We start from the raw sequence: 72,089 nt of genomic DNA on the forward strand, positions 1-72,089 counted from the left end.
AGGCAGCGCTTGCGCTGTCCCTGCGAGACATGCTGTATTTAGGTATGGACGTGTAGCTCCGCCTATCTTTTCAATTGCTCCTGTTACTGTCCTTTCTAAATGGTTGATTTTGATTCATGAATAGGCTTTGTTAGTCCCTCCTTTTCTCCTTTTGTAACCTCTCATGAGGACTGGCCCTTTTACGTGTGTTGTTTCTCTTTGTGTTTTAATCAAAGTCTGTGAGCACTATTTTCTTGAATTACTTTCTCCTATTGCACACACAACATGCTTTCCTGCAGTGGAGCTCTTTTTAACTCTCTGCTGACTGTCTGCTCCTCATCGCCCGGGTGCCACGCTCAATGTTTGAGCATGGCGCCTGCTTTATTATTAACAACAAATATTAACCACAACACAGGCGCCCTACTTAATATTTTAGCAGGCACCCGCTTTTATAAAGCGCTGGGGCACGCTGCTCCTAATTAGCAACAATGGCGCACACAACTTTTTCAGGGCACAACTTAATTCGCCCTTACATTCACAGGGTCGTGTGAGCCCCTCCATGGCCCTAGGACGTGTCTGCTATTGAGAGTTCCTCTGGTGCCTCTCTCTATATGGGAAAGAAGTCTGTGACCTCCTGTTTACGTGGGTGTGATTGATGGCTCTTGGGTGTGGATTGCTCCTTGAAGCTCTTTTTGCTTCCCCCCTCCTGCTTCGCATTAAGACCCCTTCCCACAATCAGCACAAACACAACCTTTCTCTTAATAATGCAGCAACCCCTCTTCAATACTCACTCCTCCAGCACATTTTCTGCTCTGCTCGATCACCTCCTTCTGCACCCGATGGCCTCACTGCTCCACCATGGCACAAATGTACCGCCTGAACTTTGTTAGTGCTGGAACCTGCAGTCGCATGCACAGCTGTTGAATACACACCAACTCAACAGGTCCGGCCAGCGCCTAGTTGCCTCTGTTGATAACAGGGTGCAGTCTTTTAATTAGGTTATAGTTACAAGGAAACCTACAGTGCCTTTGTACAAATGGTACGGATACAATTGGCACCTTTGCCTCTATAAAGACAGACGGTGCTGCAGCACTTTTTGTCATGTCGGGAAAAATACTCCAACACATCTGACAGACACGTGTAATTTTCTGACAGACACACTTAATAATCTGACTCATAAACGTAACTCTCACAGGCATCCTGTATGTTTCCCAGCGCAATTATATGCTGTAGTACAGAGGCTTAGTACACAGCACAGTGGTGTGCAGTCACTTACTGGCATAGTGCTCAGTGCACACAGGCATCCTGTACAGTGCACAGCGCAATGGTGCGCAGTCGTACAGAGGCATACTGCACAGAACAATGGTGTGCAGTCAAGTACAGTCATGCCCAGAGCGGGGGCAGCAACCTAGCGTATAGTAAACCAGCCCTGTGGCACCAGTACACATTTCCAACTCGTCTCTGGTAACCTGCCCTGGCTTCATGGCATGACTAAAATTATGTGATTCTTTGAAATAATGCTTTATCTTAATATCCTTTGGGTTCCTTCTTCTAAGCACTTAGAAGCAGACTTAACTCAAGTAATTTGTTCCATGTAAAAGAAACAAGCATTTGCAATGGAACAGGTCTTGCATTACAAAACTTTGTGCTATTGGACCCACTAGCTGAAACTTTCAGTAATGTGAATCCTATTGCATTGCAAATGCTTGTTTAGAGGATGTGGAGAGACTGTAAATTAAGACAGCTTCCGCCAGATGTCTGGCTCTGCCTCAGACTGAAATCCTTTTAATCCCTCAAAAGCTGAAGCTGAGCTTTCATGTGACTCCTGCTTGCCGCCCAGGTACAGAGAATGAATGCAAAAACGCAGTGACCTTTCACGTGAAAAAGGAGCAAGGAAGAGCTATCCGTCTAGTGGGTGAGTTGCAGTGTGTGAAACCAGAAAACCTGGAATCCCCCGTTTGCCTTGGTTTAAAAACTGCAGCGTCAAGGTCTGCACGTGCTGCGTGTTGTATAACCTGCCTGCGTGGTACTATAAGGCACTCGAGCAGCGCACGAGCAATGTTTGAAGAAAAAGCCCCCCGGCGGGGGCGGCCCCACTTCAATGAACACTCTTCCTTTGTCGGGGTGCAGAGCACGGGGAGGGCCCGAGATGTGCCTGGCCATGGTGAGAAGTGACATCCGAGTCTGTGTAGAATGCCTGTCAGGGCGGGGCGGGATGGGTGACTTTAGGACGCGTCGCACCTGTATAAAGCTGCAGAGACTCCCCGGCCTGGCATCAGCGGCTGCTCTCCCTCCTCTCCTTGGCGGTGCTTCAGGTTTCCAACGAGGACGAACTTTGAAGAACAAGTGAAATGTCGGCCAAGAAGGTGATCACCGTGTTTGGGGCGACAGGTAAGACGAACCGGCACGAGGGAAAAGTGGACGCGAGCTGGTGACAGCTTTAGAGCTGCATTGAAACGAGGGTGGGGAGGAGAAACACTGGCGTCGCTGCTCCGCTCCCTAGAGGGGAGGAGGCCTGATGGAGCCAGAGCCCAGCTCTGTTTACCCACCCGCTGCTGGCAGAAACACTAGACTGTGTCCAGCAGGACACAACAGGTCTCACCAGCTCAGCTGTTGAATGTGGAAGGACGGTGACCAACACAGAAACAAGCATTGGCAAAGCCAATAGGTCTCGCCTTCAAATGGGAAGTGCCGACTTATTGGCTATGCCATTTTGTTTTTGCATCGGAGCTCCTTTCATATATATTTAATAAACGGTTCTAAAATGGCATTTGGCCATGCCAAAACAAGCATTGGCAAAGCCAACAGGTCTCGCTTTCAAATGGGAAGTGCGGACTTATTGGCATGCCATTGTGTTTTTGCATCGGAGCTCCTTGCATATATATATATATATTTTAATTAACGGTTCTAAAATGGCATTTGGCCATGCCAAAACAGTACATTAAATAAAAATTAAAAAACGCAAAACTGCTGCCAGTTTGTTACATTAGCAATGACGGTAATTTGTACATTTAAATTATTTTCTGCACTTTGAGTAATAATCTTTACTGGGCACTGTCCTTGTATTACACGTACGGCATAAACAAAGTTAATTTCGCATTTTGAACGTCTGAATTCCCACGGCATGTACAGGGGTCGCTCTAGAAATCGTGCTCGTTAAAGTGTTTACAAATTTACGGCTTACGGTTGTGGACCCGTCCTACAATACAACACGGGAAAAGGCTTTGCGACCGAAAACTGTCTAATTTGGGTCAGTGTATTTTAGTGAAACCGAAACCGTAACAAGCAAAGAGCCACTCTACTAACACTAACGTGGTGAAAAGGCAACATTTGGACACCATCGGTTTAATTTCAGCATCTGATCTCGATCTATTCAGGCAGAGCACATGTCCTAAATAAAGAAGTGGGGGGGACTAACCTAGATAATCAGAATGCAAGTGGAATCGCGGCGCGTGACATCACAACGCGTGACATCACAGGAACTGGCACCACAGGAAGTGGCATCACAAGAAGTGACATCGGATCTGAATCCGTGTAAAGAAACAATGTTATCCTGAGCACTCCATGAATAACTTTATCTAAAAAGAGAAAAGGTTCAGGTGGGTGCCCTCGCCGTCGCACGTAGCCCAACGTGCCTTAGAAACAATCAAATGATGAGGATAGAGGCCTAACCTCGAGACTGGGCACTCAATTCACAAAGAAAAGCGATGCTTTCTCTTAGAAGTTCATACGTCTTTATTCAATTCTTCTGAATTTCAATTGTACATCTTTTCCAACGTCATATTGTATGCTTCATCAACATAATAATCGTCTTATGTCGAACTCTGTTCAATACATAAATCCACTTGATAACAACACCCAATGCATTTCGGGTCATACAAGAACCTGACCCTTCGTCAGGGGTCTGCAATAAATGGAAATCAAACAGGACCAAAGTTAGTCACTCACAGGGATAATCAACTAAGAGACTACGTGCCATAAATGAAGGCGAAAGGTTGAAAAAAGTGGTGCTGGATAGTGAAATTGCCAACGTACCAAAGGAAAGTCATAGCTGAGTTTAAAAACGAGAAACGATCAATCTATGAGCGAAAAACCGCTCCACCTCAGTGTTGAAAAAAGAACCAGAAGTTATACCGGTAATATACAATAACGCATATCAAGCGATAAGCCATAAACACTTACGAGAAAATAAACGCGTCCGCGCTTCCGTGAATTCAAAGGTTTGTGCACAAACTAGCTACAATGAATCTAATAGGATGCAGAGTCAATCACGTGACCGCGACCACAGCCAATGGGGTAGTGGTTCCCCGGTCACGTGAGGCGAGTGTGAAGACTTCAAAACAAATAGCGCGAGGTTACAAAAACGGAGTGAAAACGAATGCATGATAAAATGAACAGTAAAATAAAACATTGCGACATGCACTCAATGAAAAACTGCAAATACGTGGTTAGGTGGGTTCAACAGCAAATACAGGCATAAATACACAAAATATGCATAGCAACGAGTAAATGGGAATCAGGAAATAGCAAAAAGCAATGCAATTGTTAAATGTCTTATAGGACCCACGAGTGTTCGATACGATCATTTAAACCCACAGGGTGGCAGGAATTAAGTTTTTTAATCCAATAAAACTCAGCTTTAAGTCTTTGTTTCACGGGATCCATGTCAGGACGCTGATGGATTACCTCAACCACCGTGAATTTAAGTTGGGAGACTTGATGGTTCATTTCTTTCCAGTGAGCAGCCACTGATGACTTGAGGTTATTAAGCCTAATATTACTTTTGTGTTCTGTAATACGGACTTTCAATTTCCGTTCCGTTTGACCAATGTATACCTTACCACAAGGGCATTTTATGAGATATATACAATTTGCAGTATCACACGTACTTGAGTGGTGTAGTTCAATTGGAAAACCCTTGGTGGGATGCATCAATGTTTTGCCGCTAATCACGTTGTTACAGTGTGTGCAATTAAAACATTTGGACATTCCTTTCCATATTTTCTTCTCCATGACAGGAGTATTGAGCATTTCCTTAAGATTTTTAGATCTTTGATATGCAAACGTGATGCGCTCATTATATAGATCCTTTAGGTCAGGTTCTGATTGTACCAAATGCCAATGCTTATTAATGGCTCTTTTGATCTTTACCGAGTCAGATGAATATTTAAGTACACATACGGTTTTCTCTGTAGTTTGTTTGGTTTTGGAAAACAATAAATCAATCCTTTTCATTTTGTCAACTTTCATCATGGCTTGTATGAGAATATCATTGGGATATCCCCTCTGTTTGTACCTCACTGTTTGTTGCGCAATAGACTCTCTGGCTTGATCTTCATTGGATGTGATTCTCTTAAGTCTTATGTATTGAGATACAGGCAAATGTTTTTTCAATGACTCCGGGTGGAAACTTTGGAAGAGGAGACATGAGTTTCTGTCAGTAGGCTTATGGAACACTTTTGTGTTGATTTCCTGGTTACATATAGTGATTTGCACATCTAAGTAGGATATACTGTCTTTGGAGATAGTGTGAGTGAACTTGATCCGTTCGTTTAAGCAGTTAAGATTCTTGATGTTGTCTTCCAGTTTTTCTTTCGTTCCACACCAAATTAGAAAAATATCATCAATGAAACGCTTAAACATAATGAGACCTTCCGTCCAAGTTTCATTCATCAGGATATTGTCCCTTTCAAACTTTTGCATGAAAATATTAGCGTATGAGGTGGCCCCCCCAAAGCCCATAGATGTGCCATTGGTTTGATTAAAAAATCGTCCGTTCCATTCAAAATAACTATGATACAGCGCAAACTGCATCAATTTTAGTATCAAGATTCTTTGGTATTCCTCCAAATCGCTGTGTAATAGGCTCCATTCGAGCGCTTCAATACCTTCACTGTGCGGGATGGAAGTATATAGTGCCACCACGTCTATAGTGCATAACCAGTATGTCTTGCCTTGTGACAGGTTCACTTTGCCCAGCATATTACACAGCGATTTGGAGGAATACCAAAGAATCTTGATACTAAAATTGATACTAATATTTTCATGCAAAAGTTTGAAAGGAACAATATCCTGATGAATGAAACTTGGACGGAAGGTCTCATTATGTTTAAGCGTTTCATTGATGATATTTTTCTAATTTGGTGTGGAACGAAAGAAAAACTGGAAGACAACATCAAGAATCTTAACTGCTTAAACGAACGGATCAAGTTCACTCACACTATCTCCAAAGACAGTATATCCTACTTAGATGTGCAAATCACTATATGTAACCAGGAAATCAACACAAAAGTGTTCCATAAGCCTACTGACAGAAACTCATGTCTCCTCTTCCAAAGTTTCCACCCGGAGTCATTGAAAAAACATTTGCCTGTATCTCAATACATAAGACTTAAGAGAATCACATCCAATGAAGATCAAGCCAGAGAGTCTATTGCGCAACAAACAGTGAGGTACAAACAGAGGGGATATCCCAATGATATTCTCATACAAGCCATGATGAAAGTTGACAAAATGAAAAGGATTGATTTATTGTTTTCCAAAACCAAACAAACTACAGAGAAAACCGTATGTGTACTTAAATATTCATCTGACTCGGTAAAGATCAAAAGAGCCATTAATAAGCATTGGCATTTGGTACAATCAGAACCTGACCTAAAGGATCTATATAATGAGCGCATCACGTTTGCATATCAAAGATCTAAAAATCTTAAGGAAATGCTCAATACTCCTGTCATGGAGAAGAAAATATGGAAAGGAATGTCCAAATGTTTTAATTGCACACACTGTAACAACGTGATTAGCGGCAAAACATTGATGCATCCCACCAAGGGTTTTCCAATTGAACTACACCACTCAAGTACGTGTGATACTGCGAATTGTATATATCTCATAAAATGCCCTTGTGGTAAGGTATACATTGGTCAAACGGAACGGAAATTGAAAGTCCGTATTACAGAACACAAAAGTAATATTAGGCTTAATAACCTCAAGTCATCAGTGGCTGCTCACTGGAAAGAAATGAACCATCAAGTCTCCCAACTTAAATTCACGGTGGTTGAGGTAATCCATCAGCGTCCTGACATGGATCCCGTGAAACAAAGACTTAAAGCTGAGTTTTATTGGATTAAAAAACTTAATTCCTGCCACCCTGTGGGTTTAAATGATCGTATCGAACACTCGTGGGTCCTATAAGACATTTAACAATTGCATTGCTTTTTGCTATTTCCTGATTCCCATTTACTCGTTGCTATGCATATTTTGTGTATTTATGCCTGTATTTGCTGTTGAACCCACCTAACCACGTATTTGCAGTTTTTCATTGAGTGCATGTCGCAATGTTTTATTTTACTGTTCATTTTATCATGCATTCGTTTTCACTCCGTTTTTGTAACCTCGCGCTATTTGTTTTGAAGTCTTCACACTCGCCTCACGTGACCGGGGAACCACTACCCCATTGGCTGTGGTCGCGGTCACGTGATTGAGTCTGCATCCTATTAGATTCATTGTAGCTAGTTTGTGCACAAACCTTTGAATTCACGGAAGCGCGGACGCGTTTATTTTCTCGTAAGTGTTTATGGCTTATCGCTTGATATGCGTTATTGTATATTACCGGTATAACTTCTGGTTCTTTTTTCAACACTGAGGTGGAGCGGTTTTTCGCTCATAGATTGATCGTTTCTCGTTTTTAAACTCAGCTATGACTTTCCTTTGGTACGTTGGCAATTTCACTATCCAGCACCACTTTTTTCAACCTTTCGCCTTCATTTATGGCACGTAGTCTCTTAGTTGATTATCCCTGTGAGTGACTAACTTTGGTCCTGTTTGATTTCCATTTATTGCAGACCCCTGACGAAGGGTCAGGTTCTTGTATGACCCGAAATGTATTGGGTGTTGTTATCAAGTGGATTTATGTATTGAACAGAGTTCGACATAAGACGATTATTATGTTGATGAAGCATACAATATGACGTTGGAAAAGATGTACAATTGAAATTCAGAAGAATTGAATAAAGACGTATGAACTTCTAAGAGAAAGCATCGCTTTTCTTTGTGAATTGAGTGCCCAGTCTCGAGGTTAGGCCTCTATCCTCATCATTTGATCGGATCTGAATCCCTCACATACACATTTAACATGTCTATCATGAGTACTTCATTGGAGCGCATTTCGAATGTACAGGGAAACCCTCCTGATTCAAGCAGAAGATTCACACTTTTGTAAGCTACACACAAAACAATGTTGCCTTTTGTCAGCTTAAACTTCCTCTGCACATAGTGCTTTACCAGAAAAAACAGTGGCACTTAAATTATTTCAACACCTCTTCTGGGGTAGTAAGTGCTATTTAAATTGCGGTAGTAAGTGCTATTTAAATTACATTTATTTTGTTTAAATACTGGGAAAGACCAACACATCCGACATTCTTACAGTGCATGCATATCCAGTAAACAGAGACTGAACAAAGTAACAAGCATTTACAATGCAATGGTCTCGGCAATATTATAGGTAGAGCTATTGGCATTGCTTATTTTTGTATTTGTATTTTTTATCCCTAAGTAAATGTTATTGTCATTTCTATTTTCAATAGCTTAAGTGTTTGCATATGTGTTACATATTGCATTAGACATATTGCATTAGCAGAGAGAGAGTGAGGTAGCAAGATAGAGAGGTATTGAAATAGAGAGTGAGTGATGTAGTGAGAGAGTGAGGTAGATAGAGAGTGAGGTAGTGATGGAGAGTGATGTTGTGAGGTAGTGAGATAGAGAAAGATTGGTGTATTGAAAGAGAATGTGAAGTAGTGAGTGTTAGTGATGTGAGGTATTAAGATAGAAACAGAGTGATGTAGTGAGATAGTGAGGTAGTGAAAGAGAGAGTGTAAGTGACTTAGTGTATTTGAGAGTGAGGTAGTGAATTAGTAATTTAGAAAGAGAGAGTGAAGTTGTGAGGTAGTGAGAGAGTGATGTAGTTAGTTTTTGAGAGTGTGTGGTGATATAGTGAGGTAGTGAGAGTGAGATCGAAGTAGATAGAGTGATGTAGTGGTAGAGAGGTAGTGAGATAGAGAGAGAGTGAATTTTGAGTAGTGTGTTAGAGTGAGAGATAGTTACTGCTGTAGTGATATTGTGTTGCTGTGAGAAAGAGTTGAGCTGTGAGTTAGTGAGAGAGTGTAGTATAGTGAGAGATAGTGAGGTAGTTAGAGATAGTGAGGTAGTGAGAGATAGAGATGTAGTGAGAGTTTTAGTGAGAGAGTTAGGGAGAGAGAGAGTGACATAGTGAGAGGTGTGGGGGAAGAGAGTGGTGTGGGGGAAGAGAGTGGTGTGGGGGAAGAGAGTGGTGTGGGGGAAAGAGAAGGTGTGGAAAGGTATGTTGGCTCTGGGGTTGAGTGCAGCAGGGTCGAATTTGCGAGCCTAGGTGGGTCGGTCTGGCCCAGGTGGTGGCTGCACGTCAAATGGGTCCAGAGTGGTGGGCAGGCACTTGGTAAGGAATCTAACGTGAGTGTCTCCAGTGGTCCCTTACGAAAGGTGTGGGAGGTACAGACGAGCGTGGGCGGTTTCCAGTGGATTTGGGGGCGTGTGGGGGTCCCTTATCTCATCTGGAAGGAGGAGGGAGAGTAAGGGTGGCGGAACTACACGTCCCAAAATGCACCGCACTGCTTGCTAAAAAAGCTAGCATAGAGTAACGGTTCATAGACGGAAAGGATATTCTTTATCTCTATGCAGTTTTAACATGAGGGCTCATGTTGTACGCAGAGTTGGCAAGTCGCCAAAGGAGGGGCTGTCACGGGGACCATGACTGTCATGGGCAAAGAGACAGTGGGGCAAACGACTCCTTATTCCTCCTCGTAAGAAAGCGGGACGCCCAAAGGCTTCCTCTGCTGCTGCCTCTCCTATAAACTCCTATTTAGGATCCTCGTGTTCCTTGCATGCCCTTGTAACATGTATGTCCTGTACACACGTGATCTCAGGACCAGTGCTCTCTGCATGGGAACTCTTCACACTTGTGTGGCCTGCACCCCCACGGACCCTGCCACTCACCTTCCCACATTCTACCCAAGGGGCGCACCTGCTTCTCCTGGACACACTCTTGGCACCCCTGTGCTCTCCACAGGCACTCTTAATGTGCACGTGCCTCGAAATAGCACCCTTCTAGTCAAGTGTTTAAGACACGCAGTTAGAAACCCCGGATAATGCACATTAACCTCTAGGCCTGGCAGTAATGTATCACACACAGATCACCGTCCTTCCTTTGTGTCTCTACCCTAACTCATGAGGGACTGACTTCTTCATAGAATCAAAGTCTGACTGTTAGCATGTATTCGCACCTGGCACCTACTGGCCAGCTGATGGCGTGGTACTTTTCACACATACAGCAAATGGAGCCAATGGCATCCAAGAGACAATAAATATGTGCAAGTTGTGGTAATTGGGGTGTGACAACACGAGCGTGCCACAGTATTTATTTAGTGGTAAATGCGACATGGTCATTGCTTGGTGAATTGTAAATGCTAGGGTTAGGCAGAGTTTTACACAATATGAAACGTGTTAATCAGCAACCGATTCAAATACTGTGGTGTGATGTCATTGGTGACGTCATTAAATGTGTCATTGGTGATGGCAAAAGTGATAAGCTTGTGACATCGCCAGTTTTGTCACTGCAAAGACGGAAGTCACCCCCATCCTTCCCCATCCCCCCCACCGTACCCTCCTCCCCCCTTCACTGTTTGAGCTTTGAAATGCAGCAATAATCAGGGTTCCATGGGCATCCCAGGGTTCTGGGCCCTGTGCCACTGCACCTGCTGCACCAGTCGGAGCGACGCCCCTGTTCACAGGCTGATGCACCCCTCTTGAAGAGCGATATTGCAAACAAATGTGCTTTAAGAGCGCCTTGTCTGTGTGTGTTGTGCATGTATGTATATATATATACTTAAACTGCGCGTATGCAGCTCATCTTACAATACAACTTTTATTGTACATTAGCATCAGTAGATTGCATTCACTTAGTACGTGGTATATATACATTTATTCTGCCATTCGTATAACCTCATAGCGCTGCACAGACAGGAAATACATGTACTTGAACCATGGACTGAGAGGAACGTGTTGTCGCTTTTAACCTACGTTGTCGGCACTCAACAGGAGTCTCTGCACAACTGAAGCTAATTCTCATTTCTTCTTGGGTTTCACATGAAGGGCTAGGGTCGTATTCTCAATTCTCTTCTGTGGGGATATTTGCTTCAGCACCCCCCCCCCTCCTCCCCCCCAGTACCCAGCAGACCCCTCTTCAGGACAGGGATGCTGCAGGGCGTTGGAGAGTGGGGGAGGGCTGGCATTATTCTGCTGTGAGGTTTACCAAATGCTGCATTTCTCTGGCAATGTCACACTGTGGCCTGTCATTAAAATGCCACAACAAATGTTAGGGCAGTGGGAACATCACGAGAGTAACTTTAATAGGAATTGGGGACAGAGATCACTGACGAAATACACTTCGACTCTATGGGGGGGGGGGCATTGAAAATCGCTAAATAACTACGGTCAATATTAGGTGTCGGGGGTCTGGGGCTCGTGTGGGAAACAAGCATGTTAAAAACATATTCCCTGACTACCAACCCCCAGGCTTCCCTCCCGTACCCCAGAGAAATATCACCAGGTTATTGCTTTGCAGTTTCGGTAATTGGGCAAACAGTGCATGCATACTGAGCCCCCGCCCTCACAGCCCGGTTCCGTGCGCCCACTCCGCGCGCTCAACCGCGAGCTGGGAGGCCACAGACGTCCATGTTCAGCACTGCCGAAGTAACAGAGCAGAAACACGCATGTTTAGGTGAAAATGTCCGTCCTTTTTGCTTGAAGCAAAAACAGTCTTTCTGTAGCATAACCCCCACCTTTCCCCAACCCCCAGGCAATTCAAGATGTGAGAAATATCGATAAAGCAAGGTATCTGTTGCATTCCCTGTCTGTCCACACCCTCCCCAATGACCCCCACACCCCTTCACCCACTTCCTCCTACAAGCATCCCTCTCTCAAAGGTGCCACTTCAGAGCCACGCCGGCGCTTGAAACCACTGTCCATGTGAACAACATGCATTCAACAATTAATGCGGTGGGGCCAATGTCCCCGCTGCCATCCTCCCAGAAGAGTCTGTGGAAATGGCGTTTATTTTAAGAGGGAATCTTTGCAGAAAAGGAGAAAGACTTCAGCGTCCTGTGATTAGGTCACTGGAAGGAACCACTGTGAGAAAAGTACCATAGAGAGAGAGAGGAGGGGGCAGGGAGGAAGGCAGAGATGGAGCGCGGGCAGAGTGGGCGGAGTCTCTCCCCGCCAGAGGGACAATGTTGGTCGTCACCGGGGTCAGAGACAGAGTCACGGACAGTCAGAGGGGCCGGGCTGGACGCGACAGAAGCATGTGGCCTAACGGCAAGAGCTACCGACTTTGGACCCGGGGAATCAGGCTCGCGTCTCAGCATCACTGTATCTCCCGTGCCTACCAAAACAAAATAAACAAGAATAAAACGGCAAGAATAAAACGGCAAAAATAAAACGGCGGCCGCAACGATTTTCGGATTCGGGGCGGGAGCAGTGAACAGCGGGAGGGGTCGGGAACGAGGACAGCGGGAGCATGCGACCTACCTCATCTTCAACAAACAGCAAAATGGCAGCCGGCGCTTCTGAAAATTTTCGGATTGGGGGCGTGGTTTTGCTGTCCTGAGTGACGGACTACGTCACTGTCTGAAGAACAGCAAAACTTACGCCCCCAAATCCGAAAAAGACGGAGCTTCTTTGGAGGGACGGCTCTCTCCTCCAATGGCTGGCCCCCTTTTAGGAAGCCAGCCAATGGAGGGAGAGCCAAAAAGAGGGAGGGATAAAGCAGCCCTCTTACTAGCATTAATTCTCGGACATCCGGTCTGCCTTCGGCAGACCGGATATTACCGAGACCTAAAAAGCTGCCTCTCTTAAGTATGTGGGAGGTGCTAACAAGGTGTGAACATTCGTTTGCTTCTAGGTGTGAGGCCCCTTACTGCTCCCAGCCAAGAGACTTGAACAGAAGGAGGTCTGATGAAAAAATAATAGTCTCCCAAACCGAACATAGGGCTAGATGTAGGTAATTCCCATTTACAGACTCTTAAATACCGAATTTTACCGAATCGGTATTTAAGAGTCTGTAAATGGGAAGGGGGCAGATTTAGGTAATTCCAAATTTAGGAATACAGAATCTGTAACATTCGGTATTTACCGATTCGGTAAATACCGAATCGGTATTGCCCATTGATTCCTATGGGCCTTGAAGCCCATAGGAATCAATGGGAAATACAGATTCGGTATTTACCGAATCTGTAAATACTGAATCCTGCAAGGGTGCAGGGGGTGTCACTTTGACACCCTCTAGCACCCCAAGTACAGGCTTGTGTGACATGTGGCACACATACATGCCCTAAGGGCATGTCTGTGTGTCAAATGACACAGGTGTGCATGCATAGATGTGCATGCACACCTGAATTCGGTATTTTACCACACAATAGGCCAGATGTAGGAGCCCTAATAACGGTCGGAAACGGAAGCCGGTATTAGGCTTTTCAGATGTAGGGGGCCTACCGAATCGGTAATTTTACCGATTCGGTAAAATACCGAATCGGTATATTTACTGAATCGGTAAATCCATATGTAGCTGACACTCCTAAGAGTGCCACCGGCCCATAAGAGTCGGTATTTTACCACACAATCCTATTGTGTGGTAAAATACCGAATTCAGGTGTGCATGAACATCTGTGCATGCACACCTGTGCCATGTGAATCAATGGGCAATACCGATTTGGTATTTACCGAATCGGTAAATACCGAATCTTACAGATTCGGTATTCCTAAATTCGGAATAACCTAAATCTGCCTCCTTCCCATTTACAGACTCTTAAATACTGATTCGGTAAAAATCGGTATTTAAGAGTCTGTAAATGGGAATTACCTACATCTAGCCCAATAGGATTGTGTGGTAAAATACCGACTCTTAAGGGCCTGTGGCACTCTTAGGAGTGTCAGCTACATATGGATTTACCGATTCGGTAAATATACCAATTCGGTATTTTACCGAATCGGTATATTTACCGAATCAGTAAAATTACCGAATCGGTTAAATTACCGATTCGGTAGGCCCCCTACATCTGAAAAGTCTAATACCGGTCAGAAACGGCCGAAATCGGCAGTTTCCGACCGGTATTAGGGCTCCTACATCTGGCCCATAGAAGCGTAAACGTACTAGTAATTTAGTGGTGCTCGTGGGACGAAACAAAACGCAACAAGCATTGGCAAATTCAATATTTGGCAATGTGTTTTTGTGATGTTGTACTCTAGGGTTGGGTGGATTGGGTTGAGTGGATTGAATTGTGGTGGATTCAAGTAAGGTGAATTGGAGTGGAATGGCGTGGATTGTAGTGGAATGGGCTGAATGTATTGGGGTGGTGGCGTGTGACCTGGAGTGGGCTGGTTCGGATTCGAGTAGAGTGGGGTGGGGTGGATTGGAGTGGGGTTGACTGTATTGAATTGGCGTTGGGTAGATTAGATAGGGTTGGGGTGTTCTGGAGTGGGTTGTATTGGAGTGGGATGGGGTGGGTTGGATTGGGGCGAGGTGGGGTGGATTGGAGTGGTGTTGACTGGATTGGAATGGGGTGGATTGGAGAGAGGTGGACTGAAGTGGGGTGAGATGGGGTGGATTGCATTAAGGTGGGGTGGACTGGAGTGGATTGGGTTGGGTTGGGTTGGAATGGGTGGCTTTTGAGTGGAGCCAATTTCTTTGGAGTGAGTTGCAGTGGGTGGATGGACTGGATTTGAGTGGGGTGGAATTTGGCGGATTAGAGTGGAGTGAGCTGGATTGAAGTGTTGCAGATTGGATTGGAGTGGGGTAAATTTGATTGAGTGATATGGATAAGATGAAGTGGAGTGAGGTGGAGTGTACTGAATTTGAGTAGACTAGACTGAATGGGATAGGGCAGATTGGAGTGGGGCAGATTGTTTTGTATTGAAGTGGGGCAGATTGTTTTGGATTGAGTAGGGCAGATTGGAATGGGGCTGATTGTTTTGGAGTGGGGCAGATTGATTTTGACTGCTGGAATGGAGTCGGGCAGATTGATTGGAGTGGGGCAGATTTATTTTGACTGCTGGATTGGAGTGGGGCAGATTGACTTGAGTGGGGCAGATTGTTTTTGACTGGAGTGGAGCAGGTTGATTGGAGTGGGACAAGTTGATTTGGACAGGAGAGGGGCAGATTGTTTGGAGTGGGGCAGATTGATTTTGACTGCTGGAATGGAGTGGAGCAGATTGATTGGAGAGGGGCAGATTGATTTTGACTGCTGGATTGGAGTGGGGCTAATTGTTTGGGCTGGGGCTGATTGATTGGAGTGGGGCTGATTGATTGGAGTGTGGCAGATTGATTGCTGTCGGGCAGATTGATTGGAGTGGGGCAGATTGATTGAAGTGGAGCAGATTGCTTTGGACAGGAGTGGGGAAGATTGACTGGAGTGGGGCAGATTGACTGGAGTGGGGCAGATTGTTTTTGACTGGAGTGGAGCAGATTGTTTTTGACTGGAATGGTGCAGGTTGATTGGAGTGGAGCAGGTTGATTTGGACAGGAGTGGGGCAGGTTGATTTGGACAGGAGTGGGGCAGATTGTTTGGAGTTGGGCAGATTGTTTGGAGTGGGGCAGATTGTTTGGAGTGAGCCAGATTGATTGGAGTGGGGAAGATCGATTGGAGTGGGGCAGAGTGATTGGATTGGGGTAGAGTGATTGGAGTGGGGTAGATTGATTACAGTGAGGCAGATTGTTTTTCATTCGAATTGGGGCAGACTTTTTTGGATGGGAGTGGGGCAAATTGTTTTGGATGGGAGCAGATTGAGTGGTGTGGGTTTGAAGGATTGGAGTGAATTGGGGTGCGTGGCATGGACCGGTCTGGGTCGTATTTGATTGGGTGGGGTGGTTTGGATGGGGTGGATGGTTTGGGGTGAGGTGGGGTGCATTGGACTGTGGAAGATTGCAGTGAGGTGGATTGGGGTGTACTGCACTGCATAATTAAAAAAATTACACATACGAAAGAAACCATGTCGCTTTGCAATGTATAAAACAAGATACTTGTCGTCTTTTGAGAACAGCGCCCATAAGCAAAAACAAAACAAAACCAAACATGAGTGCAAAGTGAGAAAAGAAGAATTGGCAAATTAAAAGAAATTTAAGTAGAGATAATACAACGTTGCAATTTTGTTTGTCCTGATAGGCACATTTTTGCCAGTCAAATGCCTTCTGTTTGCAGGGCATTTGAAGTTAAAAAGAACAAAATAGTACCTCAATCACGTCTGGTGCAGCGGACAGACACTGATTAAGTTGAATCAATCATTGCTGGGTCCCTGCTCGACAGAGAGGAATGGAAATGTTAGGCCGGCAGTGACCAGTTTCGAGGCTGTAAAGAAGAGGGCCATGCAAGCTAACAAATTCTAAGCAACAGGGTGGACTCCATGCCCTTTTTAGGTCGAGCCTATAGTGGCAGCTGTGCATGCGCTGCTCCCTTTGTGAGGCATGCAGTATTCAGTTTTGAGTGGAAGCTCCGCCCACTCTCCTCCCATCTTTTTCATTGGCTTGTGTCTTTGTCGTCCTAAATGCTGCCTTACAATTGGTTTAGGCTTGTTAGACCCTCCTTATGACGGCCATGTTGTCATTTTGCATCCTTCCATGGTTACTGGCCCCTTTACTTCCAGTGTTGCACAGTATGTTTTATTTACGCTGTGTGCACTATTTTCTTCCTGTGCTTTCCACCCCCTCCTGCAGTCCAGCCTTCTCGCCCGCCACTCCCGATGTTCGTGCCTTTTCGCACGCCCACACTCCCGTTACATTGGAAGTGCTTGTTTTTTGTAGGAGCACGAACCAGAGCGAGCCCGCCTGAGTGACGTTGGTAACACTTCTCCGAATGTTTACGCTGCACAGGCTGCTCAGCTGCTTGTTTTAAACCTGGCGGCTTCAGGTGAAGGAATTGTCACTGGGTTCCAGAATCCGAGAAGCTGTGACCGGCCATGGCTTATTTTGGATGAGCACTTTCCTTCCTGCCTGACTCCCTGCAAAGGGGCACATACTCTTAGAAGCGGAGTCTTACCCATGATCTCTCAGGGGTCCGATGAGATCCTCCCCCCATGGGTAGATGCATGCTGCAAACACTGGTCAGGTTCCAGTTGTGCGGAGTTGAAGATGGGGGAACTACCGGCAGACATTGGAGCATTGTTCTGTCCCTTTGATAACTGGACAGAGAGGAAGATCTCCCATTAGGCAGAGTTTGGAATTCTCACTTTTGCTCTTGGAGAAAAGTCTTCTAATTGTTTGACTAAAACATGATGTAATGCAAGCATTTGTGAGATAGTTACTTGTTTGAAGAGGAGTGGGGGGAGAACTTCTGCATCTCCTAAAGGGAAACGAACGTACGAGCTGAAGACTGCAAGGACAAGTGTGCACTCCAGCACTCCATCACAGCATGGATGGTAAGGAGGAGGGCAAGCACTGTAACGCGTCCATTGTGTGCCAAGTGGGCAGGCTCCATTCCGCCCACTCAGGGCCGGCTCTAGGGCGACCTGTGCCACAGCACCAGGTGCTGACTTCACATGGGGGCGCCTGTTTGCTTAAAAGCACCTCCTGCTGCGTTCCTGGCCTCCAGCAATTTTCAGTCAACAATTAAAATGTCAAAAAAACTCCAGTGATTAATGTTCTTCCTGGCAAGATGGAGTTTTGTCTAGTAGAAGTTTTGACTTGTGGAAGTTTTGAAGGTAGCGCAGAGGGTTAATATGCCTGCTGCACAGAACATGTTCCATGCAGATAAGAAAGTGAATATAATGTAAACAGGTCAGTGGGTTACTGATTTTGTCAGAGACTTCCTTTTGGTAGTTGCAGTATACAGTGCGCTATTAACTGTCATCAAAGAACTGCATGCAGACTTCAAGGTATAGATTAGAGCGGATGGATTTTTTCCCCCAGACTTTCATTACTGTACTGTTGCATAAAGGGTTCATTTAGGTACAAATCATTTCTTGTTATTAAAGAGAGCCCCAATCAATTGTGTTACATTTTAAATTCAGAGTTTGTGCTTCTCCAGACCAAGTTATCTTCAACTGTACTGCCTACCAATATGGATGACATGTGAATTCACCCCTTGTTGTCCTCTGTTTTATGTAACATTTACTATACATGATTTACACACCTATGATTGATTGTCTCTGTGTAATGCGTGTGTTATCTAAAGTGCTCTGACACCCTTCGCTGTTATGAGTGACGCTATAAAATTAATTAAATGCATCTGAGATAGAGTGTTTATGGAGATTGTTGGGTGGTGGTGAGGGGATCCGTGACTGAGGTGGTCGTTGGGGGCGCCAAAAAACATTGTTGCACTGGGCGCCACCAGTGCTAATGCTGGCCCTGCATCCACTGTGTCTAAAACCAAGTCAGTGGGGCCAAGTCAGTGGGCACCCTCCTCTTCTTAGCTTCAGAGCTACTGTTCGATCCTTCTTCAACAGGCTCTCGACCCAGGGGTCCAGAAACATGTCTGGTGGTAGCAGCTGGTGAGCAGCCACTCTGCCTGGGCACTAGTGTTAGGTTGTTTTTCAGGGGGCATCTCTAAGATGTCCTCTGTGTGCATTTTTCATTACATCCCACACTGGCATCAGTGATAACAAGCTCCCAGCACCCTATACTCTTAATGGCATTACTGCACAATGTCTAAGAATTGACTTAGACAATGTAGAGGTACAGGGCTCTCATGAACCTGTACCCTCATCACTGGTACAGTGCACTCAGCTGGAGGGGTGGCTATTGTATGTCAGGACAGTGGGTTGTAGGCATGGCACACAGAGGTGTGTGCCATGTCAACTCTTCACTTCGTTCTGCACCAAAACACGCAGCCTGCAAAGGCTGTATGTCACTTTGTTCTGCACACAAACACGCAGCCTGCCAAGGCTGTATGTGTGGGTAGAGGTACAGGGCCTCTAGAGGTGGCACAATAAGTGCTGCAGCCCTTAGTGGCCTTCCTTGGCCACAGTGCCCTTGGTACCTGTGGTACCATTTACAAGGGACTGACCTGTGGCCAAAGAGTGCCAATCAGGTTTTGTTTTCAGTACAGTTTTAGGGAAAGAACATAGGCCCTGAGTATTTGTTTGGCAGGAGCCCAGGACATTCTCAGTCAAAGCACATCAGCAGTTCAGCAAAAAATGGGGACTACCGTGAAAAAAGAGGGTACTTTCTTAAATTATACTGCTGTCAAGCCTCAGTTTACCACTGTGATGTCTTCCCAAACGGCTTCTGCGGTACCACAGCCTGCCCATGCACCTACCCCTGTTATTGTCTGCCAAAATATATGATGTTTGTGCAATAATATACTCTTAGGTGCGGCCTATACGTTTTTTAATGTTGAAACACAATTTAAATCTCTACACCTTTTCTGTTCTGTACACCTAGGTGCTCAGGGCGGGTCGGTTGCACGAGCCCTCTTGCAGAGACCTGAGTTTGCAGTGAGAGCTGTTACTCGTGATGTTAACCGGCCGGCATCACTTGCCCTTCGTGATTTGGGAGCCACAGTGGTGAAAGGAGACCTGGACAACCAGAAGAGTGTGGAGGAGGTCATGAAAGGGGCTTATGGCACATTTTTGGTGACCAAATTCTTTGACAGTTCCAGCAAGGAGAAGGAAGTGCAGCAGGTAAGACCAGAAAGTCTTCCTTTGATCATCGTGCAACATGCCAGATATTGCTCTTCCTATAAAGGACCTTTTCTTGTGTTTATTCAAATTTCCCTTCAATGGGAACTTGTAGACCTGTTGCACCCTGAAATGTGGAAAATACTTAGGGCCTGATTACGAGTTCACCCATGGTGGCAGTGCTGCTGCCGAACCAGCAGTCGGACCGCGATATTATGAGTTTGGCAGTCGGTCTGCCACAGGACCGCTGCAACTGCCTGCCTCAGTGATCCCTCAGCGGTGTGGCAGCTGTGTGAGGCCACAATATGCTGGCGTGTCTCTGCGGCACTGCCAAGCAAATTACGAGTTTCCTCACTCGAACCCCTTTCATGGCAGTGATCCTGCCATTAAAAAGGTGGTGGTGAGGAAACTAAGGGGGTCCTAAAGCTCCCCCTGTTGCCTCTGTGTATGCATGACTGTATGTACCCTTCCTGCACAGACCGAAATGCACAACAATGTGTATTTCTGTCCGTGCAGGAACGGGCCTTAGCTCTCCCACACTGGTGCCTTCCTATGGCTCTCCTTTCAACCTTAGCCGTGGGACCGTCCAACCTGTATTCCTGTTGGAATATAGTGGGTGGGCTGACTACAGGTTTGGCAGTCTTGGAGCAGGGTGCTGGCATGGCGGCCTGCTCCAAGACTGCCAAACATGTAATCATCCTGAATGTATATAACTTCATACCTCTTCGTGCTCACTAAAATGTCAACTTCACTACCCATCCCCCTCAACCTCCCCTCCAAGCATCTGGCTTTCTTCATACACTATCTTCGCATGTTGCACCCTGCCAATACGGATCTCCCTACAAAACGTTGTCAATTCCCTATTCAACTTCCCCATTCAACTTCCTTCTCACTGGTTCCACTGCCATTGGGTTGCCAGCCCCTCTCCACTCCCCTCTCCACTCCTACCTGGGTACTATGTCTGTCCATAACATATGCACTAGACCAGCGTACCTTGATCTCCTTAAGGTTTCTCTTCATCACTTTAATCAAACCTTTCAATTAAATCAATTCATTTTCCCTGTAGATGAGTCACTAACTTGTTGGGGCAGCCATCCCTGCCAACCAACTTGTTTGTCACTGGTATAAACTCTTCCCATTTTATCCATCCTTTCCCATGCATTATAATCCAGGTTTCTTACTTATCAAACCCCAACTGCTTTCCATGCTTCCTCATTGTCGCCTGTGTCTCCGACCACTTTATAAAGGAATGCCAGCAAATCCAAATGGTCGAATCCCCCCTCATGGGGCCCAGTACTGAACCTAGAAAACAACCAGCCTAAAAGAATTAAACATCCTAATTCAGATAGCCTCTTGCTCACTAGACACATATAACCTGTAACAATCAGATGACCACCACCCCAAGCGCCTAATCCTGTTGGCAGACTAACCTCGCTTATCAACCTCCGTAGTTGCCCCTATCCTTAATTAGTGTGTTCCATAGATGTCTCCCAGAAGACCGAATTTCCTCAATGCCTTCCAAAGCACTGCTAGAAACTGAATCAGCTTAATTCTACACCCATTCCAATGCCTAAACACACACTGGCTGCCACTCATCTCCTCTTCAGTGTAGTGCTGACACCACTATACTGGGCAAAGCTGCCTTACCGGGAAGCTCCTCAGCAGCACTCCCCTCTCTCTGGCTCGCTGGTCCAAATTCCACTTCCTCACAGTTATATCCAGGCCCCACTTTAACCCCCATGTCCTTCACTTCCACCCACCACCCTTCTTTGCACCAACAACAACTCCAACACCCGTAATTCCACAAAGAGCATCCACTTCATCAACAGTGCAGAATGGGAACTCTTTCCGTTTCGTGTATAGATGCAATAGAGTTCCCACAACCCTCCGCAACACTGACCAAAGCAGTGGCCTCCCTATTTTGCCCAATTTGCCTTTCTACTTTGCCTAGCCTTCCAAATACCTGGTTTCCAACCCCCCGCCACTGTGGGGGCAAAACCCCATAACCACTTACCAAAAAAGGCTATACCAGCCAACTTACCCTCAATGGTAACTCGTGACAAACCTTTTTCGGTCATATCCCTTATGAAATTTACCACATCGCTTCTCCCCCAACTGTTCTCCTTACTTCCTCTCCTCTCTGTGCCCCAGATTCCAAGAATTCACTCCATGTTTGATCATCCTTTGTGTTGATGGCACAATGGCCTATGCAGCAGTTCAAAAATTCTCACACACCTAGCTATTTCGCACAACTCCAGCTACATGAGATGTTTCTCTTGATCCGCTTCCAATGCAAACCCACAGATTATCCTGAAGTGCGAACAACATAAAGCATACACAATTTCATTGTCACTTCCTGGAACATTCCTTTCCTTGAACATAATGTTGAATCGCTTACGGCCTGACGCAAAAAGTTGCTTAAACTCCAGAAAGGCTATGCTGCTATCCCCATGTTTTCCATAGTTTAGCTGCTGCTCCACGCAACACCTGCCTTACTAAAAAAAAAAAAACCTGCTCCTCCAACCTCATCTGAGAAACTCTATACCATTATGCATCATCGCCCACCCCACCAACAAGATGCTATTGAACTGCTCCATCTTCAAATTGACCAAAAAAACACCGATTGCCTAACTCGGTGCATGGGAAGCGGCAAACTAGACATTGGCAAACCCAATCATCTCCAAAATGTCCTACCTGCTCATACCAAGCTACATGCAAAATTAAACTGACCACGTAGTGCCTCAAACATCCTGTACCTGAACCCTGGTGTTGGCCAACATCACCTCCAGCAGCTCCACCTTCTCTCTCCTCTTGCCCTCAACAACCTGACTCAATCTTAGTAGAAACAATCTTAATCCATAGAAAAGATAACACTGTAGCTGGCCTCACCATCTTCTCTTCCACTAGTGGCATCCCTACATTCTCCAACAGCCCCTTAGGAGTCTGGCCCTGCTCTTTTTCAGGCACGCGCCAATCGGGGACACATTCAGCCTGTCCATGGGCCAGTCCTGAAATGGACCTGCCATTCTGCCTTCCTGTGCCCCCTTTGACAATTCAGCTCCTACCACCTTGTGGTGTACCTTTGCTGATATCAAATGTCCTGCCCACCTCTTACGTCTCGACCATCATACCCCTATTTGAGCCGCTATCCAAGACCTGTGAGTAACAATTGTCTGTGCACCTTGTTGTCATACCATCACAGCCAGTATGCTAACCCCTCCAGTTTAACCAGAGTATAATCTCTTTCCCATGGGCCCATGTACTCCCCTCTTCCACCCCTTTGGTTCAGCTGCTGCCATTCACCCCCTGGTACCCTTTGTTCCCTTACTACGTTACTTATGCAGTGTATCAGTAGGTGTCTTGCCCCACATTTTGAGCACTTCTGTCTAAATTCGCAGTGCTGATAGAGCTGCCCCATCCACATTTACCTTTCGTATCCTCCAGCAGCTTTGCCCTGAACTCCTCGTCTCATCTTACACCCAAAGGGTAATGTGTGCCTTTCTAATAATATCCATGTATTTAAAGAGTGCCACATTTCACTCGGGGTGATACTCGCAGTATACATTAGCGTAGATCTTAAACACCACTGTCCAATCATCAATTGTTATTGTTATCCTGGACCTCCTCGCAAATTTGTATTCCTCCTCTTTTGAGCCCTCCTTTGCCCGCACATGTCAGTGCAATAGTCTAAAGATGTCTATAGCCTCTCTTTTGTGGCTGCCATCAAATATGCCCCAAGGGCTTTGTCATCCTGATATAGGGCAGTTTTGTTACCTTCAGCTCCTTACTTTCTTCTTTACTCTTGTTTCCAGTCTTTTCTTCTTTCGTGTCCCCTTTCTTTCTCTCCTTATTTTGCTTCCCCTCCTTCTGTTCTGCTTACCTCCTTTTCTATCTTCAGTCAAAGCATTCCCTTCTGTTTCTAAACATCTGCCATATTCTTCCCAAAGCCATCTGTACCCACAACTTGGTCGGACACATGTCTACCCTTGTGTATTTTCAAACCTCAGCTGTCCTGTGGCACCTCAAGCTCTCCCTAACCCCTTTCGATATTATTTCCGGCTTTGCGCTGACATCAGTCTTTCTACCTGGCTTTAAATTCAGGGCCTGGGCCGAAGCCGGTTGTCCCGGCAGCGACCTCATCTCCAGCACCCGTGTCTTCACCAATCTTCTCAGATTTTTCTTTGCCTGTTCCACCCTCGCCCTTAAATGTATTCTGCCAAGCAGTACTGCTTCGCTGCACCTTCATTATCCCCCAAACCTTCAACCAACTCCCCTCCTCAATAGTTTCCTCTTCCTAATCCAAAACTGACACCACTCCTGCATCCAGCAACCCTAAGCTTAGGTTGCTTGTTCCCAGCACTTTACCACCACCCACGCCAGCATCACAGTTCATCTGCTGGTTGCCATGCCTGCTCTGCCACGGAAGACACACCAGACCTTCCCCATCTCATCGCTCTGTCGTCCCACGCTGAGTTTGGGCTGCTTACACCCAACTGACTGTGCTGTTGCTTCCCCTCGGGGTGGTGGAGCTCTACAAGACTCTGGAGTGCTGCTCTTTCTTCAGATTGTCTGCCTCTAGGAACCCTTGAAGGCCCAAGAGCTGCTTTTCACATCTTGTTCTTTGCTTTTGTCCTCATCTGGGACCCACACCCATCGCCCCCACTCCTATCCTTCCTGTTCTGGCCTCACTCGCTACGCCCCCGCGCCAACCCGCTCCTTCGCCGGCTTTGCTGCTCCTTTTTGTCCCTTAACATCACCCTCGGTCATAGCTCTACCCTGGTCCTGCTGTAGTTGCTCTTGTGCCTTACACCTTAAGGGGCTTCTGGCCAGAGATGAGCTTTTCCACCTAAGGGTGCTGGGTGCCCCCCCCCCCCACTCTCTATCCTCTTCCTGCATGTTTCCCCCCTCCTTTCCCTTGCTTCATTCTAGCGTAGCAGCCATTACTGATGATGCTCTGTTGAAATACAGGGTTGCCAACAGGCTTCGCTGTCCTCTCTCACTTTCCATCGTTTTTGATGCCCGCCTCCACCAGTGTTTAATTTGTATTTTTTTTAAAGTGCCAGGGCTCTCGTAAGGAGGCCACTGCAGCTTGCATCGCACATTGCCTCTGTTATGCTGCCAGTGGGCCTGATTCACAGAACTAACTTAAGACAAAATCCTAAACTTACTACTTTTGGTATTCACAGAAGTTAGGATTTTGTCTTAAGTTTGTCTTAAGACAGACTTAAGACAGACTTAAGACAAACTCCTAACTTAAGTCTGTCTTAAGACAAACTTAAGATAAAATCCTAACTTCTGTGAATACCAAAAGTAGTAAGTTTAGGATTTAGTCTTAAGTTAGTTCTGTGAATCGGGCCCACAGATCGTACCCACACAACTACTAACCATCACACTCCTACAAGTGTAACAATTCAGACAATTCCAGACCCCCAATGCTATCAGAATGGCTTGGGCGGCAGGTAATAGTTATTTTTTATGTATATTGAATTATAAATTAACTGTTGTTGTACTCCTCTCTAAATTAGTCAGACATGGCCACTTTGTGGCAGACTGTCACAAACACTGGTGCTGACCATTAAGTGCCAGTGCCTAGCACTGGAAACCACTGGCTCAAGTTAAGCACTGGCCTACTCGCTCACATTTGGGACAGATTTGAGGGCGCAGGGGTGGGGATGTTTTCTTCCTGTGCCTCTGCATCTGGAAGAGCTGTGTCTGCAAAGACAGTGCATGCAGAGCTGATGTTACACTTTGTAGTTTGCTGCTTTTGTATAAGGCGAGGTGTGGTGGATTTTGTTTTGGTCCGTAGCGCGTTTGGAGAATATGATGTTGCATGTGGTACTGTAGTCAAAAGACCTGCCGCCTTGTCTTCTGTGTTCATAGGGAAGAGATGTGTCTCCAGAGATGATGCATGGTCTGCTGATACTGCAAGATTGGCTTCTTTGTCTGTTGTGTTTGTATAGGGGGAGGGGTGTTTGCGTTGATGATGCATGCAGTGCTGGTACTGCGGGGGTTGCTGTCTCGCCTTCTGTGTTTTTATAGGGGAGAGGTATGACTGTAGAAAATATGCCTGCAGTGCTGGACTGCAAGAATTGAGGCCTTGTCTTATGTGTTTGTATATGGCAAGTGTCTCCAACCAGTCGATCGTGAGCTCCAAGACACCTTCACAGTAGCTCGCAGCCTTGAGTTTATTTCTAAATTAGCACAGGGTCACATTTTCCTTTTAAAGTTAAGGGAAGGCTCTGTTTATTTTACATTACTATCATCAGGCCTCAGAAAGCAGTCCTGATACTTAGCAGTGCTCAGTCAGATTTATGACCCAGGCTGGGTCATGGGGGTTAAGAACTAAAGCACTGAAGTATTTTACTCTTAAATAAAAGTCCTGGACAACTCCATATTGGAGGTGAGAACAAAATGATGTTTTTACATGGGAGAAAATTAAACTTAAATTAATGATTAAGTTAACTGTTCAATTTAAAGTTCTCCCATTTTAAGGTGTCGCATTTACAAACGGCAGGCTTCTTGCTTCTAATGGCTAGTAGGCACTTTGCCATATGAAGAACTGAAAATAGTAATTTTTTAAATGGCAGAAATTTAAAGTGCAAAGAAATGGTCTTTGAACACTTTTGCAGAACAACTTTCTGCACTTTAAATTTCTCCCATTTTAAAAAGTGGTTCTATGTTTGCGTTATATACATGTAACTGTGCCACATATGGTGAAAGAAATGTTCTTTGCCACAAGTACACGTGACACAGGCTCACAGTTGCATGTTCATACATCCCCAAAGATCTCACACTCACTGACACACATGGCAGCCCCGTCACAGTACCCCTAGTCAAATTTGTTATCTTCTTCAAACTATAGTATCTGGCTCTATGGACATTAGCCTTCAACTCAATGAAGATGAGGGCATCTGGTAACAATGGGGGAGTTGTTGAGCCTTCAGTAGCTCACAATGATTTCCACTGATCAGAAGTAGCTCTCTACAGAAAAGGTTGGAGACTCTTCGTATATGGAGAGGTGTTTTTGCGGAGGTGATGCATTCAGTACTGATACTGCAAGAGTTCTGCCATTTGTTCAGCGTTTGCATAGGGGAAAGTGTGCTTGCAGAGCTTATGGTTTCAGTCAGTGCATTAAATGGAAATATAGAAGTGCAGCTACTCACTATTTAGAGCACCTGATTGCCCCTGGGAAGGGCTGTACCTGCCCATTTAAAGCACTGCTTGCAGTGCTGATACTGTGTGAGCTGCTGCCTCGCCTTGTGTTTTTTGTTTGAGGAAATGTGCTTGCGGAGGCGATGCATGAAGTGCTGATTCTGTGAAAGGTGTTTTCTTGTCTTCTGTCTTTCTATAGGGGAGAGGTATGGCTGCAGAGATGATGCACAGTTGATGCTCTAAATTGTATATCTGTGAGTCTTCTTTGTAGAAGGCGGTACAAAAGGGGGTTGGTGATGGACGGAGCTTCTGAATCAATCAGACACTCACACCCAGTCAAGAGATCTGGGTTTAATCCATCACCGTTCATTAGCCCACTTTGCCACCCCAGTTCAGACATGGCTATATGCAAATCAGTCTGACCCTGTGCCTCATGAGAACAGTGCAGCCCGAACTGCCAAGCCATGTCTTCCCTGGACCGGAAACAAGCTTCCGAGGACCGGTTTCTGGCATTCCAGCCTTCTTCAGCCCGGCTTGCTGGAATCCAGTGGCAAAGTGAGCAAGGGACTCACGTCTGAGCATACCCTGCCACACTTATGGCGGCCAAAAGCGGTACAAAAGGGGTTGGTGATGGACGGAGCTTCTGAATCAATCAGACACTCACACCCAGTCAAGAGATCTGGGTTTAATCCATCACCGTTCTTTAGCCCACTCTGCCACCCCAGTTCAGACATGGCTATATGCAAATCAGTATGACCCTGTGCCTCATGGGAACAGTGCAGCCCGAACTGCCAAGCCATGTCTTCCCTGGACCGGAAACAAGCTTCCGAGGACCGGTTTCTGGCATTCCAGCCTTCTTCAGCCCGGCTTGCTTGAATCCAGTGACAAAGTGAGCAAGGGACTCACGTCTGAGTATACCCTGCCACACTTATGGCGGCCAAAAGCGGTACAAAAGGGGTTGGTGATGTACGGAGCTTCTGAATCAATCAGACACTCACACCCAGTCAAGAGATCTGGGTTTAATCCATCACCGTTCTTTAGCCCACTCTGCCACCCCAGTTCAGACATGGCTATATCAGATCAGTCTGACCCTGTGCCTCATGGGAACAGTGCAGCCCGAACTGCCAAGCCATGTTTTCCCTGGACTGGAAACCGGTCCTCGGAAGCTTGTTTCCGGTCCAGGGAAGACATGGCTTGGCAGTTCGGGCTGCACTGTTCCCATGAGGCACAGGGTCAGACTGATTTTCATATAGCCATGTCTGAACTGGGGTGGCGGAGTGGGCTAAAGAACGGTGATGGATTAAACCCAGATCTCCTGACTGGGTGTGAGTGTCTGATTGATTCTGAGGCTCCGTCCATCACCAACCCCTTTTGTACTTCTTTTTAGAAGGGCCAAGCGTTCCAAATGGTTGACAAAACTCTAAAGTTAGCATACTTCTCCTAGAAGGAGTGAAACATGTGCAGTTACGTTTCGTAACTTAAATGAAAAAAGCTTTTGTATACACATGCATGCTGGAGATGGTGCATAATATGTTCTCTGACAGAAGCAATGTCTTCTTTCTTCCACAGGGCAAAGTGGTGGCTGATGTAGCGAAGCGACTGGGCACGAAGCACGTGGTCTTTAGTGGGCTGGAGAACGTGAAGGCGCTCACAGGCGGGAAGCTGGAAGTGCCGCATTTTGACAGCAAGGGCGAGGTGGAGCAGTACTTTTGGGACTTGGGGGTGCCCATGACAAGTGTCCGCGTCAGCTGCTACTTTGAGAACTTCATCACTGTCATGAAGCCAATGAAGGCAAAGGACGGAGATCATTACAACCTAGGTATGTCACACACATGGTCCAGGTTGTAGAGCTTATGTGGGCAGCACCTACATGGTTCGGAGGGCAAGGGAAGGTAGAGCATTCACATTCACTTTACCCACAGCTCTCAACTGTGGGTGCATGCAGTAGCAGCTCTTCCGCTAAGGCGGAGGAGCGTCGCCCACTGCTCTTAGAGTAGTGAAAACTTGAAAAATAAAATGATAGTAACAACGCTATTACAATTTTATTTTTCGTTACTGTGGGGCTGTATTAGGGCGGGGCTTGTGGCTCAGGGAGAGGGAGTGGTTTGTGCACACTTAAGTGCGCATGAGTGCTTGGCCGGTCGTCTTGACCCAACCAAACAGTCATGCCCACTTTGCATGTTCCCCACCAAGCTGTAATGCACAGTCTGGTGGGGAATATGTACAGGTTTCCTGTCCCCGTCTGAGCGCCTATCCATGGTGCTCAGACCAATCACAACACTGCATTGCAGAGTTGTGATTGGCTCATGGGAGCTTCTTCCGGACTGGAGTCAGGTAGAGAAGCGAAGACGGAGGAGTGGTGGTGGAAAAGGTAAGTGGGTTTTAAAAAAATATTTTCAAACCCCCCGTCTCCCCTGCCGCGCCACCCCATTCCCTACCAGCCGCCACTGGGTGCTTGAACCCCTGAAGTATCTAACTAACCAGTATGTATAACACGGTGCAGATTGTGAGCAGCCTTATTAGGATGCCTCCAGCTGTGGTTACCATAGTTTCAGATGAAGAATACATCTGGATCCTGCCCAGGAGGTGGTTTTGTGGTACTCTGAGCCAGACACATACGCAGTAACATGAGCTGGCTCCAGCCCCCTTAATGACAGAGTAGTTGTTATAAATCCGGCACCCACATTACACTTTATTATATCAATCAGTATCAATCTCATCTCACGCTAGAAGAACGAACAGCTGCTTTGATTTCTCCCTAAGTAAAGCCTTAACTCGCGGAGCTATCGCACGGCCAGTACTCTGCAGAAGAAGAGAGCTGTCACCCCAGCCAAGTGTACAAAAGTCCAGTCTGGTTGTAACTGTATGAAGCGCCTTTGCTACGTATTACCAGTACCTAGCTCTGGTTGAGGTGGGCTGACACTCATCAGGAAACGATTAATAATTCATTTATTTAGTATATTTAGCATATATGCCAGACAAGAAAGGCAGAGGTGACCACAGACAGTAACCTTAATGAAACTCATGCAGGAGGAAATGCATAAGGGAGGCAACAAGATAAAGCACTTTATAAAAAAAAGTTATGAATAAATAAATGTCCCCCATTATAACTTTGAAACAGACTTCCTCATGTTCATTCCCTGACATTGTACCTCTGCCACTTTGGCCTCTTCAGAATTCTAGAGCAGAAGAGGAAGCAAGTCAATGAAAGTTCTGAACAGCAGGGGTATAATGCAATGACCGAGTGGATATGAGCTCATGGGGTGGAATGTTCTAATAGCCTTGTACCCATTTAAGGTGGGCTATACCAGCCAATAAAGGTCCACTCCCTTGTAATATATAATGCTGCAGCGGGCTGTTAATGGCCATTAAAGCTGTCTATGGGGGGAGCAGGGCTCACTTGAAGCATCAGCAAGGAATCAAATAAAGTTCAAGATACAGGCTTTTAATTATCAATCTCTATTATACTGATGACCTTATTTTCGAAAAATTAAATTGTATCCGTAAAATCTTATTACCCGCAGCAAATGCATTTTCATAATTGTTCTATTTTATTTGGTGTCCTTTATCAGACTCCAACTTTTACTTAGGTAGAATAGGGCAGCCCATAGCAAAAGAAAAGTCTGTCTCACATGCTGAATTGCAGAAGCATATTTGTACGTTTACAGAAAAGAGGCACATGAATTACTTTGAAGAAGGTGAGAGGGATATGAAGGGTGCGAAGGCAAAAAGGGTGATTAGTTCAAGGGATGAAAGATATTGAAGATTACACTCTCCATGAAGCACTAAAAGGAGGGAGCAAGCCTCAGGTGCCTGCAAGATGATTCCCTTAGCCTGGCTATCATATCAAGAGAAGACCTGTTTGCTAGTGCTTTCTGAAATTTTTGAAAATCAGATATGGTTATCCTGAAACTATAAAATACACCTCCAGAGGATGTATTTTTTTGAATAACGTAAGAGAGCCAGCGGGCCTGCCGGTTACCAAATGGAAGATCAAGTCTGACCATCGCTTGTGTCCTCCAAAAGGGATGCAGTTCGGGCCATCTGAAAATGTGTGATACTAACATGTGGACCTTTTAAGTACATGACCTCTTTTGATGGCGTCACTTGTTTTGGTGGCATGAGTGTTCTGCAAGTCTCACTTGTAAGTCCGCGTTTGATTACTGGGAGGTGAGGTGCAAAGGACCAGCCATCTTTGCCGTGCGCTGGTAGAGGTGACACTACCTGTCTGTACCTTCAAGAAGAAAACTGAGGCACTGGGAAGATATTAATGATCTCAGATGATCCTCTGGGTCTATAACATTTGCGAGTTTTCTGGTGAGTATAGAAGAAGATGCCATCTTCATGCATTTGTGATGAGACCTTTGGAGTGGAAGGACGGTGAGGCTATAATAGCAAAACCAATACCAAAATAGGTGTTTCCTTACAAACAGGAGAGTTTTGTTTCCCTTCTTTTCCCCACTCATCTTGCTCACTTAGTCTCTGTTAACACTTCACCTCTCTTCTCATTTCTACATTAGTGCTGCCCATGGCGGAAATTCCAATGGATGGGATATCCGTGGCTGACATTGGACCGGTCGTGGCAAGCATCTTCCAATCCCCTGAATGTTACCTGGGTAAGGCCATTGGACTGAGCGCTGAACGCCTGACAGCCCAGCAGTACGCAGAGATACTGTCCAAGCACATGGGGAAGACGGTGCTGGATTCCAAGGTGAGAAGCAGACTGTGTGCAAATAAAATGTAAGAGAAAAATAAGAGGATGTCTTCCAGCCATGTGCTAACTGCAGGTGCAAAACCAACCCAGTGCAAAAATCATCTACTCGGGTATGGGATTCCTTTCCTCTTCAGAGTTAAAATAGAGTAATGCATGCTAACAGTGTCTGTTGTGAGCATGTGCATTACATATGTATTGCGTTTGGTGCACCTGTTGGTAGTGGCCAAGCAATTCTAATTCCAGCACAATTTGCTTTGAGCTCCTTACATGCAGTGATGCTGAAACAGGGACAGATACCATTTCTGCCCATACTAGCCCTACCACCCTCCTCTACAATTATCACCTATTACTAGTTTTGCCCATAAAAGGGGAATAGCCTCTCATGGGCCAAATAAACTCATAAGTCTTAAAAGGTTGAAGATTTGGTACTGATTAGTCAGGTTCTAGCTCCTAGAGAAAATGCATACGAAAAGCTCTATTTTAGTCATTTCCTGGAGCTTGCCCTCTAGTTCAAAAAGATGGAATCAGTGACTGCCTCACTTCTACTCTACCATCTGAGCCCATTATCTGACCACTCTGTTTACTCCAAGTGAGTGAATCCAGACTGGGCTCCATTTTCTGGACTAACAAAGTGTTCGGAGCAGCAAGGCCTCACGGTTTGGTTTTTGGAAGCATTATGCACCTGCCAAAAAAAGGACTTCTGTGGTTGTCCTATGGCGGGAATAGAATGTATCCAGTCCTTTTTTTATTTTGAATGTTGGTGGCGTAGCAAGACCACTGACTTATTGTCAGTGAAATTGCTCTCCCACCCTCGCAGCTCAAGTGAGGCTATCCTGAGCCCCTGCACTCTCAGTGCTGGTGTTCGAGGCCCTCCTCTACCCGCAGGCTATACCTGCGCCTCATCCCTGGTGGTCTAGTGGACCTCTCACTCTCTCTCTTGCTTCGTTTTTCTACTTTCTTTTTTCATTTTCCTTTAACCTATGTTTTTCAACCTTTACTGTCACTCTCTTTCTATCACTTTCCATCCTCCTTTCACTTTTCACTTCTTTCTGCGCACCTCTCACCCGTTATTTTTCCCGCCGCTGCTGCCCCCGCGGCCCCTCCCCCCAGCGCGACCAACTCATGCAAGTTTCCCATACCGCCTCCCAGCTGTCCAGCCCTGCCCAACCTAATAGTGGCCACGGAGCGGGCGCACCGCAGGAGCTCCAAAGGCAAGCCCGTCTGCACCCTTCCGCGACCAGCGCCAGTATCCCTGGCCCTGCGAACCGCCAACGCTACAACCCAGCTGCACTCTACACACTCAATCCAGCTCACAACAACAACGGCAAGCTAGCTTCACCAGCCGACACCCACGGACCCTTCAGCTGTCAACGCTGCCGCTACTCCTGCAGCACCATCAAGACCACGGATCAAGCACAACCCGCCCGCAACAACAGGACCACACCAAAGACCCTGCAATGCATCCTACTCCACCTCTGATCCCGCCTTAAATACGCCACCGAAATCTGGAACCTCCTAGACGTCACCACCCCGGACGTCGCATTCTTCACTGAAACCTGGGCCAACACCACCTCGGGACCTGACATCGCCATCGACGTTCCCCAATGATACAAGATCTCCCGTATGGGCCACCCCATCTGCCCTGGGGTGGGGGGTCGCCATCATCAACAAATCCACCCTCCGGCTGAGCACACTCCCCTACGAGCCCACGGACCTGATGGAACACCTACATTTTAAGATACAGGCCAGCCCTACCACCACTCTCTGGGAACCCTCATCTACCGACTCCCCGGATCGCACAGACCATTCACCAACTTCATCCCGGAAAACATCGCCCCACAGGCCATCGAGTCCACCAACACCACACCTTGCTGGGGGAACTGAACTTTCACCTCGACAACTAACAAGACCCCAACACCCCATCCATCCTGGACAACCTCCACAACATAAGACTCCGCCAAATTGTGACCGAGCCCATGCACTCAGCAGGACACACTCCTCTATGCCATCTGCACTGCAGGAAACTCCATCACTTTCACCCACACCACGAGCTCCCATGGACAGACCATCGCTGCATCCATTTCACCTTCAGAACACCCACCATCCACAGAACCCAGCATCTGCTCATACGCCAAAATTGGACTAAACTCACCGACAACCAGCTCACCACCTCACTCGGCAACTCCACCCCAAACATCGCGGACGACTACCCCAACACCACAGCCCGAACCTTGCACAGATGGATCTCCGACTGTGCCAACACCATAGCCCCCCTGAAGAAGAACAACACACATGGCAGGAAAGCCAGATGGTTCACCACTGAACTACGAGATTCCAGACGCACATCTAGCTGCCTCAAAAAGGCCTGGAGGAACTCCAAATTTACAGAAGCCCACAACAACGTCAGAGCCGCCACCAACGCACACCACCAACTCATCAGAAATACAAGAAAGAAATCTACCAAAGACAGAATCTCCACGCACGTGCACAACAGCATAGAACTCTTCAGCATCATCAAGGGGTTCGCCCATTCCATCAGCGAGTCGACAAACATCTCTCCCTCACAAGACCTCTGCGACAAACTCAGCACCTTCTTTCACCACAAAATCAAGAACATTTACGAGAATTTTGATGAAGACAGCCAACACACAGAACCCTTATCAACCACCCCAACATCTTGAAGCCAACGATCGACAGCTGGTCAGCCCTCACCACTGAAGACACACTGAAGATGAAGTCAGTCCTCTCCAGGGACCCCACGGACCCCTGCCCCCACCACATCTTCAACAGAGCCACTGACACCATTGCCCCCATGCTTCGCCACACCATCAACCACTCCCTCACAAACACCTCCTTCCCCTACGAATGAAACCATGCCGAGATCAACCCCCTCCTGAAGAAACCCTCAGTGGACCACACTGACCTCAAAAACTACAGTCCCATCTCCCTGCGCCCGTTCCCAGCAAAAGTTATCGAGAAAGCCATGATCAACCCCCAACTCCCCACTTACATCGAAGAGCACAACATTCTTGACTCCTCCCAATCCGGCTTCAGAAAGAACCACAGCATAGAAACCGCCTTCCTTGCAGCAACAGACGACATCTGTCCCTCACGAGTCAAATGCAAAAGCATTGAAATTATTACATCAAGCTGCAGTTCAACTAGTCGTTGTTAGGAGTCCCTCACGTCAAATGCTTTTGCATTTGACTCATGAGGGACACCTAGTAACGACTAGTGGAACTGCAGCTTGATGTAATAATTTTAATGCGTTTGCATTTGACTCATGAGGAACACCTAGTAGCAGCTCTTTGTAGAATTATTTTGATATTGGAGACTGTATTATTCACTGCCCACTGCTAATCTCGTCCCATAATGCGTTTCAGCGCCTTTGGTTGGGGTTGTATGTTTGCCTTTCAGCAAGATGTGCTCTTTGTTTTCAAGGCATCTACGTAGTTCTTGCCCTAGGTTAGGGAGGATCCCAAAATCATCACCTCTCTCACTGCTTGCTAAATTTTCATTTTCACTTTTGTGAACTGACTATATTCATTTTAGCTTGCAAAGACAGAGATACTTGTTATTTTACCAAAAGTATATGAGGTTTCTGTTTTATTAATTGGGAGTCTGGAGCAAAGTTGCAGAATTCACAGAGCTTATGTTCAACTTTTTGGAATTCCGCATAGTAGTACTCCGCCAACTACGCCTACCCTTATTGAGGATGTTTTTTCTTCTATGAAGGAGGCGAGATGGCTGTTGATGGCTTTTTCGATGACTTTCACAGGGTATGGGAGTAAGGAGATTGGTCTGAAGTTTCTGAGGTCGGTGGGGTCCTGCAACGTTTTTTCCAGGAGAGGGTTGATCTCTGCGTGTTTCCAGTCGTCGGGGAAGGAGGCGGTCTCGAAGGAGCTGTTGATTCATTGAAGCTCGGGTCAAATATGTCCACGGCTCTGTGGTAGATAAGGTGTGGGCAGGGGTCCGTGGGAGCCCCGGAGTAGATTGACTTCATGGTCTTCGATGGAGAGGGCGGTCCAGCTGTCAAGTGTAGACTGCATAGGGTAGGGAATGGTGGGTGTGGGTTCCGCGTGTAGGTTGTCGAAGTTGTCATAGGGAATGGTGGGTGTGGGCTCCTTGTGTAGGTTGCCGTTGTCGAAGTTGTCATAGGTGGTCATGATTTTGTAATGGTAGAAGGTGCTGAGTCGGTCGCAGAGGTCCCGGGAGCAGGGGATGTGTTTTTGTCTCACTGATGGGTTGGACGAACTCTTTGATGATGTTGAAAAGTTCCTTGTTGTTGTGTGTGTGTGTGTGAGTGGACATTCTGTCCTGGAGCGCTTTTTTCTTTGTGTATCTGGTGAGCTTGTGGTGGGAGGTGTTGGCTGCTTTGAAGTTGTCAAGGTCTGCTGTGGTTTTGGAGTTCCTCCATATTTTTTCGAGGCATCTGCAGGCTTGTCTGGATTCTCGGAGTTCGGTGGAAAACCACCTGGCTCTCTTGGCATGTGGTTGGTAGTTTACTTGAGGGGGGGCGATGGTGTTGGCACATTCGGTGATCCAATTGTGCAGGGTACGGGCAGAGGTGGTTGGGTCATCGTCCATGGCGGTGACAGTGGAACTGCTGAGGGAGGCAGTGGGCTGGTCGTCGGAGATCTTGTTCCAGTTCCTGCGTGGGAGCCAGTGTGGACGTTTGCGGGTGATGGATGCTTTGAAGGTGAAATGGATGCAGCAGTGGTCCGTCCATGGGAGCTCGGAGGTGTGGCTGAATGTGATGGGGTTTCCTGCTGTGAAGATGGGGTCGAGGATGTGTCCTGCTGTGTGTGGGGGTTCTGGTACGATCTGTTTGAGTTCGATGCTGAGGAGGTTTTCCAGGATGGTGGTGGAGTTGGGGTCTTGGAGGTTGTCGAGGTGGAAGTTGAGGTCTCCCAGCAGGGTGCAGTCAGTGGAGGTGATGGCTTGCAGGGTGATGATGCTGGTGCTTGAGCCAGAGAAAGGTGCTTGGGGTCGCTGGGGTCTGTAGATGAGGGTGCCTAGGAGGGTGGTGGTCGGGTTGGTCTGTATCTTGAAGTAAAGGTGCTCCATCAGGTCTGGGGGCCGTCAGTGTGGGTGCTCAGTTGGAGGTTGGATTTATGGATGATAGCAATGGCTCCTCTGGGGCATTTGGCGCAGTCTTTTCGGTGATCTCATAGCCTTCAGGGATGGCGATGACGATGTCTGGTCCCGAGGCACCGTTCGCCCAGGTTACTGTGAAGAAGTCTACATCGGGGGTGGTGCTGTCGAGGAGGTCCCAGATTTCCGTGGCGTGTCTGTGGAGGGAGCTGACTTTGAGGAGGATGCATTGCAGGGCCTGAGGTGCTGTGGATTTGTGGTGCGGGTTGAGGTGAGGCCTGGGTCTCGCCAAAGGAGGAGTGGTGACAGTGGTGGTAGGTGAAGGGTCTGTGGGTGTCAATAGGTGAAGCAAGCTTGCAGTTGTTGTCCTTGTCTGTGTTGAGTGCATAGTCAGCCGAGGAGGTATAGTGCAAGCGGGTCGGAGGACCAGGGTCCCTAGCGCTGGTCGCAGTCGGATCACTGACAGGCTTTGCTTTTGGCGCGTCTTTGGCCGCCCAGCAGCCACCATTAAGTAGAGGTCGGGGAGAGGGCGGGACATCTGGGATGGGGGTTAGTGAACAGGTGGGGGAGGGCCGCGGGGCAGCAGTGGCAGGAAAATGGGTAAGAGGGAGCAGGGTAAAAAGGAAGAGAAAAAGGCTCAGAAAAAGGAAAGGCAAAAAAGCAATAAGGCTAAAAGAAAGGAAGAGACAGAAGGCACAAATGGCAAGAAGGAAAAAGACAAAAGACAGTAGGAGGAGGAAGAAAAAATAAAAGGGTAAGAAGAGGCAGAGAAGGCAAACCGCGAGGTCAGGAGCGAGGCAAGGCACAGGGGCCTCGACACTGGTCAGTGGCAGCGCTGGGGCAGAGGCACCCACGACGAAGCTGCGCAAGGGGAGAGCATTTTCCTGACCCAGAGGTCTTGGTCACCCTATTTCGCTGCGGCTGCCATTAAGTAGGGGTCTGGGTGAGGGCAGGACAGCTGGGAGGCGGGAGCACACGAGGGGGCAGAGGGGCCGTGGGGGCAGCAGCATCAGGAAAATGGCAAGAGGCAACAGAGGAAACAAGCATTGGAAATGCAATAGGTCTCGCACCATTAGAGTTAGTGCTTTTAGAATTGTTTTATGGGTTTTTTTTGTAAATGTTTAGCATTTTTGTTTCCTGTAGCCAATGCTAAAGAATTACAAATAAAAAAAGCCATAAACATTTCTTAAAGCTGTAACTGAAATGGTCTGAGACCTATTGCACTGTGTGAGGGTGAGGGGTTGAGGGTGAGTGAGGGTGAGGGGTTGAGGGTGAGTGAGGGTGAGGGTGAGTGAGGGTGAGGGGTTGAGGGTGAGTGAGGGTGAGGGGTTGAGGGTGAGTGAGGGTGAGGGGTTGAGGGTGAGTGAGGATGAGTGAGAGTGAGGGGTTGAGGGTGAGGGGTTGAGGGTGAGGGGTTGAGGGTGAGTGAGGGTGAGGGGTTGAGGGTGAGTGAGGATGAGTGAGAGTGAGGGGTTGAGGGTGAGGGGTTGAGGGTGAGGGGTTGAGGGTGAGTGAGGGTGAGTGAGGGTGAGTGAGGGTGAGTGAGTGAGTGTGAGTGGTTGAGGGTGAGTGAGGGTGAGGGTGAGTGAGGATGAGGTGTTGAGGGTGGGTGAGGGTGAGTGAGGGTGAGGGTGAGTGAGGTTGAGGGTGAGTGAGGGTGAGTGAGGGTGAGTGAGGGTGAGTGAGGGTGAGGGTGAGTGAGGGTGAGGGGTTGAGGGTGAGGGGTTGAGGGTGAGGGGTTGAGGGTGAGTGAGGGTGAGGGGTTGAGGGTGAGGGGTTGAGGGTGAGGGGTTGAGGGTGAGTGAGGGTGAGGGGTTGAGGGTGAGTGAGGATGAGTGAGAGTGAGGGGTTGAGGGTGAGGGGTTGAGGGTGAGTGAGGGTGAGGGGTTGAGGGTGAGTGAGGGTGAGGGGTTGAGGGTGAGTGAGGATGAGTGAGAGTGAGGGGTTGAGGGTGAGGGGTTGAGGGTGAGGGGTTGAGGGTGAGTGAGGGTGAGGGGTTGAGGGTGAGTGAGGATGAGTGAGAGTGAGGGGTTGAGGGTGAGGGGTTGAGGGTGAGGGGTTGAGGGTGAGTGAGGGTGAGTGAGGGTGAGGGTGAGTGAGGGTGAGTGAGTGAGTGTGAGTGGTTGAGGGTGAGTGAGGGTGAGGGTGAGTGAGGATGAGGTGTTGAGGGTGGGTGAGGGTGAGTGAGGGTGAGGGTGAGTGAGGTTGAGGGTGAGTGAGGGTGAGTGAGGGTGAGTGAGGGTGAGTGAGGGTGAGGGTGAGTGAGGGTGAGGGGTTGAGGGTGAGGGGTTGAGGGTGAGGGGTTGAGGGTGAGTGAGGGTGAGGGGTTGAGGGTGAGGGGTTGAGGGTGAGGGGTTGAGGGTGAGTGAGGGTGAGGGGTTGAGGGTGAGTGAGGATGAGTGAGAGTGAGGGGTTGAGGGTGAGGGGTTGAGGGTGAGGGGTTGAGGGTGAGTGAGGGTGAGTGAGGGTGAGGGTGAGTGAGGGTGAGGGATTGAGGGTGAGGGGTTGAGGGTGAGTGAGGGTGAGTGAGTGAGTGTGAGTGGTTGAGGGTGAGTGAGGGTGAGGGTGAGTGAGGATGAGGTGTTGAGGGTGGGTGAGGGTGAGTGAGGGTGAGGGTGAGTGAGGTTGAGGGTGAGTGAGGGTGAGTGAGGGTGAGGGTGAGTGAGGGTGAGTGAGGGTGAGGGTGAGTGAGGGTGAGGGGTTGAGGGTGAGGGGTTGAGGGTGAGGGGTTGAGGGTGAGTGAGGGTGAGGGGTTGAGGGTGAGTGAGGGTGAGGGGTTGAGGGTGAGTGAGGGTGAGGGGTTGAGGGTGAGTGAGGATGAGTGAGAGTGAGGGGTTGAGGGTGAGGGGTTGAGGGTGAGGGGTTGAGGGTGAGTGAGGGTGAGGGGTTGAGGGTGAGTGAGGATGAGTGAGAGTGAGGGGTTGAGGGTGAGGGGTTGAGGGTGAGGGGTTGAGGGTGAGTGAGGGTGAGTGAGGATGAGGGTGAGTGAGGGTGAGGGATTGAGGGTGAGGGGATGAGGGTGAGTGAGGGTGAGTGAGTGAGTGTGAGTGGTTGAGGGTGAGTGAGGGTGAGGGTGAGTGAGGATGAGGTGTTGAGGGTGGGTGAGGGTGAGTGAGGGTGAGTGAGGTTGAGGGTGAGTGAGGGTGAGGGTGAGTGAGGGTGAGGGTGAGTGAGGGTGAGGGTGAGTGAGGGTGAGGGTGAGTGAGGGTGAGGGGTTGAGGGTGAGGGGTTGAGGGTGAGTGAGGGTGAGTGAGGGTGAGGGTTTGAGGGTGAGGGGGGGTGAGGGTGAGTGAGGGTGAGGGGTTGAGGGTGAGTGAGGATGAGGGAGGGGTTGAAGGTGAGTGAGGGTGAGGGGTTGAGGGTGAGTGAGGGTGAGGGTGAGTGAGGGTGAGTGAGGGTGGGGGGTTGAGGGTGAGTGAGGGTGAGTGAGGGTGGGTGAGGGTGACTGAGGGTGAGGGTGAGTGAGGGTGAGGGGTTGAGGGTGAGTGGTTGATGGTGAGTGAGGGTGAGGGGTTGAGGGTGAGTGAGGGTGAGGGGTTGAGGGTGAGTGAGGGTGAGGGGTTGAGGGTGAGGGGTTGAGGGTGAGGGAGGGTGAGGGGTTGAGGGTGAGTGAGGGTGAGGGGGTGAGGGTGAGTGAGGGTGAGGGGTTGAGGGTGAGTGAGGGTGAGGGGTTGAGGGTGAGTGAGGGTGAGGGGTTGAGGGTGAGGGGTTGAGGGTGAGTGAGAGTGAGGGTGAGTGAGAGTGAGGGTGAGTGAGGGTGAGTGAGGGGTTGAGGGTGAGGGGTTGAGGGTGAGTGAGGGTGAGGGGTTGAGGGTGAGTGAGGGTGAGGGGTTGAGGGTGAGTGAGGGTGAGGGTGAGGGGTTGAGGGTGAGTGAGGGTGAGGGGTTGAGGGTGAGTGAGGGTGAGGGTGAGTGAGGGTGAGTGAGGGTGAGGGTGAGTGAGGGTGAGGGTGAGTGAGGGTGAGGGGTTGAGGGTGAGGGGTTGAGGGTGAGGGGTTGAGGGTGAGTGAGGGTGAGGGGTTGAGGGTGAGTGAGGGTGAGGGGGTGAGGGTGAGTGAGGGTGAGTGAGGGAGGGTGAGGGGTTGAGGGGGAGGGGTCGAGGGGGAGGGGTCGAGGGTGAGTGAGGGTGAGGGGTTGAGGGTGAGGGGTTGAGGGTGAGGGGTTGAGGGTGAGTGAGGGTGAGGGGTTGAGGGTGAGTGAGGGTGAGGGGTTGAGGGTGAGTGAGGATGAGTGAGAGTGAGGGTGAGTGAGGGGTTGAGGGTGAGGGGTTGAGGGTGAGTGAGGGTGAGGTGTTGAGGGGGAGTGAGGGTGAGGGTGAGTGAGGGTGAGGGGTTGAGGGTGAGTGAGGGTGAGTGAGGGTGAGGGTGAGTGAGGGTGAGGGTGAGGGGTTGAGGATGAGGGGTTGAGGGTGAGGGGTTGAGGATGAGGGGTTGAGGGTGAGGGGTTGAGGGTGAGTGAGGGGTTGAGGGTCGCTGCATCCCATCTTCCGTATTGGGGAACAAAGGAACGATCCGAGCAAGCTCCCTGTCGGGTCATTCTTAAACGCCCCTTTGAAAGCACGTCAGCGGCAGTGTTGAGCGCCAGAAGGATTCGCTTCAGGGAAGAAGAGCTGGCCGCTTTGTTTCGGCGACTGCAATCCAGGAATGTGAAGTCAGGCGAACTTGAAAAATAAAAGTCTGGAAAAATGAAATCTTTCTGCCCTAATTTCCCCCAAAAGAGCCTCCATTCGCCTTGGTCAGGTTTTACGTTGCACATCTGATAGAAATGCTGGATCGCCGTTTACAGGGGCACGTCCTGCCTCTCCGCAGAAAGTACGTTTCAATTTCCAGGAAATAAGTGAGCGGCGCCAGACAGTGATGTCATCCAAGAAGTGCAACAGAGAAGCCACCACCACTGGATGCAGGACGCGTGCCTCGTAAAAGAAGCCACCTAACCCAATACTGAGAGATCTAATACCGCATTAAAAAACAATGGCAAGTAAAAAAAAAAAAACCTTCATGGGGGATGTGCGTTAATAGTCCAAAGCAATTGTATATTTAAACTGGGCAGTCAAACTCAGTACTTTCTTACTTTGTTCTAAAGTGTTCTGAAAATGTTTGCGAGTTCCTTGCCAAATGAAAGAAAGAACCCGGGGGCTTTACTGATTTAATAAGATACGACTCAGAACAAAACCAACAGGTACACAATTGTTCTAAAGTGACACGGCGGGAAGGGGAGGGGGCGGAGCGGGTACAATAAACAAGACGGAGGGAAGAGAGGGGAGGGGGGAGGAGAAATGCGACAGGGGAAATGCGAGACGGCGGGAAGGGGAGGGGGCGGAGCGGGTAAACAAAGACGGACGTGCACGCGCTTTTAAGCTCAATGCGCATGCGCATTGAGCTTAAAAGTCACGGGCACTGCAAGGAATCGCCACGATTCCTTGCAGTGCGGATAAAGAGTGGATAAGTGCCAATACTCTCGCTTGCTCGATGCGCATGCGCATCGACAGGCGAGACCTAAAAAGCATGAGAAAAAGGCTGAGAAAGAGGAAAGGCAATAAGGCTAAAAAAAGGAGGAGATGGACGGCAAAAATGCCAAGAAGGGAAAAGACAGAAGGAAGATGAAGAAAAAATAAAGAGTCGGGGAAGGAAAACTGCGAGGTCAGGAGGGAGGCAAGGCACAGGGTCTTTGAACACCGGTCAGTGGCTGTGCTAGGGGCAGAGGCACTCACTACGGAGCGGCACAAAGAGAGAGAAGTTTGCTGTCCCGGAGATCGAAGGTCTTAATCACCCTATTGCGCTGTGGCCGCCATTAAGTAGGAGTCTTGGTGAGGGCGAGACAGCTGGGAGGCAGGAGCGCACAGGGGCAGAGGGGCCGTGGGGGCAGCAGCGACTGGAAAACAGCAAGAGGCAGCAGGGAAAAAAAAGGATGAGAAAAAGGAAAGGCTAAAAAGGCCATGAGGCTAAAAAAAGAGGAGACGGAAGGCAAAAATGGCAAGAAGGGAAATGACAGAAAAAATAAAGAGACAGAGAAGAAAAACAGTGAGGTCAGGAGCGAGGCGAGGCAGAGGGTCCTCGAACAACGGTCGGTGGCAGTGCTGGGGGCAGAGGCAATCACGACTGTGCTGCATGAGGGGAGAGCAGTTTCCGGGACGTCAGAGGTCTTGCTCACCCCATCGCGCAGCACCCGCCATTAAGTAAGGGTTGGGGGGAGGGCGCGACAGCTGGGATGCGGGAGCATAATGGCACTCCACTCCATTCCAACACAGCTAATGGACTTCACATAGGTGAGACCTATTGGCTTTTACAATGCTTCTTATAAAGTCTGTTATGTCACTCATATTCATTGAAAGGAAAGAGAAGGCTTTCGTATTGCTGAAGACATTAACTAACTTCGTCCAGCAAAGTTGTGTAGCACAACAGTGGGAATAGAAAATGAACAAAAACAGGATCAAGACAGACCAAAAAACGCCTTGATATGGCCAGGCGACCAAGAATACTTTAGACTGGCTATTCAGGGGAAAGCCAGTTCAGCAAACTCAACTGTCATGTCTTGATGGTGTGTGGGGATAGTGGTGCTTTTCATGATGCAAAGTGTCCATCGTTGACAAATTGAGCGAGTTTAGTGCCTTTTTCCAGAGAATAAGGGTCCTCATATTCTTTGGTCTTCCCATCAGTTGTTATCAGCATTGTGGTCGATCAAGTAAGTCCAAGCAAATGTCTCACTTTCACAGTTTGTGGCCTGAAGAGTAAACATTTCTTCCGCTTTAGATTGGTTGCAGGTGAGAACTCGTGTGAGATATATTTTGTGGTTTTCAAAGTAAATGGAACCATGTTTCGTAGGCACAATCATTTGACGTGCCTTTTATGGTATCAAAAAATATCCAATCATTTGACTTGCTCCCTGTCTCTTGTTGCAGTCTCTTGATCTAATTCGAGGCACTCTCTGAAATTTGAGGGGCGGGCCGAAGGGTGAAGAAACCATATCTTTTTTTTTCTCCATCATCTACTGAACTCCTGGGAAAAAGACATTATCATTTCGGTTTCTGTCGTCGATCTCAGTCAGTTTTCTGTGTAAGATGCAATAGCCCTGCCCTCTTTCAGTTTATTTTGCCAGTTTCTGTTCCACTGATGCCAGTATGTTTTTTAGCTGCAAGCGAGTTTCAACGTGGCTAAATCATTTCTAATAGAAACCATTTTATTAGTAGTTTTCACAGTATTTTATGCAACTGAGCGCCAGGAAGCTTTATCAATGACAGCTCACTCAAAATTGTTTCTAGTGTGACCTCAAGGTTCTCCAAAGTCATCCTTGAGGGCTGGATCCATGTCAGATTTTTAAATGTCCAGTATTTGTAAAGCGCGAACAATTACCCAAAGGTGTCAAGGCGCTGGGGGCCATCGGGAAGATTAAATGAGCTATTGCCCAGAGTCACATGGTGCTGGGCAGAACCCTGCCGCCGGAGCCGGGGATCGAACCGTGATACCCAGCGTCCAGCGTCAGTCGCCCTGGCCGCTGCGCTACACCTCTTCCACACTTCATTTATCTAAATGGGAATATTCTAAAAATCTGACATGGATCCAGCCCTCCAGGACCGACTTTGGAGAACGCTGTGGTAGATGATGGGTCTTTAGTTGACTTCAGCTGTTTATCCACAACTACTGCAACAAAGAGAAGTTATCTGGAAGGTTTTGAGGCACACATCTGTTAAGGTGCTGGTATGTCGTGCCTGACCAAAGTCGGCAACACGGCAAACCAGACTTTGTTTGTGTGAGGTAGCTACCTTATTAGAAACCCACACAGAACCAGTCCTGTCTCTCTCATAGATAAGCTCAAAGCGCGTTGGGTTGGGTATCTCATAGGCTATCCATTATTAGTAATATGGGCCAGAAGCAGCTGCGTGGGAGGACCAGTGTTCCCCCAAGTCCATTCCACGTCTGCTGTCACTTTTATATGCCAGATATTGCCATAGGGTTATCAGCTTGGGCCATGGAGGAGAGGCTGGCTCTTCGATCACCCATCGGTTTGATTTATTCCTAACTATAAGAGGGCCGTCTCAACATTTCCTGGGGAACTTCCGTTCTTCCACCCCGTGTACTGACATCTTCCATCCTCTCTGCCTTATTTATTCTGATAAATACCTTTCGATTGTAGTTGATGCTATAGCGACTTCTAAAAATTCTGTTTTCAGAGGTCCTCTTCCATGCACAGATGTTCCGCTGCAGATTCTACTAGAGGTTAAGCATTTTTTCACTGCTGTGCACACAGCACAGGCTCCTCCCCCGACACCCTGTAGGCAAAAAAATCAAAACATGCCTAAAGATTGGGGTAGACATGAAGGGAGGCATACCACCAGCCTATTTAAAACTATCTATAAAACTTCAAATTAGGTGGGGTAATGACACCCGCCATTAAAATAAAAAATACAAAAACACAGCCAAAGAAAATGGTGGGAATCAGAGACAGGGAGGAGGCCAACACACCATTGTCCAAAATAAAAATGTGAGACTTATCTCAAGTTTATCTTTTTCAGGACATTAGTACCAATAACAACTTCCTGCCCAGTGGAGCAGGATTGTGGGAGTTGTAGTGTTCTTGTGCTGTACAAAATACAGCAAGAAGATAGACTGCATAATAGAGGCTCCTATCTTGTAATACAAATATAGTCGAGTTGCTTAGCCTTCTAAATTGCCACTTTGAGAGACCATGCAGTTAGTCTCCTTACACACATACACGTCATGAGCTATTGCAGAGAATTACACCGGATGACCTCTTGCAGTCTTTTGCTATGGTCTTATTTTGGTGATATAAACGCCTTTTAAGAAACTGCCCTGAAAGATGTAACTGGCTATTGCAACTAAATATTTGACTGATTGTATATTTTTGCCATCTGCTATCTTTTACTAGATTTCTCCTGAAAGTTATGAGAAGCTGCCATTCCCTGGGGCCAAGGAATTTGCTGACATGTTCCGCTTCTACCATACAAAGATAGACCGCGACATCGAACTAACACACCAGCTCAACCCAAATGTCAAGAGCTTTGACCAGTTCCTCTCCGAGAACAAAGAGAAATTAAAGTGTTAATTGGAAGGAATGTTGTTTTTGTTATTTTGTATTGGGGTCAGGTAGTAATAAAGATTTTTGTAGCTGATTACTAGTTTTGCAAGAAAGTATATTTTGTCATCTCACTATTTTGTTTTCCGTCTTGTCTTTTGTTCAGTCCATCCTCTTCCTTCCTGGTGCTCACCCCATTCTTTCAGCTTCCTAGACGTCCTAATTTTCCTACGCATATTACACTTTTCCATAATTCCAAATCAGTTGCAGGGTTTGGACTTTGTGTAAACAAAGGAGAAGTCCCATCCATCAACTAGCTTCAGCCAGGTGCAAGTGACTTACTAGCCAATTACCAGCATTCCAATGTCATGGAGCTAATCAAACAATAACTTCAGCATGCAAAGTAAATGAACACTATGTTACACATCTTCCCTCCACACACAGAACAACAACAACAAAAAAATGAATGAAAATGATTAAAACAGGGGGTTCAATAGTTCATGTGAAAATCCGTGAACCTGGGGGGAGGAGCCGAGCCAGCGACCAATATGGCCGCTTAGAGCCTCGACTCTGCCGACCTTCCTCTCCTGCTTCAAGATCCTGGCGTAAATCCTGAGCTTCCGCCCCGCTCCCGCAAAGAGGAACAGAAGCGACGCCTGTGCACCTGACCCGGAGCGGCATCCGAATCCTGACGGCGGAGAAACACCTTTGAGAAGATTGCGGCCTACTCCGGCCAAAAGCTGGGGCCTCGAGTGTCTACAGCAATTCTCCCCTTAGGACCCTGCACCCATATATCGGTGATATCTCTGGCTGCTCTGGTGTTGCTCTGGAGGGGGCTGCCATCGGCTATGAGGACTGGCCCTAGATGCTGTTCGGGGCGCGTCCGGGGCACTTTCTGAGACGGACTGTCTGGGGCATGGTCACAGAGGCCCAGTGGGAGCGCCCTGAGGTGCGGGTATAATACTTTGGAGCAGTGTGGTCTTGTACAGTGGTGAACCCTAATCTTGCTGAGGGGTGGAGAGTTTGGTGCTTCTCCCCAACCGATCCTGGATAGGAGCTGATGTTGGGTGCCCCCGTGGACGGCGTCTGTTGGGAAAGACCCCCGTATCCTGGCAGTAGTGGCCTCCTGAGGAATGGTGGGTCCCTTGGGTCCCCTTGTTGGGGTAGGGGAGGAGCCGTCGTCGGAACAAAACCAGCTGACACGTGGTAGGCAGCCCAGAAGACCCAACACTGGGGGGGTTTCCATCGTCTTGGCGTTGGCTATGGGCAAGGACTGCATCTGAAGCCGCGTAGGACTTTCGGAGGAATCTACACCTCCCTGAGAGCCAGACAGTGTGCGGAGAGCGAATTGGACTGTGAGACTGTGGGTGCCCTGGATGGCAACGCGAGACGCAACTATAGGAGGCGAGTGATTGAACCGCTTGAGAGGGGCGAAAGAGCGGTGGGTTTCCCTCCCGGTGGGGGGTGTAGACTACATCTCTTGGGAGGCGAGATGGCGACCAAAACGGACTCGGAGAAGACACTGCCTCGGTCCTCCAAAGGGGCTAGAAATGTTCAAACTAATACACTGGACCGCTACTCTAAGCCCAAGGGGTCCCCAGTGGACGCGAAAAGGGCCTACGTCGGAGGTGAGGACACGGCGCCTGCGGGAGACGAACCAACACTGAAGGACCTAATGACAGCTATTACGGGAGTTCAATTGTCCCTCGGCCAAAAGATGGAAGCCCTAGGCACTAAACTTGACACAGTGACTATCGAAATGGGGTTAATAAGAGCGGACCTTGGGAAAGCAAATGAAAAGGTCAAGACTCTGGAACTCAAAACTGCCAGCTTAATAGACGACGTAAATCTATTACAGCAGGAGGTGCGTGATCTTAAAGCCTCCCGTGTACAGGTTGATCGCAAGTTGGACGATTATGAAGGGCGGGCACGAAGAAAGAACGTCCGAATACTGGGGCTGCCAGAAAAATCAAAAGGCCAGACACCAGACCTGTTCGTAGAAAACCTCATACTCAACCACTTAAAACTCAAGGGGCTTAGCAACTTCTTTACGGTTGAGCATGCTCACAGAGTTCCGGGGGGTAAACCCAAACCCGGGGCGCCCCCCCCCGCCCAATGATCGTGAGGGTCCTAAATTATCGCGACCGCTATGCAATCCTCCAGGCGGCCCGAGCTGGGGCTCCATTGAAGTTTGAAAATGCGACTCTTTCTTTCTTCCCGGATTTTACCCAGATGGTTCAAAAACAACGCCAGAGTGTCTTGCTGGTTAAAAAGAAACTAAGATATAAAGGGATAAAATATGCCATGATGTTTTCAGCCCGCCTTAGGATGGAACTCAACGGACGGGCCTGGTTTTTTGATAACCCCGAGGTGGCAACAGACTTGCTGGAAAGCAGTGGTGTGATGGGCCCGGAGGATCGGGACCGGGGAGAAGCGGACGAATAATGACTTTGGTGCACGGTGCAGTTGCAGGGAACTCAATAGAATTCTAATGTAGCGGGGTGGGGGCGGGCAACCATGGTTCCCCTGACCTGTATAGAACAGCAGATATTTCAGCGGATTAATAAGCAACGGGTTGTGATGGGGTGGCGGAGGGTAGGGCGAGGAGCTCGCACATGGGCTCTCCTCCAGTTTCTACCTCTAGTTAATAGTAGAATAGATTGGGGGTGACAGGCACACTGCTAGTTGGGGATGAGTATATGGTATATGCAGGGGTACAGGGGGGGGGTCCCATGGTTTGCGGTGGTTCGTGTTATTGTTTTTCTCATATGCACACAAATTGGCGATTTATTTGTGTTTTGTTTTAGCATCGGGTGACCTCGACAAGCTTTATCATGGTGATGGCAACCAGTAGACGGGGACTGGGGATTACGGCGCTGAGCTGGAATGTGAATGGCTTAGGTGATAAGATCAAAAGGGGGATGGTCAACCAGATGATTAGGAGGCACTCCCCAGATGTGGTGTTGTTGCAGGAAACACACTTGATTGGGAACCGTTGTATAGCCCTGCATAGGGGAGGTTATAAATTGGTAGCACACGCTGGGTCTCGGAGTGGGTATCCTAGTACGGAACACCTTCCCACTCACTGTCCAGGCCACATGGTCAGATAAGAGAGGTAGATACATTGGTATTTCAGGACTATAGGAGGGTAGAGTGGTGACGTTATTGTCAGTCTATGTCCCGCCGGGGCTACAGTCCGACACGTTCCGGGACCTGTGCAGAATTATTTTTATCCCTGCCTGTGGGGTTGTTGATAGTGGGGGGAGACTACAACGCTGTAATGGATGGCGAAATGGACAGGTACCCAGCCTGACAGTTGAAGCCGTCCCAAGGGTGGTTGTCGGACTTTGTAGAAACCACCGGCCTTGTGGATGGGTGGAGACTTAGGAATCCAGGGGATATGCACTATACACATGCCTCTGCGGAGCATCATTCCTTCTCCAGAATAGATTACGTTTTGGTGCCGGCACTGCAGGCGGCTTGGATCAGAGAGGTGAGGCACTTGGCTAGAGGGATTTCTGATTACTCCCCGGTCTGGCTCAATCTGGAAGTTGCACAATTTATATTCAGTACAACAGCTAGATAGCACTTTAATTTATCAGAGAGGGGTTGGCAAAGAGAAAAGCACACTCATATTAATTTGTAGAAATTGCTTTTGTATTTCAAGTAAGACAGATAATACTGTACTCATATCAGCGACATATATACAACATGAAAAAGTGCAATGTGTCCCCAGTGATATTGTGAGCGAAAAACACAAAACATAAAACAGTAAGTGGTCTGTACAATTTTCAGCTATAGATGTTTACAAAAAAGGAAAATGACCAAACGCGATAATAGAATCAATTTGTAATCAGTGCTATCTGCAATCATAGAACACTGTGTTTGTAGGGTTCATTTCCTATGGCGTCGACGGCGTTTCGACCCGTTGGATGAGGGTCTCGTCAGGACTAAACAGTGAGGGACATCTAAGGGGAAAAGTGAAAGGTGTATAAATATGTGTGGTCGCATTAGGTAGTAATTGTATGTGGACTGAAATTTAGGAAATGTACCTCGTGGTGTCTTTTAATTACGCAACCCATGCATGAAGAAATAATTAAATTGACTTACAGTGAACCCAGCAACCCGGCAAGAAACGGAAAGTTCGAGCTGAAATAGACAGGGTGGAGGCTGAGCTTACAATACTGGAGGGTGAGGTTGCGAGTGTGGCCACCCCGGAGGGAATGCACCGATTGAAACTTCTCCATGAGGAATACAGGAGTCTGGCTCGGGATAGGGCTAGGGTCCAGATTGCTGACACACAGAGCAGGATATACGAACATGGCGACAAGCATATCATAGATTTTCAGGAGAGTGTATCTGTCAACTATGACTTGTTTATTTAGGGAATGCAAGTCTATGTATAAACGCAAGCTGCCATCAGACTTACAAGCTGCATCCACAGGCGCCAACCACCGTGTGCCTTCAACCTCTTAAATAATGCCTTCCTTTTTTAAATTATCTAATTGGCACTTCATCTCCTCACGTACAGAAAAAGGAACCCTGCGAACCTTACAAGCAACCGGTTCAGCTCCAGGTACTAAATTAATTTTGTGTGTATAGTCACGAAGATCACCCAATTTATTGTTATAAATACTGGGAAAAGAACTTTTAAGATATTCAGTGTACAACCCATCACCATCATTACTACTGATTTCATTTACATGAAAATTCTCTTTTAACAAAATGGGGGGATTGCTGTTAGGATCCAACTTGACACCTAGATCTTTCTGGTGAAACCAGCTTAAGATACTATCCCCTCTATGAAAAACATAGACTAGCTTAAGATACTATCCCCTCTATGAGAAACTGAGGGCCCGATTCACAGAATGAACTTAAGACTCAATCCTAAACTTACAACTATTTTGGTATTCACAGAAGGCACTTACTCATTTCGGTATTCACAGAAGGCACTTTCTCATTTCGGTATTCACAGAAGTTAGTAGTCCTAACTGTAGGACTCCTAAATGCCTTCTGTGAATACCGAAAGTCTTAAAATTAGGATTTTTCTCAATTTAGTAGTAGTAAAGTTAGGACTCCTAACTTTAGGACTCCTAAATGCCTTCTGTGAATACCGAAAGTCTTAAAATTAGGATTTTTCTCAATTTAGGAGTCCTAAAGTTAACCCTGTGAGTGCCCTGCAGTGTTTTGGAGCAGTTATTTAATCACGCGATTCACCATCACGATGGCATGAGGAACCCGCCGAGAGTTCGGCAGCTTTTAGTGAAGTGGAGCAGGATGTTTAGTTTGATGCTGCTAGAAGCGCCACTGAAAAATTGACTGTAGAACAGCAAAGGTCGTGAATTATAAGAATTCAAAAAAGCCAGGAATTCGACTGACTCCTGCAGTTTGATTTTGGCACAAGATCCAGCGGCAGGCGAGGGATTTGCAACATGATTTGAAAACAGCTGAATTAAACATTTACTAGACCTCAGGGCGGGCCGTGCATGGTATAACTGATTGCTTATCGATGAAGTGAGCATACTGTGGCATTAGCCTGGACTTTTGTATAACATACTCTAAAATGTTCCATTCGAAATTGCCAGCCCCGATGTTGGAGAAAATAATAGAAGCCCGTCTTTGATCATCATGATAGGGAACGCACCAATGAGGACGGGGGTTCTCACATTTAAATGTGCCGGATAGACTGTGCGTGTTGAATACCTATTGAAGCATTGAGAAAGGCGATTTATCTCCGAAAAGCGTCTACCTTCAAGGAAAGGATGAATTAAACCCGTGAGTTCCCTGCAGTGTTTTGGAGCAGTTAATATGTTAAATGTTAAATGTTAAAAGATTTCTAAAGCGCATGGCTGCCCATAAGCGTCCCAGCGCTGACAGAAGAAACAGGCGAAAAGCAGGAGAGGGAAGTTACGGGAACAGCCAAGTCTTTAAGAGTTTCCGGAATGGAAGGAGGTTGGGTTGGGCACGTAGGTCAAGAGGGAGTGAGTTCCACAGTTTAGAAGCGTTATATGAGAAAAACCGGCCTCCAGAACGCGACCTCTTGATCCTGGGTGGCAAGGTCAGATGGAGATTTGAGGATCGGAGGGTTCTGGAGGTAGTATATGGAACGATGAGGTCTTTAAGGATAGGTGGAGCTTTCCCATGGAGAATTTTGTGGGTTAGGCAAAGGGCCTTGAAAGGCACTCTTTCCAAGACGGGCAACAAATGCAGTGCTCTGATGGCCTGTTTGGCCGAGCAGCGATTCTTGGTGTCAGTAAGAATCCGGGCAGCAGCATTTTGCACTACCTGGAGCCTGGTTGTCACTTTCTTTGGTGCGCCAAGATACAGGGCATTTCCGTAGTCCAGTCTGGACAGAATAAGGCCCTGGATTAGGAGCTTCCGTGACTGAAAGGGGAGCAGCGGAAGGATCTTACGAGAAGTGCGCAGGAGACCATAGCAGACTCCAGCCGTTTTCCTTGCTTGGGTGTTCAAGGTGAGATTTTGGTCCAGCCAAGTCCCAAGGCTTTTGATGTCAGATTTGGGGGTCGGAGGCAGGCCCATGCATGGGGGCCACAGGGAATCCGGACGGAAATGAGACTGGTTGCCCATTACCATTATCTCCGTTTTGTCACTGTTAAGTTTCAAGTGGGACCTGTCCATCCATCTGACTATATCTCTCAGACAGGAGTACAGATCGATGGTGGGATTTTCCTAATGACTGAGAGATACCATGGTTGTCGCCACTGTGTAGTTTTGGTTCAGGCACACTTTCCATTAAAAAGGCATTTTTTATTTGCCTGTAATTTTTGACCACATAGACTAACTGTATCTGTTAAGGTTCGACGGGTGTTTAGACAAAATATTGAAGGAAAAAATATCATGTGGACAAAATATTGTGTACAGAATATCGATGACTGAACTATTGTGAGAGAAAGTTTCTATGGGTAAGCAGCGTTTTACCATACTTAACCACATCTATGAAGCTTGATAATATATATGGTCAAGGTATAAGTGGGATTATGAATACTGTCAAGATACATAGATGTGAGTTAAGAATAGTAAATCTAAACATACCTACTCTATATTTTGGGCCCCAATTTTTTTTAATTGATATACTGTCCACGCAATATTTCTTCAATCGATATTCTGTCAGACAACCACTTTGGCATGTCAAATTTTGTGAAGATCTGCCACCAGGAAAAAAGTGAAAGGAGAGGGGCGAAAAAAACAAGCGTTTTCCTATTCCCCCCGCCACCCCCATTATTTACCATTGGTAGGCTTAATAATCACTCTCATTTAGCTTGATTCTTATTCAAAGGTTTGGCTCATCCATCTTCTGCTTATTAATAGGGACCTCATTTTTCTTTTTGCTTAAACACTTCATGTGAATGCATGTGTTTTCCAGTTCTCTTCCTTGTGTGCTTCTCCTCCCCATCCTGCACTCCATGTTGCGCTCTCTCATCCATGTGCTGTTCTTCCCTGCACTCACGGTTGCTCTCCCTCACTTTTGTGCTTCTCTCCACGCCCTCTGTTGCTCTCACCTATGTGCTTCTCCCCTTCCCCTCTGCTCTTTTGTTCCGTGTTTCTCCATTGCTTTTTTTTTTTGCTTTTTTTTTTTGAGGAACCAGGCAGTGTTTCTCCATTGCTTTTTTTTTTTTGCTTTTTTTTTTGAGGAACCAGGCAGCAAATTTCACTTTTTTACTTTATTTACTGATCCATCTCAGATCAGTAAAATAAAATGCTGCCCTTGTCACACATATGCGTCTTGACACATGTGTGCGCCTACAAAGTGATGTATCCTTGTGCCTTTTTTTTCTTTTGTTCAAGAAGTATAGCATCACCATTTTTACCCATGATGTACAGCATGAACAAAAGTCATTGGCAGAGCCAACCGGTTTTTAAGGGTAGACTCATTGGCTTTGCCAATGCTTGTGTTTAGTTTTAAATCCGTTCAGTATTTGGCGTTAAGACACATTTTCCGGCAGGAACTTCAAGGGTTAACACGTTTGTATATCTCTTCCGTTTTAATCTTCTGTCAATCATATTTGAAGTTGTCCTTAAATCTGATTGGCTGGACTAAAGAGTAGACATTCATGTAGCAGAAAAAGCCTCCATTTTATGAAGTGTCTTGATTTAGACATGATTGATGATTGGACGCTCAGTTCAACACAGGTCCATTTCTGCTGACACAATACCACTCATTCAAGCACCTGCTCAGTGATGCACTCAAGGATAAGAACACCCTGATGGAGGCAAAGGTATTGTAGTCAATGGGCGTCCAAAGCAGGCACAAGTTTATGCATACCGCCACTCACTCACATACACTCTCAGAGCTACACTCAGGTATATGAACGTTCCAATGGTGGCAAAAGTAAAGTGAGCTGGTGAGTATCTAATGCAGGCACACATTCACGCACACCTCCACTCACTCACATACACTCTCAGAGCTGCACTCAGGTGTATTAACGTTCCAATGGTGGCAAAAGTAAAGTGAGCTGGTGAGTATCTAATGCAGGCACACATTCACGCACACCTCCACTCACTCACATATGCTCTCAGGGCTGGTAGGGAGACAAAATATCGAAATTTAAATATCGATATACAATAATATCGATGTTTTAATTTCGATGGTATAGAATATCGATGTCCAAAATATCAACAGACAGAATATCGTTTTTATGGTATGTATGTTACAAATATCGAAATTTACTAATATCGAAATTATGTTTAGTGTTATGTATTTTATTATGTTGTTTATATGTTTGTTAAATATGTTATTAAATGTATGTTTGAAAATTTGTAATTTAGTTTACATTTTGCGTTTTAGTATCAAAGCGGGTTGTGGGTTTATAGGGGAATAGGGTGAGAAGTAATTTAATAATAATTAATTAATTTATATATTTATTTAAATATTTTTAAATAATAATTAATTGGTAAATAATTAATAATAATTCGTTAATTAAATTAATTAGAGTTAAAGTGCTAATATATTTAATTTTTTGTTATTGTTAATTAATAATTAATTGGTAATTATTTAATATTAATTAGTTAATTACATTAATTAGAGTTATTGTGCAAATATATTGAATTTTTTGTTATTGGTAATTATATTAATTAGTTAATTACAATAATTAGAGTTAATGTGCTAATATAAGTAATATTTTGTTATTGTCAATTAATATTTAATTAGTAATAAAATAATATAAATTATTTAATTAAATTTATTAGAGTTGATGTGCTAATATATTTAATTTTTTGTTATTGTTAATTAATAATTAATTGGTAATTAATAATTATTAAGTGAATAAATGATATGAATTTTTATGTGTAGTGGGTTGTGTGTTTATAGGGTAATAGGGTGTCATATAATTAAATGTAATTAATTAAAGAGATTGTATTTCTTTATTGGTATTTATTGTTAATTAATTGGTAACTAATATGTGTTTATTAGTTCAATTAAAATTACATCAATTTAATAATATTATTTATTAAATGATTAATTGATATTGATATTAATTGTGTTTTTTTTGTATGTGTACTGTGTTGTGTGTTAAAGGGGGAGTAGTGTGTGAAGTAATATTTACCCCCATGCTATCCAATGCTTTCCCTACTGTTGCACCCTCTGGAGTGGGAATGATAATTTTAATCCCTACGCTATCCAATGCTTTCCCTACAGTTGCACCCTCTGGAGTGGGAATAGTAATTTAAACCCCTACGCTATCCAACGCTTTCCCTACTGTTGCACCCTCTAGAGTGGGAATAGTAATTTAAACCCCTACGCTATCCAACGCTTTCCCTACTATTGCACCCTCTGGAGTGGGAATAGTAATTTAAACCCCTGCGCTATCCAACGCTTTCCCTACTGTTGCACCCTCTGGAGTGGGAATAGTAATTTTAACCCCTACGCTACCCAACGTTTTCCCTACTGTTGCATCCTCTGGAGTGGGAATAGGAATTTTTACCCCTACGCTATCCAACGCTTTCCCTACTGTTGCACCCTCTGGAGTGGGAATAGTAATTTAAACCCCTACGCTATCCAACGCTTTCCCTACTGTTGCACTCTCTGGAGTGGGAATAGTAATTTTTACCCTTACTCTATCCAACCCTTTCCCTACTGCTGCACCCTCTGGAGTGGGAATAGTAATTTTTACCCCTACGCTATCCAACGCTTTCCCTACTGTTGCACCCTCTGGAGTGGGAATAGTAATTTTTACCCCTACGCTATCCAACATTTTCCCTACTGTTGCACCCTCTGGAGTAGGAATAGTAATTTTTACCCCTAGGCTATCCAACGCTTTCCCTACTGTTGCACCCTCTGGAGTGGGAATAGTCATTTTAACCCCTACGCTATCCAACGCTTTCCCTACTGTTGCACCCTCTGGAGTGGGAATAGTAATTTAAACCCCTACGCTATCCAACGCTTTCCCTACTGTTGCACCCTTTGGAGTGGGAATAGTAATTTAAACCCCTACGCTATCCAACGCTTTCCCTACTGTTGCACCCTCTGGAGTGGGAATAGTAATTTTAACCCCTACGCTATCCAACGCTTTCCCTACTGTTGCACCCTCTGGAGTGGGAATAGTAATTTTTACCCCTACGCTATCCAACGCTTTCCCTACTGTTGCACCCTCTGGAGTGGGAATAGTAATTTTAACCCCTACGCTATCCAACATTTTCCCTACTGTTGCACCCTCTGGAGTAGGAATAGTAATTTTTACCCCTAGGCTATCCAACGCTTTCCCTACTGTTGCACCCTCTGGAGTGGGAATAGTCATTTTAACCCCTACGCTATCCAACGCTTTCCCTACTGTTGCACCCTCTGGAGTGGGAATAGTAATTTAAACCCCTACGCTATCCAACGCTTTCCCTACTGTTGCACCCTTTGGAGTGGGAATAGTAATTTAAACCCCTACGCTATCCAACGCTTTCCCTACTGTTGCACCTTCTGGAGTGGGAATAATAATTTTAACCCCTACGCTATCCAACGCTTTCCCTACTGTTGCACCCTCTGGAGTGGGAATAGTAATTTAAACCCCTACGCTATCCAACGCTTTCCCTACTGTTGCACCCTCTGGAGTGGGAATAGTAATTTTAACCCCTACACTATCCAACGCTTTCCCTACTGTTGCACCCTCTGGAGTGGGAATAGTAATTTTTACCCCTAGGCTATCCAACGCTTTCCCTACTGTTGCACCCTCTGGAGTGGGAATAGTCATTTTAACCCCTACGCTATCCAACGCTTTCCCTACTGTTGCACCCTCTGGAGTGGGAATAGTAATTTAAACCCCTACGCTATCCAACGCTTTCCCTACTGTTGCACCCTTTGGAGTGGGAATAGTAATTTAAACCCCTACGCTATCCAACGCTTTCCCTACTGTTGCACCTTCTGGAGTGGGAATAATAATTTTAACCCCTACGCTATCCAACGCTTTCCCTACTGTTGCACCCTCTGGAGTGGGAATAGTAATTTAAACCCCTACGCTATCCAACGCTTTCCCTACTGTTGCACCCTCTGGAGTGGGAATAGTAATTTTAACCCCTACACTATCCAACGCTTTCCCTACTGTTGCACCCTCTGGAGTGGGAATAGTAATTTAAACCCCTACGCTATCCAACGCTTTTCCTACTGTTGCAATATGTGGAGTAAGTATATATATTAATTTATATGTAGACTTTTTAATTTATTTTAAATGTATATGTATTACTTATTATTGTTTAAATATGTTTTAATGTTTTTATTTAATATTTGTAAAATTATATGTATTTTAAAATTATTTTTACATTATTATTAATACATTTAAAAAAATGATATTTTTAATTTTGATATTTTTGTACTACGATATTTTTTTCCAATATTTTTGTACTTACCTTTATAAAGATATAACTTCGATATTTTTGATTTCGATATTTTTGTGTTGATATTTTTGTATGTAGATATTTTGTATGTCGATATTATGTCAGACATTCCTCAGGGCTATACCAAGGAGTATAAATGCTACGATGGAGTCCAAAGTAGAGTGTGGCGGTGGGTGTCCAATGCAGGTCCCGGTTTATCCACTCTGCCTATCACTCAGCTATTTATTCAGGGCTACTATACAGGGATATGAACTCTTTTGATGTAGGCTAAGGTACAGTGAGGTGGTGGATATCCAGCACAGATCCAGTTATAAGCACACTACCACTCACTCAGAGCTACACTAAGGAATATATATGCTCCAATTGCGGCAAAGGTAGAGTGAGCAGGTATACAATGTAGGTCCTGGTTTATACACACACTGTCACTCACCCAGATATGCACTTAAGACCACATTTTGCTATTCGAATGATCTAATAGAGAAAAAGCTACAGTGAAGTAGTGGGTGTCCAAAGCCGGTCCGGGTTACGCATACTTCCACTCACTTATATACACACTTTGTCCTACATTCAGGATATGAAAACCGCGATGCAGGCGAGGCTATATTGAAAACTAAGATGCAGGTGAAGCAACACAGGTTCAGGTTTACACACACCACCATGCAACTCCTATACGTAGTCAGAGGTACACTCCTGAAAATGAATACACTGATGGATGCAAAGGTACAGTGAGGCAGTGGGTGTCCAAAGTTTACTAAAAAAAATGTAAAATGATCCTGAAGGAAGTAAGAAATTATTGATTATGCCATGGATCACAATCAACACAATACATATTTTAAATTTAAAACTATTAAAAGCATTGAAATTCACTGAAAAAAACATTTATGCGGTGATGTCATAAATGATAGAATGAATGTTGTCGTGTAGCTCTTATAAACCTAAATGGGAGCTGCGCATTTAGACAACGTAGACTGTAGGATTGGTGTCCAGACTGATTCTAGATACACCCACCAGGTATTTTTGCCTGTATACCAGCCAGCTCACAGTGCCACTACCCCTCTTACCAGAGAGAGAATAGTTCTTGGCAACTATTGAACGTGACAACTCTGTCCCATCAAGGATCGTGGAAACAGTACAGTACTTTTCGCTCAATTACTCATGCTCACTTTGTCTCAGAGAGATACACAGAATAAATGGCTCGGACGTTTTCAATTAGCATTTATTGAACCAGCGTCATTCTAGTTTAAAATAGGTGTCCTGAAACAACCATAAGACAGAAACAGATATACATGATTATAAGTACCAACAGAGTAAAAGAATGGTAGATTCCTACCATAGTGCTAAAACAATGAATACAGGCAGGTATATAAAATACTTGACACTAATAATGTGTACTCCTACGATGCAACCCTAACTAGATGTACCTAAGTGTGCCTGGCATGTATGTAGGTGTAGAGTCAAGAATCCCTCTAGGATAAAGTCATCCCCATTACCTGAAGTGAGCGACTGTGGGACCCCCTCTTGGTCTCGAGATGGACACTCAGCGAGGGATGTCAAACTACTGCGAGCTGAAGTGTCTGGGTGCAGAAACCTCAGCATCTCAATGTCATTGTGTCAGCATGAAAGTCCTTTTTCTCCTATCCCTTCCTCAGCAAAGATATGGTGTATATATACCCAAAGTGATACCCTCAGTGGATCTACCTTGCTGTGAATGTTGGACTTAAGATGACGGGAGGAATGCCCCTTATACATAGTTGTTATGCAGAAGATGGTAGTCCTGCTGAGATTCCAAGAATCCTCATGCATAACTAATTAGGCTAGTTTTCAGGGAAAACCCTACGTCTTGTAAGCAGTACCGTAACTAGGTAAAAGGTCAGTCCCAAGAACCATTATGTAGTGAACTGGCAGGCGAAATATAGATGAAAGGTTGGGTAACTACCTGAGCCAATATTGCGGTACCTATATGAAACATAACACACCCTTCACAAAGCATGAATGCAAGAGTTGTGAAAAACTCTGGTGGGCAAATTACACTCTGGATTATAAGTCTAAACTTATGGTAGCTTTGAAATCTTACAATAAACCTTTCATCTATTTCAAAACTAAATACTTTGCTAAAAGACTCAACTAACATATTTAGTGAATTCTACCTGTGCCTCCTAAACAGTTCAACACTCTCAATGTCAAATGAAAAGAACCCAATGGTGGACCTTCCAAACTGCACCTCACGCTTTGTTTTGTAAATCTGAGAGTCCTGCGCACAAATATTCCAGTGCCCCTGTGTTCCAGATCCTTCGTCAATAAAGCAAATGGAGGTCCGCCAGGTAGGGAAGTCCAGTCAAGTTTATTTGATCAAAACCTTTATTTTCAGTTTTTCATCGCTTTTCATTCCTTATTTACATATACTGTCCAGCCAACGCGTTTCGTTCCTTAAACTGTAGGAACTTCATCAGGGCTTAATCATCTATGTAAGTAAGTAGTGTGTACAAAGAAAGTTTAATATCCTTATTCCAGCTCAGAACGCTGGCAGATAAGGGATTTCCCCCAGGGCATCACGGTGCCTGTCGTTAGATACCCTGGTACCTATCCTTCTCCTGGCTTCACTGTATCCGTATGCTGAGGATACAGTGAAGCCAGGAGAAGGTTTCACTTTGAGGATCTCACTCTGTCTTGTCGGGTCACTAAACTTTCTTCAACCTGTATTCTTGTGCTGAAGAAGATCTTACATGAAATTCTACTATTTCATCCAAGTCACACCACAGTGATACAGGCTTCAATTTGGACCTGCCTGGATTATGGCAACGCTTTATTTTTGTGTGTTCCAGACCGTCTACTTAAATGCCTATATGGCATCCAAACCGCTGCAGCTACACTTGCGCTGTCTTTTCTTCTACACTACAGTGGCTACTTGGCCCGGAAACTATTCTGTTTAAATCTATTTGCATGGTTCACAAAGCATTCCATCAATTTGGGACCTTTTATCTCCATCAGAAATTCCACTGATGCCACTCCAGGTGGCTGTTGTGAATGCCTACATCATCTTATGTTTTTTTTCTTACACAAACTTTATTGCATTTTCCGGACAACGGTAGAGTCTATTTGTAAATTAATGCTGCATTCATAAATTATTAAGCATGCAACTGAGCATTGGAATAAACAAAGTAGATGGAGGGAAACCTATTATACAATGTGCTTTTTAATGTATTACGTATTAATAACCCCATTCTCTCCATCCATCGCCCCTAAAATACAAGTATGTCATGTGTTACTAGGTATTCAATGGAGGCGGGAGTGGACATAGTGATTATGTTAGTGTGTATGCAATGTGTAGTGAGTGGATGGAGCAACAGAGAAGTCCAGCGGACACATGTAACTCGGGTTGGTGTATTATTGCTCATAAGGTGAGTCTATTTCTAGTGATTTAAATCCTTCCACATGATATCCCATTCAAGCAGGATGTTTTTTTTGCGTAATCCACGGAGTTCTTCTCTACAGATAGCCTCACTTTCACGTTAGGGGCTCTTGAGGATTTCGATTGTTGTGTCATAACCTGTTTAGCCAACAATAAGCCCAAATTGGCAAACCAGAGTGTGGTCAGGGAACCTTTTAGCCCAGGATGTGAACCTAGTAGACAATGTGCAGGTGGGTTCCATTGATCAAGACCAGAGACTGCTGTCCGGGCAGAGGCTACACCCACTCAATATGGATAAATTACAGGACATGACCACAGTAGGTGGAGAAGATCAGCAACTGGTTGGGATCCGGGAGGCAAATGGCACCTCATCGGGACTTCCAGGGAAGCCCGGCCATCTGGTCGCCCCCGATAGGAAAGCATTTCGGGCGACCAGATGGCCGAGGGGAGAGGGGCGACCAAATGGCCGGGACCGAAAGGGGACCCCGGCTGCTGTGCCTCAGGCACAGGTAGGGATGCTGGAGCTCTCGGGCCCGGACACCCGGGGGAGGACTGCCCGGGACCCATGGAGCCCCGGACGCCTGGGAGGTGTTGCCCGGGGCACAGCCCATCTGGTCCCCGTCAGGGGACCGCCAGCCCTGGGAGGGTATCCGGGCATACCCTTGCCCCTAGTAATCCGGAGGAAAATTACCCCTCTTTCTTGTAACCCGTGCACATGAGGTGACAGAGGGGACCCAGGGCGCAAACGTGCCCGACCTCCTGGAGCCCTGGCTGGGACCAGCAACCTTCATGCAACCCTCCGTCTCTCTGAAGCCTGTCAGGGGAAGGAGCCCACCCACCTGGGCGAGAGGGCTCACTGGAGGGGTGTGGAGAGGTGCGCCGGTCACATGGGCACCGGCAGGCCCAGCCGTCTCCCACGGGAGGGAGAGGCTGGCCAAGCAGTCCATCCCTAAACGGACCGAGAGTGCCCAATCGATCAGAGTACAGCCAGGGCATCCCCTGGCAGGCTACCCTGTGCACGGGGATTGGGGGTGCTGGCTAGGCATCCCCTGCCTGCCCGTTCACCCAGGGGAAGCAGGCTCGGAGAAAAAGGCCCATCGGGTAGGGGCCTGAGAGGCAGGGGTGTTCCTGGGCCCCTGGGGGCCCCGGAGGGCAGGCCCCTGGATGCCTTCCCCCTCTCAGCATGACCAGACCTCATAGAAGTCTGCCGGATCAAACTCGGAGAAAAACGACCATCGAACTCGGAGAAAAACGACCATCGGCAAGGGGCTGAGAGGCAGAAGCGTCCCCGGGCCCCTGGGGGCCCCTGGCGGGCGGGCCCCGGGACACCTTCCCGCTCTCAGCGTGGCCAGACCTCACAGAGGTATGCCTGATCAAACTCGGAGAGAAACGACCATCAGCAAGGGGCTGAGAGGCAGGAGCATCCCCGGGCCCCTGGGGGCCCTTGGCGGGCAGGCCCCGGGATGCCTTCCTCCTCTCAGCATGGCCGGACCTCATGGAAGTCTGCCTGATCAAACTCGGAGAAAAACGACAATCGAACTCGGAGAAAAATGACCATTGGCAAGGGGCCAAGAGGCAGAAGCGTCCCCAGGCCCCTGGGGGCCCCTGGGGGCCCCTGGTGGTCAGGCCCCGGGATGCCTTCCCCCTCTCAGCATGGCCAGACCTCACGGAGGTATGCCTGATCAAACTCGGAGAAAAACGACCATCGTCAAGGAGCTGAGAGGCAGGAGCGTCCACGGGCCCCTGGGGGCCCCTGGCGGGTGGGCCCCAGGACGCCTTCCCCCTCTCAGCACGGCCAGACCTCACGGAGGTATGCCTGATCAAACTCGGAGAAAAACGACCATCGGCAAGGGGCTGAGAGGCGGGAGCATCCCCGGGCCCCTGGGGGCCCCTGGCGGTCAGGCCCCGGGATGCCTTCCCTCTCTCAGCATGGCCAGACCTCATGGAAGTCTGCCTGATCAAACTCGGAGAAAAACGACCAACGAACTCGGAAAAAAACGACCATCGGCAATGGGCCGAGAGGCAGAAGCGTCCCCGGGCCCCTGGGGGCCCCTGGCGGGTGGGCCCGGGACACCTTCCCCCTCTCAGCATGGCCAGACCTCACGGAGGTATACCTGATCAAACTCGGAGAAAAAGGACCATCGGCAAGGGGCTGAGAGGCAGGAGCGTCCCCGGGCCCCTGGGGGCCCCTGGTGGGTGGGCCCCGGGATGCCTTCCCCCTCTCAGCATGGCCAGACCTCATGGAAGTCTGCCTGATCAAACTCGGTGAAAAACGACCATCGAACTGGGAGAAAAATGACCATCGGCAAGGGGCCGAGAGGCAGAAGCGTCCCTGGGCCCCTGGGGGCCCCTGGCGGGTGGGCCCCGGGACGCCTTCCCCCTCTCAGCATGGCCGGACCTCACGGAGGTCTGTGCCTGATCAAACTCGGAGAAAAATGACCATCGGCAAGGGGCCGAGAGGCAGAAGCGTCCCTGGGCCCGTGGGGGGGCCCTGGCGGGCGGGCCCCGGGATGCCTTCACCCTCTCAGCATGGCCAGACCTCATGGAAGTCTGCCTGATCAAACTCGGAGAAAAACGACCATCGAACTTGGAGAAAAACGACCATCGGCAAGGAGCTGAGAGACAGAAGCGTCTCCGGGCCCCTGGGGGCCCCTGGCGGGTGGGCCCCGGGACGCCTTCCCCCTCTCAGCATGGCCAGACCTCACGGAGGTATGCCTGATCAAACTCGGAGAAAAAGGAAGATCGGCAAGGGGCTGAGAGGCAGGAGCGTCCCCGGGCCCCTGGGGGCCCCTGGCGGTAGGGCCCCAGGATGCCTTCCCCCTCTCAGCATGGCCAGACCTCATGGAAGTCTGCCTGATCAAACTAGGAGAAAAAACGACCATCGAACTCTGAGAAAAACGACCATCGGCAAGGGGCCGAGAGGCAGAAGCGTCCCTGGGCCCCTGGGGGCCCCTGGCGAGCGGGCCCCGGGATGCCTTCCCCCTCTCAACATGGCCAGACCTCATGGAGGTCTGTGCCTGATCAAACTCGGAGAAAAAGGACCATCGGCAAGGGGCTGAGAGGCAGGAGCGTCCCCGGGCCCCTGGGGGCCCCTGGCAGGCGGGCCCCGGGACACCATCCCACTCAAACTCTGAGAAAAAGGACCATCAGCAAGGGGCTGAGAGGCAGGAGTGTCCCCAGGACCCTGGGGGCCCCGGCAGGCAGGCCCCAGGGCTGCCTTCCCCTGATTCAGAATCTCTGGAGGTCTGACTGACCCTCTCCCTAGTAATCCGGAGGAACATTACCCCCCTTTCTTTTAATCCGTGCACCCGAGGGGACATAGGGGACCCAAGGCACGAACGAGCCCGACCTCCTGGAGCCCTGGCTGGGATCCGGGAGGCGAATGGCACCTCATCGGGACTTCCAGGGAAGTTCGGTCATCTGATTGCCCCATAGGAAAGCATTGTGGTTGACCAGATGGCTGAGGGGATCCGACGACCAGATGGCCGGGCACGAAAGAGGAGCCGTCTGGACACCCTGTGCCCCAACTAAGGAGTCAGCGGGCTCTGCGGCATGGCCGACCGGAGGCCCAGAGCCCCAGCAGGGCCCCAGCCATGGAGGCTCCCAGGGGGCCCCGACAGGCCCTCCGACTCGGGGCCCCCCGGGCACTTTGACAAGCAGGGGAGGCCTGCCCGGGCACAACGGAACCCGGACCCGGGCCCTTGGCAGTGCAGCAGGCCGGGGAACAGGGCCCAGGGCCCGAGCACCTGACTCGGGGCCCGCCATGGCCCCTGGATCCAGCCGGGGCTCCCAGGCCTGGAGGCGCAGGGGAAGCCTTCCCCGGGCCTGCCGGACCCCGTCCCGGGCACCCTGCCACGCGGCAGGACCCAGGACAGAGTCCCGGGTGGGGAGGCCACAGTCCCCGGGGCCCACAGGGGCCCCGGACGGAGCTCCTGGACCCGGTCAAGCACGGGGAGGCTCCCCGGGCACCACGGAACCCCGTCCCGGGCTTTTGGCAGTGCGGCAGGCCGGGGGACAGGGCCAAGGGCCCTAGCACCCGACCCGGGGCCGGGCGGGGCCACTGGACCCAGCCGTGGCTCCCAGGGCCCGGAGGCGCAGGGGAAGCCTTCCCCGGGCCCTCTGCACCCCGTCCCAGGCACCCTGCCACACGGCAGTCCCAGGGACGGACCCAGGTCTAGGGCGGCATCCTGGCCCGCCTAGCTGCCGGCTGATGACCGCTAGGCCGATAAGGGTCCCAGAGGAGCTTGTCCCTAGTAATCCAGAGGAAGGCTACCCCTCTTTCTGGGAACAAGTGCGCACCGCATGGCTCGGGGGACTCTAGGCGCGAACGTGCCCGACCTCCTGGAGCCCTGGCTGGGATCTGGAAGGCGAATGGCACCTCATCGGGACTTCCAGGGAAACCCGTCCATCTGGTCGCCCCGTAGGAAAGCATTGGGCACGACCAGATGGCCGAGGCGAGAGGGGCGACCAGATGGCCGGGACCGAAATGACACCAGTCTGCCTGCCCCGAGCCTCCGCGGGAGGGTTCCCGTCTGCCCTTCCAGGGCTCTGGGGCTGCAGGGCTGCAGGGCTCCAGGGCTGCAGGGCTCCAGGGCTCCAGGGCTCCGGGGCTCGGGGGCTGCAGGACTCCAGGGCTCCAGGGCTCGGGGGCTCCAGGGCTCCAGGGTTCCAGGGCTCCAGGGCTCCAGGACTCCAGGGCTCCAGGACTCCAGGGCTCCGGGGCTCGGGGGCTCGGGGGCTCCGGGGCTCGGGGGCTGCAGGACTTCAGGGCTCGGGGACTTGGGGGCTCCAGGGCTCGGGGGCTCCAGGGCTCCAGGGTTCCAGGGCTCCAGGGCTCGCGGGCTCGGGGGCTCCAGGGCTCCAGGGCTCCAGGGCTCCAGGGTTCCAGGGCTCCAGGGCTCCAGGGCTCCAGGACTCCAGGACTCCAGGGCTCCAGCGCTCGGGGGCTCCGGGACTCGGGGGCTTGGGGGCTGCAGGACTCCAGGGCTCGGGGCTCCAGGGCTCGGGGGCTCCAGGGCTCCAGGGTTCCAGGGCTCCAGGGCTTCAGGGCTCCAGGACTCCAGGGCTCCAGGACTCCAGGGCTCCAGGGCTCGGGGGCTGCAGGGCTCCAGGACTCCAGGGCTCGGGGGCTGCAGGGCTAAGGGGCTAAGGGGTTGCAGGGCCCAGGACCCATGGAGCCCTTCCCGGGTACTTTCCCACGCCACGGGCCGGAGGAGGGAGCCCCGGACCCCTGGGAGGTGTTGCCCCGGAACACAGCCCATCTGGTCCCCGGCAGGGAACCGCCAGCCCGGGAGGGGTCACAGAGTACCTTGTCCCAAGTAATCCGGAGGAAGGCTACCCCTCTTTCTGGGAACAAGTGCGCACCGCACGGCTCATGGGACCCTAGGCGCGAACTTGCCCGACCTCCTGGAGCCCTGGCTGGGATCCGGGAGGTGAATGGCACCTCATCGGGACTTCCAGGGAAGCCCGGCCATCTAGTCGCTCCATAGGAAAGCATGGCGGGCGACCAGATGGCCGGGACCGAAATGATGCCAATCTGCCTGCCCCGAGCCTCCGCGGGAGGGCTCCAGGGCTCCAGGGCTCCAGGGCTCCGGGGCTCCGGGGCTCGGGGGCTGCAGGACTCCAGGGCTCCAGGGAACCAGGGCTCCAGGACTCCAGGGCTCCAGGGCCCGGGGGCTGCAGGGCTCCAGGACTCCAGGACTCCAGGACTCCAGGGCTCGGGGGCTGCAGGGCTGTGGGGCTCCGGGGTTGCAGGGCCCAGGACCCATGGAGCCCTTCCCGGGTACTTTCCCACGCCGCGGGCCGGAGGAGGGAGCCCCGGACGCCTGGGAGGTGTTGCCCCGGAACACAGCCCATCTGGTCCCCGGCAGGGAACCGCCAGCCCGGGAGGGGTCACAGAGTACCTTGTCCCTAGTAATCCGGAGGAAGGCTACCCCTCTTTCTGGGAACAAGTGCGCACCGCACGGCTCATGGGACCCTAGGCGCGAACGTGCCCGACCTCCTGGAGCCCTGGCTGGGATCCGGGAGGTGAATGGCACCTCATCGGGACTTCCAGGGAAGCCCGGCCATCTGGGGAGAGGGGCGACCAGATGGCCGGGACCAAAATTATGCCAATCTGCCTGCCCCGAGCCTCCGCGGGAGGGCTCCAGGGCTCCGGGGCTCAGGGGCTGCAGGACTCTAGGGCTCCAGGGCTCCAGGGAACCAGGGCTCCAGGACTCCAGGGCTCCAGGACTCCAGGACTCCAGGGCTCGGGGGCTGCAGGGCTGCAGGGCTGCGGGGCTCCGGGGTTGCAGGGTCCAGGACCCATGGAGCCCTTCCCGGGTACTTTCCCACGCCGCGGGCCGGAGGAGGGAGCCCCAGACGCCTGGGAGGTGTTGCCCGGGAACACAGCCCATCTGGTCCCCGGCAGGGAACCGCCCTCCTGGGAGGGTGTCCAGGCATACCCTTGCACCTAGTAATCCGGAGGAAAATTACCCCCCTTTCTTGTAATCCGTGCACTCAAGGTGACAGAGGGGACCCAGGGCGCAAACGTGCCCTACCTCCTGGAGCCCTGCCTGGGATCCGGGAGGTGAATGGCACCTCATCGGGACTTCCAGGAAAGCCCGGCCATCTGGTCGCCCTATAGGAAAGCATTGGTCGCGACCAGATGGCCGAGGCGAGAGGGGCGACCAGATGGCCGGGACCGAAATGACGCCAATCTGCCGGCCCCGAGCATCTGCGGGAGGGCTCCAGCCTGGCCTTGCAGGGCTCCGGGCATGCAGGGCTCGGGGGCCCCGGGGCTCCGGGGCTCCGGAACTGCAGGGCTCCAGGGCTGCAGGGCTGCAGGGCTCCGGGGCTCTGGGGCTCCAGGGCTCGGGCTGCAGGGCTCCGGGGCTGCAGGGCTCCCGGGCTCCAACTAGGCCGGGGAGATCAGGGAGTCTGCCCAGGCACGAGGGACCCCTGTCCAGGGCACACGGACCCCCAGGACGTGCCCCCGTTTTCCACAATTTTTTTTCCAAAATTTTGCGTAGTGTGCGTAGTGGCACTACGCCCAGCCCTAGTTCAAATGTAGGAAATTGCAACACAATCATCAAGGGAAATCAGATCGCTCACCCTACCAAAGGCACCATTGTCAAATTAAGAGTGGCAGCCACATGTGACAGCAACAATTTAATATACATGTTGAAGTGTCCCTGCGGATATGCTTACGTAGGGAAGACTGAACGAAAAATGAAAACGCGTTTAACAGAACATAAAAGCAATATCCGCACCAAAAATTCACAATCACCAGTGGCAGTTCATTTCAATTCACACAATCATAACACGAGCCAGCTAAGATTCTTGGTACTAGAGTGCGTACCCATCCTTCCAGGAAGAGACTTATTTATTTACTAGCAGCCCATCCCGACGTTGTCCGGGTATGAATTGCTGCCGGCCAGTAGTATATTGTTTTGTAGGATTTCGTTTTGATAGCATTTCTTATCTGTGACAGGCCTGTGTAACGCTCAGATTCACAGTGCACTGCTGATGCACTTAAGAGTGCGCATTCAGTAGTGTGTGAACTCGAGTTTCCCTACTTTATTTTTCCTTGCAATATTATATAGCGCCAACTCGACAACATGGCATGAGCACAATTTACATTACAGAAGAACACATTCATTTGTGGTAGGCACAGGGAGACAAAGCGATTTGCCTGGAATCACAGGATGTTGAGCTGATGCCAAGATTCGAACGTAGCTCCCCATCTCTAAAGTTCGCAATTCTAGAACTTGTGGCGGGAGGTGTGTCTAAAAGTGTATGTCGGTGCTGGCCATCAATGAGAGACCTGTGCATTTTTCAAATGGGTGGTGAAAAAATATGAGTATGTTGTTGGAGATGTGGGCCGCCGTGCCACCAATGTACTTACCGGGGGAGGGTAAACACCCATTATTCCGCAACTTTCTTTCCGCATACCATCACTCCGCATACTTTCATTACGAAAGTACCATGACTCCACAATGCCATTATAACGCATGGCATTACATTCTATATGCTTTTACCACGCATACATTTAAAATGAAATTCGTTATAAATGCATGAATGGTAAAAGCATGTTTTTTTTAATGTTTGGATAAGGTATGTATGGGTATAGGGGTATATGTTTTGGGGTACTGAGGTATATGTTTTGGGGTGTTTGGGTATTTTAATGGTTCAGATATAGTTTTGGGTTATGGGGTACAGGGGTAGTTTTAGGGTTTAGGGGTAGGTATGGGCTTTGGGGTACAGGGGTATTTTTAGAGTTCAGGGCTAGGTTTGGGTTTTGGGGTATAGGGGTAGTTTTAGGGTTCAGGGCTAGGTTTGGGTTTTGGGGTATAGGGGTATTTTAAGGGTTCAGAGCTAGGTTTGGGTTTTGGGGTACAGGGTTTTTTTAAGTGTTCACGGCTAGGTTTAGGTTTTGGGGTACAGGGGTATTTTTAGGGTTCAGGGCTAGGTTTGGGTTTTGGGGTACAGGGGTATTTTTAGGGTTCAGGGGTAGGTTTGGGTTTTGATGTACAGGGGTATTTATAGGGTTCAGGGCTAGGTTTGGGTTTTGGGGTACAGGGGTATTTTTAGGGTTTAGGGATAGGTTTGGGTTTTGGGGTACAAGGTATATTTATAGGGTTAAGAGGGGTTAGTGTTTAAGGGTGTTGGGGTATTTTAAGGAGTAAGGGTGGGTTATGATTATGGGGTGCAGGGGTATTTAAAGGGAGCTGGGTGGGATTAGCACACAATATGAGACATGGCATGAAGGGCGGAACGTTCCACACGCACCCAGCGTTTGTCACGCCCCCAGCGCACGCCCACAGCACAATGCAGACACGCCCACAAGGGACTACTTTGCTGGCACGGTTCTATTACCTTTTAAATGTATATGGTGGGCGTCTGCATAGCCTATGTCCTTCTGCTGCAACTGCCCTTTCCAACGCTGTATTGGGTGTTGTGATTGGTGCTGTGGTTCCTGAGATTACCCACCTCAAAGGTTTGGGCTCTCTCTTTATTATATTAGTATGGATTTATAAAGTTGTATATAGCGCGAACATGACCACCGAGGGTATCAGAGCGCTTTACATATAATGCAGCAAGGAAGGGTATAGGCAAACATAGCAAAATGTACAAAAGATTATTCAAAATGTCCAACAGTCGCACAAGCAAAACCTCTGGGCTACAAACCGCAGCTCAGGACCACAGGTCAAGTGGGGAAGGCGGACTGAGGCAAATATTTCTTTATCAAGAGTCCTTTAACTTCCATTTTGAAGCAGACAGTGGAAGGGATCACCCTGATTCCGGGGGGCAGACAGTTCCAGATCCTTGGGGATTGTAAGTCTTTTCTTTTTGATCTTGAATTTTTGTGGTTTGAGTAGGAGGATGCTGGCTCTTCTGGAGGCTCTTGTACCAGAAGAGAGCTCAAGTTTCAGAGCGAGTTAAAGAGGGGTCTTTTTTTTTTTTAAACATTTTTTATTTTCATTTCATTAGTCTTACAAGTATACAACAATTAACTACAGTCTCATCCCTGTACAGTGATCGATTATAAAGGTTTCGGCAGCGTTTACTCCGCAAGGTTCAGTAATATCATACCAACTTTACTACCCCGTAAATCACCCTCTCTCACCTCTCCCCACCCTCCTCATTATGTTAGTGGTTACAACTGTTGCTTATAGTTCCACCTTTGTCAGGGGATGTTTTCAGGGGTCAGTGATGCACATGGCGGTTCACATAAATTCACTCGGGATTCATTCCATTTCCCCCATATTTGCGTAAACGTTTTTGGGCAGCCCCGATGTAAAGAGTGGTCTTGAAGTGGATTGCTTTGTGTGCCATACATGCAATTTTCAGCTGTATCCGAGCTTCATATGGGAGTTAGACGACAGAGCCTCCATGATAAGTAGTAGACTGCGGACCTCTGTCTTAAGTTGTTATAGGCAGAGTGCTATCTCTCCAATGCTTACTACAAAGAGAAATTTTTGGGATTAACCATTTTAATACAGTAAATCCAAAAAGGCTCAACGAGCGAATGGACTTAAGTTGCTTTTTATAATAATCATTCATCTCATACAATATGAAAACGTTAGTAAAACCTCATACACACATTGGTATGGTACCATGCTACCAATAGATTCACGTACACTGTGTCAGTAATGTTTACCTTTTGTTTTGTATTGATCATTATTCGTTTTTTTGTCAATGTAAGGCAATTGACAGTACATGGTTTATTATTTCATTTTATCAAGATACATATATTACATTTTGTTCATCATTAATATTAATGTTTTTATTTAGCATTCCGTTTTGGCATTAAAATACAGCGCGTTCACTAGTTTAGGAAATCACAATCTGTTTTCACTTTTTCGTGGCACCTTGGTTATCACAATCTCGTTTCACCATTTTAAACATAGTAGATTCACAGCTTCTTAGTCTGTTTACACTTTCCTTTGTTATCATCACATCACGTGATTTTGTCTTTCCGGCTTTTAAATAAAGTTGTCGGAAACACAAACACCATATCAATTCGGAAAACATGGAGATGCACCACACACCGTAAGACTCGGTAAGAAACTTTTCAATTACTTTTCTGTCAATCTCACTGAACCGTGACCTTTTCACCTCGTTAACTTTTGTTTCACCTTGCAGGCCGCAAAATACCCATACTACCGTATATCTTTGAAAATAACACAACATCTCTTTACTGTTTTGTAAGTTCCATCACTGCATATACGGGTTTTCTCATGTTTTTTCACGCTGACCAGTGGTCATCACCTAATTCAAGAATGCCTTTATTCATATCGCTTCTCACACTCGCTTTAATTCACGATCTTTGCACTCGTGCCATCGGTTTTTATCTTGTACACTTGGGACATATTACTATGCACTTGGATTCTTTTACGTGGCCTCAACGCATGCTATTCCTTTTTCACCCATTGTAACAATCTTTACTACGCTTGCGCCAGTGCGTAGAACCGTGATGACATGCAGCTTTCATGTGTTGGTTGCACAATGAACGATTACCTTTTAAAGAAAAGCGCACCATCTTTTCATGGACATACCATTCTTTTTTTCAATATTGTTCTTCAACACTGGGTAACTGCATGAATTATGAGCTCGCATTAACAGTGTGGTTAAAACACGTAAGATGTTTTTACCTCATATACCATTTTTTAGTATGCTGACTGTTAAACTCTATGATTTC

At 48.1% G+C, this 72,089-nt stretch overlaps 1 protein-coding gene across 1 annotated transcript; it reads left to right on the forward strand.

Moving 5' to 3' along the window:
* Window positions 1–2,181: 2,181 nt before the first annotated feature.
* On the forward strand, window positions 2,182–45,760 carry LOC147724816 (nmrA-like family domain-containing protein 1). The gene is made up of 5 exons (XM_086967076.1): window positions 2,182–2,370; window positions 19,439–19,677; window positions 28,396–28,645; window positions 31,347–31,537; window positions 45,517–45,760. Exons 1-5 carry the CDS (start codon window positions 2,331–2,333, stop codon window positions 45,691–45,693), a joined length of 897 nt encoding a protein of 298 aa, XP_086823202.1. The 5' UTR covers window positions 2,182–2,330; the 3' UTR covers window positions 45,694–45,760.
* The last annotated feature ends 26,329 nt before the right edge of the window (window positions 45,761–72,089 follow it).

Source organism: Lissotriton vulgaris, chromosome 4_1 (assembly GCF_964263255.1).
Source record: "Lissotriton vulgaris chromosome 4_1, aLisVul1.2, whole genome shotgun sequence".
Taxonomy (NCBI): domain Eukaryota; kingdom Metazoa; phylum Chordata; class Amphibia; order Caudata; family Salamandridae; genus Lissotriton; species Lissotriton vulgaris.

What these genes read in the sequence shown, in the direction of transcription:
- LOC147724816 (XM_086967076.1), top strand. Translation starts at nt 2,331, where the DNA reads ATGTCGGCCAAGAAGGTGATCACCGTGTTTGGGGCGACAG. An exon ending in CACCGTGTTTGGGGCGACAG is followed by an intron (nt 2,371 to 19,438) that starts GTAAGACGAACC and finishes CTGTACACCTAG; the next exon opens with GTGCTCAGGGCGGGTCGGTT. An exon ending in AGGAGAAGGAAGTGCAGCAG is followed by an intron (nt 19,678 to 28,395) that starts GTAAGACCAGAA and finishes TTTCTTCCACAG; the next exon opens with GGCAAAGTGGTGGCTGATGT.